General features: G+C 38.9%; 2 protein-coding genes across 2 annotated transcripts in view; one reads left to right on the top strand and one right to left on the bottom strand.

Moving 5' to 3' along the window:
• The window catches only part of TRIM10 (tripartite motif containing 10), a 14582-nt gene extending 10192 nt beyond the window's left edge, over positions 1-4390 (top strand). The window contains exons 7-8 of the mRNA XM_007483468.3: positions 805-837; positions 2123-4390. Coding sequence (XP_007483530.2) covers positions 805-837; positions 2123-2640 — 551 coding nt within the window. The 3' untranslated portion in view covers positions 2641-4390. The remainder of the gene's footprint in view (positions 1-804; positions 838-2122) is intronic.
• Positions 4391-30217: 25827 nt separating this feature from the next.
• Positions 30218-40679, bottom strand: TRIM40 (tripartite motif containing 40). The gene is made up of 5 exons (XM_007483466.2): positions 40077-40679; positions 36492-36584; positions 33951-34175; positions 32257-32279; positions 30218-30572 (listed from the first exon to the last, which is right to left on the bottom strand). Exons 1-5 carry the CDS (start codon positions 40419-40421, stop codon positions 30440-30442), a joined length of 819 nt encoding a protein of 272 aa, XP_007483528.1. The 5' UTR covers positions 40422-40679; the 3' UTR covers positions 30218-30439.
• Between the last annotated feature and the right edge of the window lie 24046 nt (positions 40680-64725).

The raw sequence follows: 64725 nt of genomic DNA, 5'->3' as shown, positions 1-64725 counted from the left end.
TCCAAGGTTGCACAGCCAATAAGTAACAGAGCCAAGACTTGAATGTAAGTTTCTTGACTTCTAGCTCAGGGCGGTCTTTATTATACCACACTCCTCCTCTAACGTTAACTTATTTCTTCTTTATTTCCTCCTATCTTCCCCATATCCTGACATTAACCCAAGGACAATGAAATTGTAAATGTAACACACTTTGCAAACTTTAAAACACTATGTAAATGTCGATTATTATTCCCTTTTTAAATTTATTTTTAAAAACCTTTACCTTCTATCTTGGAATCAATACTGTGTATTAGTTCCAAGGCTGAAGATCAGTAAGGGCTAGGCAAGGGGGTTAATTAAGTGTCTTGTTCAGGATCACCCAGCAAGAAAGTGTTTGAGGCCCGAATTGAACCCAGGACCTTCCATTTCCTGGCTTGGCTCTCAATCCACTGAGTCACCTAACTGCCCCCAATGCCTATGAGTGTGTGTGTGTGTGTTCGTGTATGCTGGTCAATATTTAACAACCAGGCTGAAATGTATGCATATATACTTGCAAGTTTAATCTGCCTTAAGATCTTCTCCTGTTTGTAGCAGGTACATATTTCTGAGGTATACATGCTTACATGAAAAATTTGACAATTATTGCTCACAAACGAGTTATAACTTGCTCCAGCACACTCCTCCATGGATCCCTCTGAGCCTCTTTCTCCCACTTTCTGCTCTTAGCTACATAATCTGTCAAATGAGGGACTCAACTAGACTCTCTCTAAATTCTCTCCTAGATCCAACTTAAATCCCATCTGCTTTTTTGTTCCTTTCCCACAGAAAATCTGCTCTTTGAATTGGACTGTGAACCAGGTGAGTGTCTTGGGGGTCAAGAAGAATGTGGATGTATGTGCTAGGAGTATCAGGGCTTCCCCAGACAAGGAGAGAGAATTCTACTGGAGCTCTGTTAAGGATATTTCTGAAGGACTTACCAAAGGAAGAAAAGATAGTACCTTCCACTAGGGACCTTCTTGGGTAGGGTACATATATGAAACAGTGGATAGAATTGGTTTGGGGTCAGGAAGGCCTGAGTTCCAATTTGACTTCTTACACTTACTAGCTATGTGACAATAGTCAAGTCATTTGATTTCTGTTCATTCCAGTTTCCTTATCTATAAAATGGGTTTAATAATAGTGCCTACCTCCCAGGAATGCTGTGATGATCAAATGAAATAATAATTGTAAAGCCTGTAGCACAGTTCCTGGCACATAGTAAGTGCTATGTGAATGTTAGTTCTTATTATTAGGTTTGCCCCTTTGCTAAATCCTCAAGAACTATTTGTTGAATGATAAATCCAAGTGGAATGAGTATAGCTTAGGGAAGACTTCCTAGAGGAGAGCTTTAAGCCAAATTTGAAATATTTTAGAATATATATTTATATATACTTGTCCTTTGGAAAATAAGGGGGTTGGACTAGATGATCTTTAAGAGCTCTTCCAACTTTAAGTCCCATGATACCTACTGTCCTATGTGTTACAGAGCAAGTTAGTGGGAAAGTTTACACTAGGCTTGAGGTCCATTGACTTTCAGCTCAAATCTGCTTTCTAAGAATGGCAGATCACTTAGATAAAGGGAGGTGCCATCTTGGTCCCATAGTGGATTGGAAAGGAAAGGGGCCAGAATGCTCAGATGCACTAAAAAATTGATGCCAAATGCAATTTTAAAACTTTCCCCCATGCAATTATGACTCTGATGTTAATCACATGCAGTTCTTTCTTTCTTTCTTTCTTTCTTTCTTTCTTTCTTTCTTTCTTTCTTTCTTTCTTTCTTTCTTTCTTTCTTTCTTTCTTTCTTTCTTTCTTTCTTTCTTTCTTTCTTTCTTTCTTTCTTTCTTTCTTTCTTTCTTTCTTTCTTTCTTTCTTTCTTTCTTTCTTTCTTTCTTTCTTTCTTTCTTTCTTTCTTTCTTTCTTTCTTTCTTTCTTTCTTTCTTTCTTCTTCTTCCCTTCCCTCCCTCCCTCCCTCCCTCCTTCCTTCCTTCCTTCCTTCCTTCCTTCCTTCCTTCCTTCCTTCCTTCCTTCCTTCCTTCCTTCCTTCCTTCCTTCCTTCCTTCCTTCCTTCCTTCCTTCCTTCCTTCCTTCCTTCCTTCCTTCCTTCCAGCTCTTATCTCCTTAGACCCCCGGACGTCCCATCCCAAACTCCTCCTATCAGAAGATTATCAGCGGGCCCAATTCTCCTACAAATGGCAGACCTCACCAGACAGTCCACAACGTTTTGACCGGGCCATCTGTGTCCTAGCCCAGGATGGCTTTGTGGGAGGAAGGCACACATGGGTGGTAGCTGTGAACCTGGTCCATGGGGGCAGCTGCACAATGGGTGTAGTGAACCACGATGTCCGACGGAAAGGGGAGCTCCGGCTCAGGCCAGAGGAGGGGATATGGGCAGTGCGACTGGCTTGGGGATTTGTTTCAGCCTTGGGCTCCTACCCTACCAGGTTGTCCCTGGAAGAGAATCCCAAGCAAATCCGTGTCTCCCTTGATTATGAGGTGGGCTGGGTGACATTTAGCAATGCTGTCACTCAGGAGCCCATCCATACCTTTACTGCCTCTTTTACTGGAAAGATTTTTCCCTTCTTTGGGCTCTGGGGCAGAGGATCCAGTTTCTCTTTGAGTTCTTAAGAGGGAAGAGACTATACTCTGGGTGAGGTAAGGGTGAGAGGGATCAAGAGTATGCCACTAGTCCTAGTACCTAGTGCCACTTGCGAAACTGGGAGAGATTGTATCCAAGGTCACACGTTAGTGAGAAAAAGCAAAAGAGGAATTCAAACCCTCAATTCTCTACCTTCCAAATCTTCTATTGACTCCCAGAGACTTTCCACTATTCCTTTCCATCCCAGAGAGGCTCAGGTCATGGCTGTCCTAAGGAATTTCAAATGATCCTATAGATCTACCATGGGGAAAGAGGTATCAGGAGTTCATCGCAGCCATCCCACATATCCAACAACCTCAGACCCTGCTGCTTGCCATTCTGGATGGAGGCTCAGCCTTAGGTGAAGAAGGTAGAGAAAAGAACCTTGCTCAAGACTGATGGGCTGAGAGTTCTCTCTTTCCTTATTTCCCACCTCTAATCTAATTGAACCCACACATGAGGCCAATTCAGGGAAATAGTGAAAAGAGGGGAATGCACAAGTGATAGGAAAAAAGTAGAGAAGCCATTTGTGGGGTCCCAAATGCAGCCAGGGGGCTTGTGCTTCATGATCTATTGTTTCCAGACCAATGAATGGCAAACCAATTCAATGTTCTCTTCTAAAACTGTACAGTAAAAATTATTCAAGGGGAAAGGAGGAAGGGAGATAGAAAAATTCAGACTAGAAGAAGATTAGCAGTGGGAAAAGGGTTGAGTTGAAGGAATGAGTGAGACCTTTGAGAGAAGGGTTTCCCTGTGGGATTCTGGGAAGGAGGTTATAACCCCACCTGTGATGTGTGCAGAGTAATAGTGACTCCCAGAAATCTGTATTACTGTTGTTGAGACTTGGTATATAGGCTAACAATTTATTGCATGGGTTTATAGGAAATAGAATAACACTTTAGCTTTGTTTGACCCCGTGTTGAACTTAAATCTTGCAAACAATAAAACATTATCTTGGTTGCAAGAAGGTTTTTGAGTTTTGTAGCATCTATAACTTTCTTAGAAGAGAAGTGGAGGCTCAAGATAAGGGGATTCAAGGAGTTAGTGACATCTTTTTTTCTTTTCTCTTCTTTTCTCTTCTCTTCTCTTCTTTTCTTTTCTTTTCTTTTCTTTTCTTTTCTTTTCTTTTCTTTTCTTTTCTTTTCTTTTCTTTTCTTTTCTTTTCTTTTCTTTTCTTTTCTTTTCTTTTCTTTTCTTTTCTTTTCTTTTCTTTTCTTTTCTTTTCTTTTCTTTTCTCATCTTTCCCTTACTGTCTATTTTAGAGTTGGTACACTTCTAAGGCAGAAGAGCAATAAGGGCTAGGCAATTGGGTTTAAGTGATTTAGCAAAGCTCACACAGCTAGGAAGTGTCTGAGGCCAAATTTGAACCCAGGTCCTTCCTATTCTAGGCCTGGCACTCTATCTACTGTGCTATCTCGCTGCATCAACATCTTCTCTTTAAATATATCCATCTATAATGATTTCTCTGGGCTTTTACCTTGAGATGGGTTTAGATGAGATGACCTACTAATGACAGAATCTCCCTTCATTGCTGGAAAGATGAATTCTGATTAATCTTGCTCCTCTGATTCCACAGGTAGCCAGCCCTTTAGTACCTTCTTTCTGCTTACAATTCGTTCCTAGTTATCCAAGGTTTTGGTTTATTTATAGCAAATTTTAATGATATTCTTATTTATTTGTTTAACTATCTACTTTATTAAAGAGTTCAATCATCCCACAAACTGCTGTGACTTGCTGTCTCTATACAAGGCACCATACTAATACTTGAGGGAGATGCCAAATTTAGTTAGGGTCATAGACCCTACCCTCATAGGACTTACAGTCTATTAAGGTACTAGAATAGGTACACAAAGAACTAAAATATAAATGAGAATATGTTAAGCACAATAGAGAGGTTTTAAGTGCTGTGTGAGGTTTTAGGGGGATTGGGGAGGAAGGTTTGTTAGTGATTGAGGGAATCAGGAAAGGCTTCATGAAAAAAGAGATAGGAATTTGAACTGGTTCTTAGACAATCAGTAGGATGTCAAAAGCTGGAGTTGGGCCAGAAAAACAATTCCAACATTAACTAAGGTGAGAAAAATCACAGAGATCATACAGATCATGCTTGGGGACTGATGCATAATGCAGTTTTGCTAGATCATAGAATCCATAAAGAAGAATAATGTCACGCAAGGCTAGGTAAATAGGTTGGAATCATTCATTCACATAAAAAGCATTCATGTGTGTAAAGCACTGTACTAAGCTCTGGGGACACAAAGAAAACAGTCCTTACCTTTGAGGAATTTACAGTGTGATGGGAAGAGACAATGAAACTAAGTACACCAAGATATACTGAGGAGATTGTGGAACCTTGAATGTGAGCTGAGGAATCCAGACTGTGTTTGGTAGGTAAGAGGTCACCTTCAAAGTCTTGAGTGGAGGAGTGACAATCAAAATGGTGCAGAAGGAAAATTTGGAAGCAGCATAATAATAATAGCTAGCATTTACATGGTCTTTTAGGTTTGTAAACTACTTTACAAATATTCTCATTTTATCCTCCCCACAACCTTGGAAGATAGGTGCTATTATTACTACATTTTTTAGAGATGAAGAAACTGAGCTGACTTGCCCAGTAAATGTCTGAGGTCATATTCAAACTCAGGTTCCTCACTCCAGTGCTCAATCCACTGCACCATTTTGGATTGGGATGGGAGGAACCTGGTAGAGGCTAGAGATGGAGCAATCAGTTAAGTAGAAAGCTTGTTGTTGACCAAGAAGATGGAAACAAGACTAAAAATTAAGGTTGGTGTCATTGGAAATAGAAAAGAGGGCAACTGTAGAAGAGGTGTGGGGAATTTGGAACTGACCCAACTTGGAAGTAATTGGATAGGTATAGGGGCGGAGGTGGAAGGAGGATGGAGTCATAGATGACATGCAGGTATAACACTATTTCTTCCAGATCAGACCTGAACAAAAAGACCTCAATTCCTCTTCCTTTAATGGACCTGGTAGAAATGAACTGCCAAAGTGCAAATTGGGTTCAGGCTGGGGCTTTAAATCCATCTAAGGGGATGCTGTCCATTCCAAGTATGAATAAGAGAGGGGTGAAGTCAGAGGGAATGAGATGGAGAAATTGGCAGCTTTCCAGGTCTTTGTGAATCAGTTCTCCCTTAGGGGTTTTCTTTGTATGAGGATAATATTAACAAATAATAACAATGATTACTATGATGATGCAAGATTATCCAGCTGTACTAATAATGTATGTAGGTCTACATATAAAATTTAAATTAAATATAAAAGTAGAAAGTGACCTGCCATTCTATTCGAATTCCCACTGAAGATGAGAATGAGATAATAGCAATAATAATGAAAATAGCTCACATTTATATAACACTTTGAGTTTAGTAAAGCACTTTCCTGACAGCACCTCTATGAGGAAGATAATATATCTATATTCTATAGGTATATAACCAATATATAATAAATAGCCACTATATATTATGTAAAAGTATATGTATATTATACATATCTATATTATGTAGGTATATAATCTATATATAATACACATATGCAATCTTTAGGTGTAAGTAACAGACAGGTATATAATATAGGCATATAACAAGTATTAATATAATCATTTTACAAATTAGGAAACAGAAGAGGGTAAAATGACTTGCTTAGGGTCAGGCAGATAATAAAGGCTGAAGCCAGGACTCAAACTCAGATGGATCTTCTGTCTCTAAAAGCAGTATTTATTCCAGTATGGCTTTTGTATCCAGAACATCAAATATATTCAAGTTCATAAAAAAAGGACAAAAAGCTGAATTTACATCATTTTGTATTATCTTCTGGCTGTTGATTTTCATTGCATTCAATTGGGTCATTAAAATGATTATTATTGCTTTCTATGGAGACTAGGGAAAAGTTGGCAGACTTTCAGGCTGGTCTTTTATAAGGACCATGCTTTGGTAGAGTGACTACTGTTTATAGTTTCATCCTTAGCTGTGCAGATTCTTGTTCTCATCAATTCAATTAGGCAAGGTCAAGTCCTGGTGAAGGAATTCATGCTAACCACAAAGTTGATCTCCAGGAAAGACAAGGAATACTTGAAACAATAGCAGTATTCTCTTTTTACAAAAAAGGAAACTGAGACTCAGAGAGTTTTAAGTAACTTGCCCATGGAAGCAAGTAAATGAACTAGGAAGGATTAAAACTTAGGACTTTCTGACTCTAATTGCATTTGTACATCCATTATGCCATAATGCTTTACAAAGAATTTTAGTCCAAGGCATCCAGAGTTAGTCAATTAACATTGATAATGGACCTATTATGTGCCAGGAACAATACACTAGGAAATAGAAAGAAAAGCATAAAGCAATCTTTGCCTTCAAGAAGTTTATAATCTAATGAGGAAGACAACAGATAAAATGCAGCTGAGAAGGAGGTGAGTCTGTAGCTGGCATTGACGATGATCTGAGGGAATGAGAATTAAAGAGTTATTTTCTTCCTCCAGGGTGATGGGTTTCTGCAAATCAAGAACAGGAGAGAAAGAGCCAATCTTTTTTTCTGACCCCTTTTAAATCTGCTTTCTTCAAATTTAGGGTACACATCAGGCTGCAATGTGGTCATGTCCACCTTTAGGCTTCCAGCATTTCTACAGCAACACCATCAGGCCCACTTCTCAATGTTACCCAAGATTCCAGTGAATTTTTTTGGCAGCTACTTTACATAATTGACTCACACTGAGCTTGTAGGCTAGAGCCTTTTCATAGTAACTGATCTCTCATCTTGCCTCTTCCACCTTGTACTTGTGAAGATGATTTTTGTACCAAGTGTAGGACTTGACATTTATCTCTCCTGAATTTCATCTTGTTAGATTCAGCTCAAATGTTCTACCCTAGTAAGATCTCTTTAGATCCTGACTTTGAAAATAACAGTTCTCCTTATTGCATTTTCTAAAGAAGGATTGAAATAAACACCAACTCTAATACCTTTCTATCAGTTATAGGAGTGACTAACTTCAGTTCTGGGGAAAGCTGGTCTCTAATAACAAAATCTGGTCTTAGGGCAGCTAGGTATCTCAGTGATTAGAGAATCAGTAGGACCTGGCTTCAAATCAGGCCCAACACTTCCTAGCTATGTGACCCCGGGCAAGTCATTTAACCCTAATTGCCTAGACTTTGTTGCTCTTCTGTCTTAGAACTGGTACTGACAGAAGACTACTAACAGGAAGTTAGAAAAAAAAGTTTCCTTTTTTCAAATTCTTTGGTACTTTATCCTCCCATTCTGGTGCCCGGAGGAGGATTTCCTGAAAGATTCCATTGGGGATCACATCTAGAGTTTCTTCAAAGTAGAGGGTAGAAAAGAACTCAGTGGACAAGGTAAATCCCAGAATTTGAGAGTTCACAAGGTCTTCAGTGACCATCCAGTACAATCCATACAGACCAGGAATCCCCATGTTATTGTTGTTGTTGTTCAATTGTATCTGAGTTTTTGTGACCCCATTTGGGGGTTTCTTGGCAATGATACTGGAGAAATTTCCTATTTTCTTCTTAAATAATGGCATCTAGAATGGAATAAAATACCCCAAATGAAGTCTGAAGAGGGCAGAATATAGAGGAAGTGTTATCTCCTAATTCCTAGAAGGCCTTTCTCTCCATGTAGCCCAAGATTCCATTAGGTTTCTTGGCAGCCATGCCACATAACCAACTCATATTGAGCTTGCAGTCCAGATCTTTTCCCAAATAACTACTGTCTATTCATACCTCCTCCATTTTGTACTTGTGAAACTTATTTTTGTTTCCAAGAGTAGGACATTACATTCATCACTACTGAATTTCATCTTGTTTGCTCTTGTCTACCAAGTTCTTGTCTACCAATGCTCTTGTCTACCAAGTTCTCTTTGGATCTTTGCTTGGTGTGATCTATGAATCTGATGAGCACACCATCTATGTCTTTATCCAAATCACTGAGAAAAGTACTATACAGCACAAGGGAAAGCACAAATCCCTGGGATGCTCCACTGGAAACCTAGAACCTGACATTTAAATTGAACCATTAACAACTACTCTTTGAGTCCAGCCATTCTACCAGCTCCAAATTCATCTAATTGCTTTCTTTTTTTTTTTGAAAATTTTATTTAATCTTTCTTTCCTTCCTTCCTTCCTTCCTTCCTCTTACCTTCCCCATCTTGGAATCAATAGTGTGTATGGTTCCAAGGCAGGAGAGTGGTAAGGGCTAGGCAATGGGGGTTAAGTGACTTGCCCAGGGTCACACATTTGGGAAGTGTCTGATACCAGATTTGAACCTAGGACCTCCCATCTCTAGGCCTGACTCTCAATTCACTGAGCTACCCAGCTACCCCCTCTAATTGCTTTCTTATTTAATCTATAGCTATCTCTCCATCTTTTCCACAAGAATAATATGAAGTATTCTGTCAAAAAACTTTACTAACATCTAGGTGAAACATAGCTAGTATGCCTTTCATTTACTAGTCTAGTAATTCTATCAAAAAAGGACCATAATGTGTTCTCTTTCTCTAATTCCTTTTTTTTGTTACCTATATATATTTGGGTATTTATGTAGAAACAATTGAGACATTATGTTTTACTATTGATTTTGTATTCTGTAAAATTTGGAGTATTTCAACTATTTTTCTTCTGTTTTATGGCTGCTTTCTATGGAATATAACTTGGAGGTCATGCACAAATAATCTTTTCCCTTTTAGTTTAACTTTCTTTTGATTAGATTTATAAAGTGTCTGGAAAACAAATTCTTACTGGCTATTTACTCACAGATTAATTTTTCTCTTTGGAATTCCTTGCCTTCAATAAATAAGAGTGGGGAAAACATAATCTATGCCCCTATAGTTTTCAGTTTCTTGTCGAGACTTTATAATTGTTGGCAATATATATTTTAAAACTCTTACCTTCTGTCTTGACTGTGTATTGGTCCCATGGCAGGGAAGTGGTATGGGCTATGCAATGGGGGTTAAATGACTTGCCCAGGTTCACATTGCTAGGAAGTTTCTGAGGCCAGATTTGAACCCAGGACCTCCCATCTCTAGCCCTGGATGTCTATCCACTGAGCAACCTAGCTCTATCTATCTATCTATCTATCTATCTATCTATCTATCTATCTATCTATCTATCTATCTATCTATCTATCTATCTCTATACACACATATACATATAAATAATTTTTAAAATGTTCCTTCTGAAAGTGTCATTGATGCCATGTAAATCACCAGAAGTGAATAGTTAGCATCTAATTTGATAAGTCTGGAGTGGTTCTCTGGTATATGCTTTGGATAAATGTCCTGGGACATAGACAATAGATCCATCTATAGTTGTTCAAAGGGAACAAATGTCTGTGTCAATATTCCTGAGAAGAGAGTCACTGATGACTATTCTTTTCCTTCTCAGATGTTTACTGGATAATCTTTCACCTGTCTCAGTGGCTCTACTTTCTCTGTCCTTTGGAGGCTAAGCAACTTCCTCCTAAGAGTCTCCAGCTTCTTCCTCTTCAGAAAGAGCTTCTGTTCTAATAAACAATTCTCCTTTTCCTTTCTGTGTAGTGCTCTTGCCCTCTAAGATCCTGACAAGAATCTTCTCTCTTCAACCATGTTTACTCTCTGCCTCTCTGTCTCTGTCACTCTTCCCCCCACCAACCCCAACTGAAGTCTAACTTTCTTATTCTCTCTAACAACATGAGGAAAGTCAGTCTATACTTAGAAAATAGATGACAGAAACTGTTAACAGATAAAAACAATTCTCATCTTGTTATTCAGTTAGTTTTCAGTAGCATCCAACTCTTCACAACCGGGGTGTTCTTGGCAGTGGCTTGCCATTCCCTTCTCCAGCTAGTTTTACAGATGAGGAAACTGAAGGCAAAAAGGGTGAAGTGACTTGCCTTAAATCACACAGTTACTAGGTGTCTGAAGCCAAATTTGAACTCAGGAAGATGAGTCTTCTTGACTTTAGGGTCAGCACTTTATCCACTGTGCCACCTACCTGCCACAAATCAGTTCTAGAAGATAGAAGAAAAGAAATTAGTAGAATAGGATAGAAAAACAAACATTTTACACAGTACAAATCTCTGCAAAATTTCCCTGTTCTTCATAAGTGTTGTCTTTCAGCCTTGTTTTTTTTCTTGTTATTGAGATTACCTTGGGTGCCTACAGTCTGACCCTCAGTGCTTTTCAACCGATTATTTTACTTAAATAATTTACTTGAATACTTAAATAAAAATAAATAAATTTACTTAAAAAGAAATATGTAACAAAATTCAAGCAACCATTGACAGAATAAGTGAGCTAACTAAACAAGCAACAATAATAACTACTGTTAATACTGTTGAGTAAATGAAAATTTTAAACCATCAAAACAGAAACCATTTGGCAGGACTGCTGACTAAGCACTATGCTGTGTCCCTTGTCTTCTGGCAAATCTGGCCAGGGATTAGGTTAACCTGTTGGCTAACAACATCATTTGTCCTCTCCCAGATCACTGGTATAGTTGCTAAAGACTCATAGTAAAGAGCAGCCAAGCCAACTTGAGCCCTCAGAATCTCTTGACTTTTGAAACTCACAAGGTTCTCCCTTAGACTGGCAACAAGTACATCTCAAGTTCCATATTCAGCCATCTAGAACAGGGAAAAGAAATCCAAAACCGAAGAAATAGTCAAAGGTCTAAACTCAAGCTTGATTAACTGAACTTCCCTTTTCTAACTATTGCGGAGAAGGTATTGATATGCAGCTAGAATGGAGAAGGACCAGAACTTCCTCCCCAACAAAGAAGTTCCATAATTACATGATACTTCTTGAAGGGTAGAAAGAAGAGAGAACCAGGGTGGAACTACTTCCTTTTTAATGATCCATAGAAGCACTGGCTCTTTCTGTTCAATAGGAGCATTCTTTCATCATTCCCCAAATGTACAAATACGGAGTTACACATGACTGATCAGAAGCAGCCAGGGAGTTTGTCATCTCCAAAGCACCCAACCCTGAGTTAATGCTGCTTCTTATGGTTGGCCAGAAACTGGCAAGGCAACTTAGGGAATGCCCCCATTCAATTCCAAGATACACATTGTTCCTGGGATTGCAGATTGATGTAAACATTTTGAAGAGCAATAAATGCAATGAGTCACAAAACTGATCACGCCTTTTGGCCTAGCAATTCTTTTGCTATGGTTCTATCCACCTGAAAAACATTTAAAAGGAAAAGGTGGATCTATGTGTGTAAAAATGAACAGTTGCTCAATTTGTAATAATAAAAAAGAGAAACATTTAAGAATTAGAATATTACTTAATAAATTATCATACATTATTGGAGTAGAATATTTTGATGTTATAAAATAAAGATGAATATAAAAACAGAGTAATGTGTGAATTACTTGAGAAATACAATAATTTTGATATGGCTTCATCTTGTCATAGTATTTGTCTTTTATAGGTACTTAAAAAAAAAAAACCTTACCTTCTGTCTTAGAATCAATACTGCATATTGGTTCTAAGGCAGAAGAGTAGTAAGGGCTAGGCAATAGGAGTGAAATGACTTGCCCAGAGTCACACAGCTAAGAAGTGTCTGAGACCAGATTTGAACCAAGATCTCCCATCTCTGGGCCTGGCTCTCAATACACTGAGCCACCCAGCTGCCCCCTTTTTTGTATACTTCTATTTATAGTAGGCTGACTCAGATTATTTGACATTGATCAGATGAATCCAGATTGAGTTTGTTTTCCTCACATTCTATTATTTGTCAATTGAATGTTGTAATGTTTTCCCCCTATATATGTTTCATTGCTCTTTTTTGTTATATTTTAAATTTTGTTTAAATTTGTGTAAAAATTTTGTAAATTTTGTAAAAATTAAAATTTTAAATTATTCCAAGGAAATGTGCAAAAATTGTAGCTCTTAAGAGCACACTTGTACTAGCAGGGGATCAGGAACCAAAGCTTGATCGGTCTCAGAGAGGGATGGAGCAGATAAAGAGAAGCACCACTTCCTCTCCCAGGCAGACCTGCCCCAGAGAAAGTGAAGTTGGATCAATGTCCAGGGCTGAAAGATAAAAAGGAACTCCCCTTCAACCTCTGGTTTCTGTTCTCTTCCCTTAGTACATTTTGAAGAATGAGATGTTTAGTTCTTCTGTAAATTATAAGACCTATTTATTGTTCGGAGATTCAGGATTGGTAGGTTTAGGGAAGAGGGAAAAGTAGGAAGTTCCTATTTCTATTTAACCCAAAATTCCCTTCAGGGCTTGAGGGCTCAAGTCTGGGACCTGAGTCCCTGAGGACCGTTGTGGAGTCAGGTAGGTGTAATTTCCTAATATAGAGATACAGCTTTTGGAGATATCAATGGAAAATCTTCTGGGTGGATAGATAGTCTCTTGTCTTCCCCAAAGGGAAAAAGTCTCTATCCATCACTATTGAGGAAAGGATTGAGGAAAGGATAAATTCTTCAGATCAGTGAGGGATTATAGCAGGTTAAACTCAGCAAGGCTGCTCTTCTCCCTTTCAGTTCAGAAAGGGAATAAGAACTCCTTTGCAACTGTCCATCTGCTTTTCTTGACTGGGGGTTCCAGTCCCATCTCCTGTTGTCAAAGTTCCATTTCCTTTCTGCATGAGGTTTCCTTGTAAATCAAGTCCTTGCAGTGCAGTCTGTACCTCTCTCATCCACACACTTTAATGACTGTTAGAGACATTATTGCAGCTTTTAGTGTGGGGTAGTTATAATTCTTTTTATTTAAAATTTATTGAATCCATTCTCTGTTTAAGATCCTCAGCTGGGCAGTGGAGGATACAAAAAAGTAGTCCCTTCCATAAAGGAATTTGTAATCAATTTAGATGGGTCTCTGGGTCTTGGAAAAAATGAAAAATAAAAATATGATCTTATTCAGATGAATCATATTCTTTTCAGTTCAAATCAGTTTAGGCCCTTAACTACATCATACAATCTTTAACAACAGTACTTAATACATTCGATGAAAACAAACCAATGCTATAAAACTCAATGTGAACCGGAGTTGAACAAAAAGGTTTTATATCTGGATAGTTTTGAAGCAGAGACTTTCCAAAAGTGAGAGTATGAGCCTAGACAAGACTGAGATTTCTTTTTTCTTGTTGTTAATGCATTGTCCACATCTGGTTTATCCACATTGCCAAAATCCCCTATTATGGAAATCGGCTCCCTCTGGAATGCTTCCATATGGCTGGAGAAATTTAGAATGTGGTTTTTTGAAATGAAGGATGAACAACAACTATGTGTGAAGAAGACACTGTGTTAAACGTGTTACAGATATCTCATTTGATCCTCATGGTAACTCTGGAAGAGAGACATCAAAGATGCCAAGACTTCATCCTAGGCCATTGCCAGTTATTCTGAATTTTGTCTAGTGTGTGGGATGAGATTAAGTGTGTAATTCCCAAGGTAACATGTGGCTTGTAACCCTAATGTTTTCAGGACCCCAGCAAGAATTAGTATCTCTGCTCAGAATAGAGACTGTCCTATCCCCATCTCTAACACGAAAGCCTTTTGGCTCCTTCGGTCTCAGTAGGACAGAATAACTTGTGTCTTTTTCATAAGAAGTGTTTTAAAACTTTTCTTTTAAATTTTTTCTTTAAGTCTGTATCCCAATAATTTTAAGAATAAGACTAGTATTACTGACCAGTTAGAGATTAGGATTTCCCCTTAAACTCTCATTAAACTGAAAATATACCCCCTTCCTCTCCTTTCTCTAAACCTTTTTTCAAATCTCTTAACTCCTTCTACCTGCCCAATTTAAATTCCAAAGGTGCTTAATTTGAATACCAAAGGCCTCAGATGATTTAGTACCAGAGATAAGGCCCCAAAGGATGAATGAAAGGGAATCTCTTTCCCTGGAGAACTTTTCCAACTTTAGCAACTCCCTTATCTCCCTTAGTACCTAAAGTGTCAAAGATGTTCTATGGACTGTGGGAGTAGAAACACAAGAAAAACAACTGCTTGATTACATTGGTCGATAGAGATATGATTGGGGATGCAGACTCTAAGTGATCACCCTGGTGCAAATATCAATAATATGGAAATAGGTCTTGATTAATGACACATGTAAAACCCAATGGAATTGCACCTTGGCTATGGGAGATTGGTGGGAGGAGGGGAGGAAAAGAACATGAATCATGGAACCATGGAAAAATATTCTTAATTAATTAATTAAATAAAAAATTTCAAATAAAAAACAAAATGACAAGTTTAAACAAACAAACAAAAAAGATGTTCTATGTGTATACATTTTAACACCTCTGACCCAACAGACTGTGCTTTAAACTTTCAGTTTAGAAGTCAGAGTTCCCAGTGACTGGATTCTAAGGAGAACAAAAGAATGGGAGGTGGGAGATAAGGAAGAAAGTTTGCTATTGTGACTTCTTTAAATTGGTAGTCTTGAGTCTGATATTTGGGTATTACTTGAGCATCCAAGTTGGGGAATATCTCTTTCATTTGAAAGCAATAAAATTGCCATCTTTGCATCTTCTCCAATTCCATGGTAGTATTTTTGTTCTGAGGGGGAGTCCACCATTAGAGACTCTCCCTGCCCTAGATGGGATAAATCAGGTTGAGATTCAGACTCCATCAATGAGTTAGGGGAAATGTCTACTCTAAACATGTGAAGACTTCCTGTGGAAGTATGGATGGATGAGAACAATTTATTCCAGTTGTCATTAAGGTAGATGAAGTAGGCTCCATAGAGTGTTTAGAGTTTGGTCTGATGCTGAAGGCACCAAGGCTATCCACTGGGAGGTGGGTGCTATTATTAGCCCTATTTTATAGTTTTGGAAACTGAAGCAAAGAAGAGTTGAGTGATTTGCCTAAGGTCACATAGCCAGTAAGTATCTGAGGATGGATTTGAATTTAGAACTTCCTGGCTTCAGCCTCAGCATTCTGTCCTCCATGCTACCTAGAATATGTGTCAAAATCTTATGAATTAGTACCAAATCACAGTATCAAGTAATTTTTTTAAAATATTATTTTATTTGGTCGTTTTCATACATTATTCACTGGAAACAAAGATCGTTTTCTTTTCCTCCCCTCCCTTCCCCCCCCCCCCCCACCTTTCCCTCTCCCATAGCCGACGCATGATTCCACTGGTTATCACATGTGTTCTTGACTCGAACCCATTTCCCTGTTGTTGGAGTTTGCATTATAGTGTTCATTTAGAGTCTCTCCTCAGTCTTATCTCCTCCAACCCTGTAGTCAAGCAGTTGCTTTTCAGCGGTGTTTTTACTCCCACAGTTTATCCTCTGCTTGTGGGTAGTATTTTTTTTTTAGATCCCTGCAGATTGTTCAGGGAAATTGCATTGATACTAATGGAGAAGTCCATCACCTTCGATTGTACCACAATGTATCAGTCTCTGTGTATAATGTTTTCCTGGTTCTGCTCCTTTCGCTCTGCATCACTTCCTGGAGGTTGTTCCAGTTCACATGGAATTCCTCCACTTTATTATTCCTTTTAGCACAATAGTATTCCATCACCAACATATACCACAATTTGTTCAGCCATTCCCCAATTGAAGGGCATCCCCTCATTTTCCAATTTTTGGCCACCACAAAGAGCGCAGCTATGAATATTTTTGTACAAGTCTTTTTGTCCATTATCTCTTTGGGGTACAAGCCCAGCAGTGCTATGGCTGGATCAAAGGGCAGACAGTCTTTTATCGCCCTTTGGACATAGTTCCAAATTGCCCTCCAGAATGGTTGGATCAATTCACAACTCCACCAGCAATGAATTAATGTCCCCACTTTGCCACATCCCCTCCAGCATTCATTACTTTGCATAGCTGTCATGTTAGCCAATCTGCTAGGTGTGAGATGATACCTCAGAGTTGTTTTGATTTGCATCTCTCTGATTATAAGAGATGTAGAGCACTTTTTCATGTGCTTATTAATAGTTTTGATTTCTTTGGCTGAGAATTGCCTGTTCATGTCTCTTGCCCATTTGTCAATTGGAGAATGGCTTGATTTTTTGTACAATTGATTTAGTTCTTTATAAATTTTAGTAATTAAACCTTTGTCAGAGGTTTTTATGAAGATTGTTTCCCAATTTGTTGCTACCCTTCTGATTTTGGTTACATTGGTTTTGTTTGTACAAAACCTTTTTAATTTGATGTAATCCAGATTATTTATTTTGCATTTTGTAACTCTTTCTAATTCTTGCTTGGTTTTGAAGTATTTCCCTTCCCAAAGGTCTGACATGTATACTATTCTGTGTTCGCCTAATTTTCTTATAGTTTCCTTCTTTATGTTCAAATCATTCATCCATTTTGAATTTATCTTGGTGTAGGGTGTGAGGTGTTGATCTAAGCCTAATCTTTCCCACACTGTCCTCCAATTTTCCCAGCAGTTTTTATGAAATAGTGGATTTTTGTCCCAAAAGCTGGGATCTTTGGGTTTGTCATATACTGTCTTGCTGAGGTTGCTTGCCCCCAGTCTATTCCACTGATCCTCCTTTCTGTCTCTTAGCCAGTACCAAATTGTTTTGATGACCGCTGCTTTGTAATATAGTCTGAGATCTGGGACTGCAAGACCCCCTTCCTTTGTATTTTTTTTCATTAATTCCCTGGATATCCTTGATCTTTTGTTCTTCCAAATGAACTTTGTTATGTTTTTTTCTAAATCAGTAAAAAAAATTTTTTGAAGTTCCATGGGTATGGCACTAAATAGATAGATGAGTTTGGGTAGGATGGTCATTTTTATTATATTGGCTCGTCCTACCCATGAGCAGTTAATGTTCTTCCAATTGTTCAAGTCTAGTTTTAGTTGTGTGGAAAGTGTTTTGTAGTTGTGTTCATATAGATCCTGTATTTGTCTCGGGAGATAGATTCCTAGGTATTTTATTTTGTCTTGGGTAATTTTGAATGGGATTTCTCTTTCTAGTTCTTGCTGCTGAGCTGTGTTGGAATTATATAGAAATGCTGATGACTTATGTGGGTTTATTTTGTATCCTGCAACTTTGCTAAAGTTGTTGATTATTTCAATTAGCTTTTTGGATGAGTCTCTAGGATTCTTTAAGTAGACCATCATGTCATCTGCAAAGAGTGATAACTTGGTCTCCTCCTTGCCTATTTTGATGCCTTCAATTTCTTTTTCTTCTCTAATTGCTACTGCTAGTGTTTCTAATACAATGTCAAACAATAGAGGTGATAATGGGCATCCTTGTTTCACTCCTGATCTTAATGGGAATGGATTTAGTTTGTCCCCATTGCAGATGATATTAGCTGATGGTTTTAGATATATACTGTTTATTATTTTTAGGAATGACCCTTCTATTCCTATGCTTTCTAGTGTTTTTAGTAGGAATGGGTGTTGTATTTTATCAAATGCTTTTTCTGCATCTATTGAGATAATCATGTGGTTCTTGTTGGTTTGTTTGTTGATGTGGTCAATTATGTGGATAGTTTTCCTAATGTTGAACCAGCCCTGCATCCCTGGTATAAATCCTACTTGATCATGGTGGATGACCCTTCTAATCACTTGCTGGAGTCTTTTTGCTAGTATCCTATTTAAGATTTTTGCATCTATATTCATTAGGGAGATTGGTCTATAGTTTTCTTTCTCTGTTTTTGGCCTGCCTGGTTTTGGAATCAGTACCATGCTTGTGTCATAAAAGGAGTTTGGTAGGACTCCCTCTTTGCTTATTATGTCAAATAGTTTGTATAGTATTGGGATTAACTGTTCTCTGAATGTTTGATAGAATTCGCTGGTGAATCCATCAGGCCCTGGGGATTTTTTCTTAGGAAGTTCTGTGATGGCCTGTTGGATTTCTTTTTCTGATATGGGATTATTTAAGAAAACTATTTCTTCTTCTGTTAGTCTAGGCAATTTATATTTTTGTAAATATTCATCCGTATCACCTAGGTTGGTATATTTATTGCCATATAGTTGGGCAAAGTAGTTTTCAATGATTGCCTTAATTTCCTCTTCATTGGAGGTGAGATCCCCCTTTTCATCCTTGATGCTATTAATTTGCCTTTCTTCTTTCCTTTTTTTAATTAAATTAACCAGTACTTTGTCTATTTTGTCTGTTTTTTCAAAGTACCAGCTTCTAGTCTTGTTTATTAGCTCAATAGTTCTGTCACTTTCTATTTTATTAATTTCTCCCTTAATTTTTAGGATCTCTAGTATGGTTTTCTTCTGGGGGTTTTTAATTTGTTCATTCTCAAGTTTTTTGATTTGCATTTCCAATTCCTTGGTCTCTGTCCTCCCTAATTTGTTAATATATGCACTCAGGGATATGAATTTTCCTCTAAGTACTGCCTTGGCTGCATCCCATAAGGTTTGAAAGGATGTTTCGCCATTGTCATTTTCTTCAACGAAATTGTTAATTGTTTCTATGATTTCTTCTCTAACTATCCAATTTTGGAGTATCATGTTATTTAATTTCCAATTAATTTTTGATTTGGGTCTCCATGTACCCTTGCCGATTAATATTTTAATTGCCTTGTGATCTGAAAAGGCTGCAGTTAATATTTCTGCTTTTCTGCATTTGAGTGCCATGTTTCTATGACCTAGTGTATGATCTATTTTTGTGAATGTGCCATGTGGTGCTGAAAAGAAGGTGTATTCTTTTTTGTCCCTATTTATTTTTCTCCATATGTCTATTAATTCTAATTTTTCTAAGATTTCATTCACCTCTTTTACCTCTTTCTTATTTATTTTTTGGTTTGATTTATCTAAATTTGATAGTGGTTGGTTCAAGTCTCCCACTAATATGGTTTTACTGTCTATTTCCTCCTTCAATTCTCCTAGTTTCTCTATTAAAAATTTGGATGCTATACCATTTGGTGCATACATGTTGATTAGTGATATTTCCTCATTGTCTATACTTCCTTTTAGCAGAATATATTTACCTTCCCTATCCCTTTTGATCAGGTCTATTTGTACTTTGGCTTTGTCAGATATCATGATTGCAACTCCTGCCTTCTTTCTATTGGTTGAGGCCCAAAAGGTCTTACTCCAACCTTTAATTCTAACCTTGTGAGTGTCAACCCGTCTCATATGTGTTTCTTGAAGACAACATATGGTAGGGTTTTGGGTTCTAATCCAATCTGCTATTTGTCTACGTTTTATGGGTGAGTTCATCCCATTCACGTTCAAAGTTATGATTGTTATTTGTGGATTCGCTGGCATTTTCATATCTTCCCCTAGTTCTGACCTTTCTTCTTTAGCTTTCTCCTTTTGAACCAGTGATTTACTTTAGGTCAGTCCCCCTAGTCCCCTCCCTTGAGATGCTTCCCTTTCTGTCCCCTCCCTTTTTATGCTCCCTTCCCCTCCCCCCTCTCCTTCCCTCCCTTTTTGTACTCCCTCCCCCCTCCCCCTCCTTGATTTTCCTTTCTTTCTTGCCCTAATGGATAAGATAGAATTCAGGATCCCACTGGATCTAGATGTTCTTCCCTCTCAGATTTGATTTCACTGAGAGTAAGGTTTAAGTAATTCCACTTCACGCTCTCTTCCTCTCCTTCTCATATGAGAGTTCTTCCCCTCCCCTTCCCATGTGTATCTTTATATGGGAAAGATTATTCTATTGATTCCCCCCCTATTTCTTGAAGTTAATCTTAGTATTATCGCGGTTCCCCCCTCCCTTTTCCTTTCTTTGCCCCAACTTTCCCCAAATCTTCTTAATGCCCCAATCTTTCCCTATGCATGTTTCTTCTAACTACTCTTATGATGATACAATTTATGAGAGTTACACAAAACATTTTCCCCACATATTAATATATATAATTTGATGTAAATGTAGTCCTTATAGAAGAGAGTTTGACTTAAAGAAAAAGAGAAGATTTATCTCCTTTTCCCTTTCTTTCATATTTACCTTTTCATGTTTCTCTTGCTTTCTGTGCTTGGATATCGAACTTTCCACAGAGCTCTGGTCTTTTCTTAGCAAATGCTTGGAAATCTTCTATTTTGTTGAATGCCCATACTTTCCCCTGGAAGTATATAGTCAGTTTTGCTGGGTAGTTGATTCTTGGTTGGAGACCCAGCTCTCTTGCCTTTCTAAATATCGTGTTCCATGCTTTGCGGTCTCTTAGTGTGTTAGCCGCTAAGTCGTGTGTGATCCTTATGGGAGCCCCCTTATATCTGAAGCTCTTCTTCTTGGCTTCTTGTAGGATTTTCTCCTTTACTTGGAAGCTCTTGAATTTGGCAATTACATTCCTAGGCGTTGTCTTTTGGGGATTTAGTATAGAAGGTGTTCTATGAATCCTTTCTATTTCTATTTTGCCCCCTTGCTCCAGAACGTGGGGGCAATTTTCTTTTATAATCTCCTGTAGAATAATATCCAATTTGTTGTTTACCTCTGGTTTTTCTGGGAGACCGATAATACGGAGATTTTCTCGTCTTCCTCTGTTCTCCAGGTCTGTGACCTTCTCAGTGAGATATTTTATGTTTTCTTCCAATTCATTAATTATTTGGGTTTGCTTTATTGATTCTTGCTGTTTTATCATCTCACTTTCTTCGAGGTGCTTAATTCTGGTCATTAGGGACTGGTTTTGCTTTTCAGCCTTGTCTGCCCTTCTATTGGATGCTTCGAGTTCTTTTTCCAATTGAGCATTCTTATCTGTCAGACAGCTGATCTCTTTCTCCCATTTTTCTTTCCAGGTTTCCATCTTTTGGATAAGTTCCAGTTTGAGATCTTCCAGAGCTTGTTGATAGTTTCCATTTTGGGAGGCGTGTTCTGAATTTTTTTGGATTTCCTCCTCATTCTCCTCTTTTCCTTGGGTACTTCCACCATAAAAGTTTTCAATAGTCACTTTTTTCCCTTTCTTCCTGGAGGCTTGATTTTGGGCCATGTGAGCCATCCCTTTGGTGGTTTTATTCCCCTTTCCTTTTTGGTCTGGGGTCTGGGTTATATGAGCGGTTCTTCTGTGAATTTAGGTTGCTTCAGACTAGTTCTTCCCAGCCTCCGAGCCCAGGTATTCAGCTCCGCCCAGATAATCAGCGCGCGGTGTTCAGCGCAGCCCGCCCCAAGTACAGTTCCGCTGGATTCTCCAGTGAAAGCGCCCTGAGACGTTTTTTCCTGGCAGTCCCCAGATCCCAAGGACCCTGGAGTGCCCCCCCAGACAGAGACGCTCCCCACTCACTCGCTGTCCCGGTGAGCGCTCAGGTAGCTCACTCTGGTTTAGTGGGGGAGGTGGGGTGGGGGAAGGGCGGCTCAGTTCACTTTTCTGTGCAAGCTTTTCCTTCTTATTTTAGTGTGGAAATGTTCAAGCCCCACGTACCTTTGCCTCTGTGGGGTACTGGGGAGTCCTTCTGTTCCTCCAAAGGTGATTTTATGCTCCTTTGATGTAGTCTATTTCGTTCGGTGCCGGGGAGAGGAAGCGTGTGGCGTCTAGATTGCAGCCATGATTACCCGGAAGTGTGTATCAAGTAATTTTAGCAAAAAGAGCACATATTGTATATTTAGGGTTATTTATTTATATATGCATATTTGTGTATATTAAGTATGTTATGTTTATAAAATTATGAAAGCATATTATGTTTTATAGTATACCAATAAATTAAATTATTTTAATTTGTCTCAGTTAATTTGCACATCACTGTCCAAGAAAAGATGGGAGAATATATATGATTTCATCAAGACTGAAATAAGCAAAACCAAATCTGTTTATATATTGATTTATATATTATATACAATTTTCTAGAAAGAGTGAAAAATAGGACCAAAGGTGGCAGATTTTTAGGTAGCCTATGGTTTTAAGAATATAGACCTGAGAAACAACAAATTGGGGGAAAATATAACAAAAAACATCTGAAAAAGGTCTAATTACTCAAATTTATATCAAGCCATTCTCCAATTGATAAATGGGCAAGGGACATGAATAGGCAATTTTCAGATAAAGAAATCAAAACTATTAATAAGCATATGAAAAAGTGTTCTAAATCTCTGATAATCAGAGAGATGCAAATCAAAACAACTCTGAGATACCACCTCACACTTAGCAGATTGGCTAACATGACAGCAAAGCAAAATAATGAATGCTGGAGGAATGTGGCAAAGTCGGGACATTAATACATTGCTGGTGGAGTTGTGAATTGATACAACCATTCTGGAGGGCAATTTGGAACTATGCCTAAAGGGTGCTAAAAGACTGTCTGCCCTTTGATCCAGCCATAGCACTGCTGGGTTTGTACCCCAAAGAGATAATAAGGAAAAAGACTTGTACAAGAATATTCATAGTTGCGTTCTTTGTGGTGGCCAAAAATTGAAAAATGAGGGGATGCATATCAATTGGGAATGGCTGAACAAATTGTGGTATCTGGTGGTGATGGAATACTATTGTGCTCAAAGGAATAATAAACTGGAGGAATTCCATGGGAACTGAAACGACCTCCAGGAAATGATGCAGAGTGAGAGGAGCAGAACCAGTAGAACATTATACACAGAGACTGATACACTGTGGTACAATAGAATGTAATGGACTTCTCCATTAGTGGCAATGCAGTGATCCTGAACATCTCGGAAGGATCTATGAGAAAGAACACTATCCACATCTAGAGGAAAAAGAAAGAAAATGCTTAGAAAGAAGTCATCCCTGGCAATTAAAAAGAGAGGCAGTTCTAGAGGAAAGACCTAGCTCTTGGGAGGCAATTAATTTTTTCTTGATTCCCTCCCAGAGTGCACTGATGTGGGAGCTTCCCTTACACCAATTGGCAATGGCATCTGGCAATGAAGTATTTCAGCCAGTGGGATGTCAGATTAAGAAAAAGTTAGTCCTGGAAATTCAGATGATCTTTGGAGAGGGGCAGATCTAAGTTTAGTTGAACAATCTGTTGAGTAGTGATCCTTGCTTAAGGGAAGAAATACAAGAATACCACAAGAAGACAAAGGAACATTAGAGCCCTGGAGTACCACAGGTGTGAGTTGCCTTAGTCAAGTAAGTTTCCTACATATGTGCCCATCTATTTGAGAGCTTTATATCTGTGTCCACTCTTTCCACTGAAAGGAAAGTGAGCCTCAGATTTATAGCAGTATTTCATAGCTACTTTTCTTATAATGCCATTTCATGTGCATTCATTTGCCAATTGTGATTGCTAGCTATTTTTACTTATTCTAATTTTTTCAGTTTCAAGCAGGATAATAATTGTTTTCTGACAGTTTATGATTCAGATTTTTCTCCCTCTCTCTCTTCCCCCCCCCACCTCAGGCAGCAAATAGTCTGATATAGGTAATGCCAGTGCTTTCATACAATACATATTACTCATGTCATGATAGAAGGCACATATCACACACAATAAAAAACTCATAAAGGAAATAGAGTGGAAGATGGCATGCTGTGATCTTCAGTCAGATTTCAACAATTCCTCCTTTAGTGGTAGAGAGCATTTTTCATCATGAATCTCTTGTGGTTATCTTGTATAAGGGCTAAATTTACTGGTTGGATTTAAAATTATATGAAATAATGTGGTTGCCAAAATTATTATATCTCAAGTCAGAAGTTTATTTACCAAAATAGAGGGGAAACAATAAAGTAGAGAAATATGAAAGAGGTTAGAGAAAATACCTGTACTAGTCCTCAGTCAGGAGGGTACCACAGCCTCCTCCAAGATGGAAACTAGTCTCTCTGGAAGCTAGGAAAGGAGTCAGCCCTTTTTACTCACCCACAAAGCAGTCCAGGAGTCTGAACCAAATTGAAGCTGAGATCCAAGCTGAAGTTTCCAGCAAAACTTCCTTGAGGACTATCTTCAGATGACAATCTCCAGAAGACATTCTCTGCAAGGCTATCTCCACCTTAGCCAAAGGATTCCAAGGCTGGATTTGCCCTCTGGAGGTGTAATTCTTATCAAAAGGATTCACAGATTCCTGGCTGATTGAATTTCTGAGGGTGTTAATTCTCATTTCCTGGCTGACTGAGTTGAAAGGGTAGAGCTCTCTAAGTGACTTGTCAACTCCTCTATCTAGTGCTGAGTAGGGTGTCCAAGCTTTTGTTGATTCAATTAAAAAATAGACAAAGGAGAAGACATCCTGTCTTCACAATCTGGTGAGGTACTAAGTAGGGTCCTTAAATTATTGTTAATTAACAAGTGTTAATTCAAAATAGACAAAGGGAGTAAAGGATTCCCTTTTACAAAGTGTAAACTCAGAATAGACAAAAAGAACAAAGAATTCCCTTTTCACACTTGGAAACTTGCCTTGATGATAATGGTTTAGTCCTTTACAGTTGATCATCAGATAATATTTCTGTTACTGTATATACATTGTTCTCCTGTTTCTGTTCACTTCACTTTGCATCAGTTCATATACATCTTTCCAGGTTTTTCTGAATTTATCCTGTTTGACATTTCTGATGATGCATTAGTATTCTATTACAACCATATACCACAACTTATTCATCCTTTTCCCAAGTAATGGATAACCTCTCAGTTTCTAATTCTTAGCCACCACAAAAGGAGCTGCTAAAAATAGTTTGATATAGAGGATAGCTAGATGGCTCAGTGGATTGATATCCAGGCCTAGAGACAGGAGGTCCTGGATTCAAATCTGACTTTGGACACTTCCTAGCAGTGTGACCCTGGGCAAGTCACTTAACCCTAACCCTTATTGCTCTTTTGCTTTAGAACAGTATTGATTCTAAGATGAAAGGTTAAGGTTTAATTTGGGGGGGTACAGGTAGGTCCTTTCCCCTTATTTCTTATATCTTTGGGATACAGATCTAGTAGTGATATTGCTACATCAAAAGGTATGCATAGTTTTTTGACCCTTTGAGTGTGGTTCCATATTGCTCTCCAGAATGGTTATTTCAGTTCATAGTTCTACTAATAGTGTAGTGTTCCAGTTTTCCCATATCCCTTCCAAAATATATCATTTTCCTTTTTGATCATGTTGGCCAGTCTGGTGGGTACAAGGTGGTATCCCAGAGTTGTTTTTATTTGCATTTCTCTAATCAATGGTGATTTGGAGCATTTTTTTCATATGATTATAGATAGTTTTAATTTCTTCCTCTAAAAACTGCCTGTTTATATCCTTTGACCATTTTTCAATTGGGAATCTAACGATTAAAGAAAAATGCATCATGGGGGTTCATAAGCTATAGTTTTAGGAATGTGAGACCTGAAATATTTTGAGCCTTGTGTGGTTATCCTCCTCTTTTATTAAAGACTATTAGAACTGAAAAGTCCCTGAGAGATTATCTAGCCAAATCACTTTTTTTAAATTGAAAAATATTATGTAATTAATTAATTTAGAATATTTTTTCATCATTACTTGATTCATGCTCTTTTCCCCCTCCCCCTTAACTGATGCACAATTCCACTGGGTTTGACTCCTTTCATTGATCAAGACCTATTTCCATATTATTGATAATTGCACTAGGGTGATTGCTTAAGAGTCTACATCCCCAGTCATATCCCCATCAACCGATGTCATTAAGCAGTTGTTTTTCTTCTATGTTTCTATTCCCATAGTTCTTCCTCTGAATGTGGATAGTGTTCTTTCTCATAAGTCCCTCAGAATTATCCTGGATCTAGCCAAACCACCTTTTGCAAGTAAGAAGACTAAAGCCTAGGATGGGGTCACACAGGAAGTTAGTGGCAGTCTCTTTTGTTCCTGACCCAGTTTGTTTTCCACTATGCCATTCTGCCTCAAATCTAAAAATGCCTGCATGGTTTTCAAAATCTATAAATTTCAACCTATCTGTTACTTCATTTGTGTCTTTCTCCCCATCTCCCTAGTGCCTAGCACAGTGCTGTGCAAATTTTAGAATAGGGGTTTGGTTTCTCAAAGTAGAGTCCACAGACTCCTGGGGTACTTGAGACTTTTTCAGGAGGTCTGCAAGGTAAAGAGCATTTTTAGAATATAGAGAATGGGCCCTACATGTTGTGAGGGTGATATGGGGGTATCTATGACTCAAAGGGAGGTAGATCTCAGCCAAGGAGAAACTCCCCAAAGTCTCTAGCAGGTTATGATGGAGACTTCCAGTTTCTTTCATATCTTGCCAGTCTTTTCAATCAGCAACCTGAAATGGAGCTGGTCTCTTCCAACAATGGATTTTGGGATGAAAGTTACAATAATAATATTCAAACATTATTTGACTATTAAAATACTCCTTCTTTCTCCAACTACATATTCATACGAGGCCCAATTTTCTTCATACACTTCAACCAAAACAATATATCACCAACAGATTGAATGTAGAAGCAAATATGAGAATCCAGTTATATTCTATTAAGCTATACATTAAAGAGATTTGCAAAAATATACAAAATGATGCCACTCTTTTCATTAAGTTTTTGGAAAAGATAGTTATTTTTGCTCATATGTAATAAGTTTGTAGTTATTATTTTAAACTTAGTTCACATTTAAAACAAATACTTTAATTTATAATATGGCAAATATTGATAATTATAACCTATGTATACAACATTTTGTTTATATATGGGCCTTCTTTGGGATCTTTGAGGTCCTCAATAATTTTTAAGAGTGTAAAGGAGGGGGAAGCTGGATGGCTCAGTAGACTGAGAGCCAGGCCTAGAGATTTGAACCCAGCCTGGGTTCAGATGTGGCCTCAGGCACTTACTAGCTGTGTGACCCTGGGCAAGTCACTTAACCCCCATTGTCTAGCCCTTACCACTCTTCTGCTTTGTGTTGATTGGAAGGTAAAGGTTTGTTGTTGTTGTTGTTTTTTAACTCTTGCCTTCTGTCTTGGATATTGACTCCAAGGCAGAAGAGTGGTAAGGGCTAGGCAATGGGTGTCAAGTGACTTGCCCAGGGTCACACAGCTGGGAAGTATCTGAGGCCATATTTGAAACTAGGACCTCCCATCTCTAGGCCTGACACTCAATCCAATGAGCTACCCAGCTGCCCCCTGTTGTTGTTTTTTTAAGTGCAAAGGGGTCCCAAAATAAAAAAGTTTAAGGACTGTTGTTGTGGAAGACTCAGTAGGCATTTGTTGATTCAATAAATCCATCAACTGCCAAGCATTTATGAAGTGCCTATTATGTGCTAGTACTGTGTTAAATGCTAGGGATACATAGAAAAAAATTAAATAGTCCCTGCTCTCAAGAAGCTTACATTCTAATTAAGAAGACATCCTGTACATAAATAAGTAATTATATCAATTCTGTCTGACAGTATTGCTGTTTTTTCTCTTCCTCTTTACTTCTACTCTAAGTATTCTAGATTAGGTACTCATTTCTTCTTCCCTCGATTATGCTAAGAATCTCCTCATTTATCTTTCTTCAGTCTTTGCCCTTGCTCACCTATTCTTTACACAACTCACTGCTCAAGTATCATTCTGGTGACGCTGGTTATTTTATTCCTGTTAAAAACTTTGAGCATCCACATTGTCTACCAAATAAAATATGACTTGATATTGGAATTCAAGACCTTCTACAATCTAGCCAACCTTTCTAGTCTTATCTCATACTATTTCCCACATTCTCTGTTCTGGTCAGATTATTCTCTGTGACATCCCTTCTTACCCTGACTGCTCTCATCTCTATATTTCTGTTTATATTGGCCCTGTGCCTAGAATGGATCCCTACATTGCCCCAAATCTCTATCCAATAAAGTCTCTCTCTTCTTCCAAGATCTAACTCAGTTAGCATATACTCCAACATTTCCCTTTTTATTTTAAAGTGATCTCAAGTTTTTCATTGTAATCTGCTGGATATATAATGTCTTCTCCCACCTTCCCCCAATTATATTGAACCTCCTTAAGATCAGGGCCTTGTGTCCTTGTATTGTCATTGCTCAGCCCAGCGCCTCCCACAAAGTATAAGATTAATATATTTTTATTGAATTGAAATGGACTAATAAGCATACCTTCCATTTGCATAGCAATTTACCACTGGCAGAGATTTACTCATTAAATTCTACCAATTCTGTGATATTTATACATACATATATATAGCTATATTTATAGATGAGAAAATTTCATAAACTTCAGAGAAATTTCAAAAGCATGTATAGGATTTCCCCAGTCCCTAGTAACAAGGGCCTCTTGCACAGAGGCATTCAATATACAGTACAGGTATCAGGTAAAGGATAGTGGTTTATTTTCTCTACCACAGAAACTACATAAAATGCAAAGGGCTCATAGGCACACATAAACAAAATCTTAACAGCCCATAAGAAATAACTCATTGGGCCCATTGTACTATTCCAGGAAGGTAAAGACCCTTTGTGGAACTGCTGAGCAGCTAATTCATGTTAATCACAAACTTATACTGCCCTAGTGACCTAGAACAGTTTTCAAGGGATCAAATTTCTGACCAGGTCAGGCATGGTTTTTGATAGTTCTTTGGGTATGGAATCATCCTGGAAATGTTCTTTCCTGAACAGTGAACTAGTAGAAACTTCTCCCTATGTTTATCTGATGCCTTAATGGAGCTTGCTAGGCAACCATCAAAGCTGGAAATGTGTAGTTTGTCATGTATTTGTGCTTAAATAGAGGAGAAAAATCCCTTTTTTTCCCTCTTGCTAGAAGTCCAAGGGACAGAAAGTGCTGGAAGAGATTCTTAAGTATAAGAACAATTTTCCCTTGGATCTTTCTTTTTTATTTTTTACATGCCAGTGCAATTTTTAATAATCATTTTCTGACATTTGGTTTTTGTTATTTTCCTCTCCCCTTCCCAATATGGCAGGTAATATATCGATTATACATGTGTTATTATATAATACATATTTCCATGCTTATCATATTGTGAAAGAAGATATATATCTCTTATACTAGAGAAAAATTCCTGGAGGAAATAAAATGAAGAATGGAATGCTTCAATTTGCATTGATGGCTAACGCCTTTTTCATCATGAGTCCCTTGGGGTTGTCCTGGATTCTTGCATTGTTGATAATTGTTAAGTCCTTCACAGTTGATCATTATACATTATTGCTGTTATTGTGTTCAGTGTTCTGGTTCTGCTCTTTGTATCATTTCATGTAAGTCATTCTAGGTTTTTTTTTGTCTTGTCATTTCTTATGGAATAATAATATTCCATTACAATCCTATACCACAACTTGTTCAGCCATTCTTCAATTGATAGACAACCCTTCAGTTTCCAATTTTTTGCCACCACAAAAAGTGTTGCTCTAAGTATTTTTGTACAAGGAAGTCCTTTCCCCCTGTTTTTTAAATCTTTTTGGAATATGACCTAGTAGTGATATTGGGTATATATAGTTTTATGGCCTTCTGGGCATTTCCTTGCATCTTTCCTAGAGAGAGAGGCTCTTCCTATACACATTTGTTCTCCTGAGTCTCTGTCAGTCTTCAGGAGAGAGTTACAGCCACTGGAGATATTGACTATGCATTCCCAAGTATGTATGTTGAGTTCGATGGGAGGTGCTTCTGTCTAACTAAAAAGGTTCCATGGCAATTATTTCATTTGGTAGAAGCAGGGGGAGACCTGCCAAATCCATCAGGGATTTCCACAATTAATCCTGTTTTAACTGAGACTTCTAACTACAAATTCAGTTTTCTTTTCTATTACATGCCACTAATGTCTGCTCTGTGTGTCATTAAGTAGCCAAGACTTCCCCAGATCCAACCTGGTTACTGGGATGACTGGGAGAGGAGATGTAACTGGTAGCCACTATCATTTTCTTAGCAGCAGCAGCAGTGGTAGTTAGGATTTCCCTGATGATGTGTGTGATCCTGGTCTCGGTAGGTAGAAGACCCAGGGCAAAGGGAAAGGAGTCTAATGAAGAATTTATTGCCATAGGTCAAGTGTAACTGGGTTAGGAAGCAGGAAGGGAAAGTAGGGCAGGCTTGGGAGTTAGTAATGTTAAGGAAGAACCAGTCCATTCTGAAAGTGGGTTGGATGGAGAGGGTGGAGAAAAGACAAGCTGTTCAACTCTCAGATGGAGTGTTCTGGCATAGGCAGGGCACTTGTATTAAGGGCGCTGGCTGAATCAGCTTTCTTATTTTCTTCTCTAATTCAGAAGAGTTGACTTCTAGGTAATATAATTTTTCCTTAACATTCCTAGAAAGAGAAAAAACTCTTGGTTATTTGTGTTGGTTTACACAATTTATAGATGGCTCTCTAACTTTTGGAGCAGGTCAGTGGTGCAATGGATAAAGCACTCAGCCTAGAGTCAGGAGATACCCGAGTTCAAATCCATCTTCAGATGCTTACTAGTTGTATGACTCTGGGAAGTCACTTAACCCTGTTTGCCTAGTCTTGTCCTTCTGTCTTAGAGCTGTTATTAAGAAGGAAGGTAAGGATTAGTCAGAAGAAAGAAACACAGTTCATAGCTTTAGAAAAAAAAAATGACAAGAAAAAAGTTTTTCCTCTACTCTGGGGAGATTCCCACTCTTTATCCCTCTGTCCCTGTCTAATGAAGTAAGCATTTTTGCTTTTCTGGAAGAGCTTTTACATTTCCCCTTCTAGCAAAGTCCATGGTATTCAAATGAAAGAGGCAATGGCAAGTAGCCATTCATTCTCATGAGGAAGAGATAGGCTACTAGCTAAGGAAGTTCTAACTGAAGTTAGAAGCTGGAAGCAGAGAAATTTCACCAATTCATTCATGCCCAATGGAGTTGCCTCTAGCTGCAACCAATGGCAACCATGGGACCAGTAGAGCAACACTCAGCAGCAGCCATATGAGAATGGGAGAAAGTGATGCCCAGTGGAGACTACCATCTGGGTTAGATTATGCATCTGAAAGAGAGTACAGATCACAGGAGACTTTCGGGAGTGGAGAGAGAAGATTTGTCAGGAAAGGATCATTAGCATCTCCAGAAGACAGCAGTGATATCTGTGATCCTAATGTGTAATAGACATGAGTCATCCCTCTCCATACCTGAATTTTGGTTAAATATGTTCAGTATGTATATGCCTTTCTATGCAAGTATCTTGTGTGTGTCCACTCTTCCTGCTGATTATATATGTATTTGTGGGAGAATGGGCTCCAGTTTTATGTTTTATTGCTACTTGTTTTGTTGTGCTAATACATGAAATGTCAGTGCTTTAAATTATTTGCATCCTTTGAGTTAGACAGGTAGGTGTCCCAGTGGATAGAGCACTGGGTCTGGAGTCAGGAAGACTTGACTTCTAATCCATCCTCAGACATTTACTACCCTGGGCAAGTCACTTATCCCTGTTTGCCTTAGTTTCCTCATCTATAAAATGAACTGGAGAAGGAAATGGCAAACTACTCTAGTTTCTTTGCAAAGAAAACCCCAGATGGGATCATGAAGATTCAGACATGCCTGAAAACGATTGAACAAAAGTCCTTTGACTGACTGGTAGAGGTAAGCACATTGGTGGGAGCTCTTGAGGTCTGGATGACCCATATGTAACTTTATGTTTGAATTATGTGTTTGCGTGGGTATTATTATATGCTTGTGTGTCTACCCATATATCTATATGTTTACCTTTATAAGCATGATTGAGGATATGTCTAAAGGAAAGGGGGGGGGAGCTGGGTAGCTCAGTGAATTGAGAGCTAGACCTAGAAATGGGAAGGTCCTGGGTTCAAATCTGACCTCAGATACTTCCTAGCTGTGTGACCCTGGGGAAGTCACTTCACCCCCATTGCCTAGTCCTTACCACTCATTTTCCCTAGAATCAATATACAGTATTGATTCCAAGATGGAAGGTAAGGGTTTTAAAAATAAATAAAGGAAAAAGGGGGGGGTTACATAAAGATGATAAAATTCCATACCTTCTCAATAAATCATTGACACTCTAGGAGAAAAAAGAGAAACACAACAGGAAATCAGTTCCAGACATTCTGTCCATTTTACTATCCCATCAGAGGGTTATTTGTACAGCCTTAGGAACATAGGATATGACTATTTTATCTCCACACCACCCACCTTAGAGATTATCTAGTTTGAGGGATAGTGGGCATAGTCAGTCTCCCCAGCAGGCTATGAGGAGCTGGGGTGGCCAGGTGGCATACTGGGGCTGGAATCAAGAAGATCTGAGCTCAGATTTGACCTCAGATACCTACTAACTGTGTACCTGTTGGCAAATCATTTAACATCTGTCTGCCTCAGTTTCCTCAACTGTAAAATAAGGATAATAATAATAATAACCATTTCCCAAGATTGTTGTGAGGATCAAAACAGATAATACAGTAGTACCTTGACACACGAGTTTAATTTGTTCCATGGCCAAGCTTGTAACTTAAGTGTGTCAAATCACATTTCCCCATTTAAATGAATGGAAATGCAATTAATCCATAAGAGTCCCCAAAAAAACACACAAATTTTTTGTTTTGTATGCTTTTAAATATGAAAATTTACTTTATAAATAACAAATAAATATATTTCTAGATAATAAGAAAGAATATAAAGAAATAAACTTGCTTATGAAATATTATTTACCTTCAAGGTCAGGCAAAGATACTGGTGGAGGTCTTCATTTTGTTTGCTATCACTTAACATAACTTACTCTCTATACCTGTAATGCTACATTTAAATGCAAAATTGATCTTACACATTACTTATTATATGTAACTATTGCTAAACTTTATTGTTATTTAAAAATTTTACTTAATTATCATTTTCTTCACTGAATTTTGGCTGTTTTGCCACACTTTCCTCCATTTCACTTAGAGGCCCTTTCAACAAAAACCTTTCCATAGAAGTTTGTTTCTTCTTCCCTTTCAGAACATTTTGATAATGTGTGAAACGATTGTTACACAGCTCCAATGCACAACCTGTTGCAACTTTTTCTAGGTGTGTCTTTTCAATAAATGGTTTAATTTTTTCTCAAATCCTCAACATTTCCTTAATCTGGTTTGTACTGATTACCTCATCCACCTCAGGCTCCTCCCCACTAATTTCCTGTAAAACCTCCCTATGCTGCTGCTGCTGTAATTCTTTCAATTCTCCTGTCATCAGGCAGGACCCAGGGTTAAAAGTTAAGAAATTTGCAAAAAAAAAAAAAGATAAAGACAAAAATAAAGAAGAAAGCAAAAATAATTCAATACAGTTGTTTGTACCATCAGATAAACACGTAACTAAATGGGACAGCCTTGTGAAACCAAAGGCTCAGCAGGTAGGGGAAGATGGTGTAAGCTCATGACTTAAAACAAAAAAGTCCCGATCAAAATTGCTCATGACTTAAGGTGCTCGTGTATCGAGGTACCACTGTATTTGTAAAGCACAGTAAGTGGCACTCAGCAGGTTCTTAATAAATGCTTTTTTTCCACTTCCTTTTTTTTTTCTTTCTTGTCCAATTCTAATCTTACACTACATATGAGCTAGGTGACCTTGGGTAAGCCAAACAGCCATTTCTGAGTTTCAGTTTCACTGTGTAACTGGAGACAATTACATACCTCTTAAAAAAAACAAAAAAGTGATAAATGTAGTGCTTTAGAGGTTCCTAATTTGGGGGCAAACTATTGACCTTTAACGTGGTGATGTTCAGTTGTTTAGATGCCTCTTCCATATTAGCGATCAGATCATTCAGTTTGGTTTCTTCCTCAGAGATTTTGTGCTGGAGCACTGTTACCTCTTCTGAAAAGCTATTCAAATTGTCCAGCAACAGTTCAGGATCAGTGTCCCCTTGTTCTCCCATTTGTTGTTTCTCCAAGACATCCTTCAACTTCTGCTTTTCTGAGTCTATCTGTTTCTGCAGAAAAAAAAATTCTAGGGTTTAAGGACAAGCAAAATGTGGCTCATTTTTCATCTTTGGAGGGAAGGAGACAAAGTCACTGTCAAGAATCTGAGTTGGTGAGAGAGAAAGAGAGAGAGAAGAGAAGAGAAGAGAAGAGAAGAGAAGAGAAGAGAAGAGAAGAGAAAAAGGAGAGAAGAAAAGAGAAGAGAAAAGGAGAGAAGAGAAGAGGAGAGGAGAGAAGAGAAAAGGAGAGGAGAGAGAGAGAAAGAGAGGGGGGCGAGGGAGGGAGGGAGGGAGAGAAAGAGAGAGCACTATGGAAGAGGGTAGCTCTCTTAGCCTCACACTCATTTCTCTAGCACAATTGCATCAGAGCATAGGCTGACAAAAACAATGGGTTTGGAATCAGTGAAGTGTCCTTGGGAAGTCATTTCAATTCTCTGACTTGGATCTTCCTCATTTTTAAAATGTGGATACTAGCCCTATTGAATTGAATGGAAAAATTTGAATGATATGCTATATAAATGTCAGCAAATGTCATAATGTATGAAGAACTGGGACCTGCTCTGACATATTCTAGCTGTATAACTCTTGGTAGATCTGAGCCCCCATCAACCTTTCCAGGCCCTTATATTTTACTCTCCTCCATATACTCTCCATTCTAGTTTCCTTGCTCTTTCTTGAATGAGACTCCATTTTCTGATTCTGGACATTTTCATTGGCTCTCCCTCATGCCTGGAATGCTCTCCCTGCCCATCTCTATTTCCTAGCTTCCCTGGCTTTCTTTTAATATGAATGAAATTCCCATCTTCTACAGGAAACCTTTCCCCACCCCCACCCTTACCCCCTTAATGTTGGTTCTTTCCTTCATCTCTTGTTTATTCTGTATATGATGTGTTTGCATGTTGTCTATTCCAGCAATTCTTTAAAGAGGAAGACTGGCTTTTAGCTTTCTTCATATTCACAATACTTGGCGCACAGTAGGGACTTAATAAGTTTGTAGATTTGATATGACTTAACATGCTCAGTGCCCTGGTGAGACTAAATTAGAGAGAAGGTGACAACTTATATTAATGAAAGCTTTTCCTTATCTGAAAGTTTCTTATAGCAATGAAATCACAGGTCCAATCCTTATTCCCCCTATAAGGTCAACTCTAATTACCTCACATATGTTACAGAGGGACATGTTACTTATGGATATTCATATCCTCCCTCCCTCCCTCCCTCCCTCCCTCCCTCCCTTCCTTCCTTCCTTCCTTCCTTCCTTCCTTCCTTCCTTCCTTCCTTCCTTCCTTCCTTCCTTCCTTCCCTCCCTCCCTCCCTTCCTTCCTTCCTTCCTTCCTTCCTTCCTTCCTTCCTTCCTTCCTTCCTTCCTTCCTTCCTTCCTTCCTTCCTTCCTTCCTTCCTTCCTTCCTTCCTTCCTTCCTTCCTTCCTTCCTTCCTTCCTTCCTTCCTTCCTTCCTTCCTTCCTTCCTTCCTTCTGTTTTAGTGTCAATTCCTAGTCAGAAGAGCAGAAAGTGCTAGGCAATTGGGGGTATAGTACTTGCTCAGAATCATATAGCTAGGAAGTGTTTGAGGCCAGATTTGAAACAAGGTCCTCTTGACTCCAGGCCTAGTGATAGAGATAGATATCCAGGACAGAGATCCACTGTGCTATCTGCCCTCTGTTGTCTTTTCTATAAACATTAAAAAGAAATTTAATTCTCTAAGTTTCAATTTCTTTTTCTGTAAAATAGGGATATTACTTTTCTGTGTATGTTATATATCTTACTATTTCCTGTCATCATTTCTCACCTAGTTGAAGTTACTCCATCACAAGGTACCCCTCTCCTGCTTTTTTGCTCCTTTTTGTGGACTATGTTTCTTTATTAGACTGTGAGCACCTGAGAGCCATTTTTTGTATCCCCAGTGCTTAGCACAGTGCCTAACACATAGAAAATGCTTAATAAGTGTTTATTGGGGCAGCAAAGTGGCTCAGTGAATAGAGCATCAGGGCAAGAGATATGGAAGGTCCTGGGGTCAAATTTACCCTCAGATACTTCCCAACTGTATGACCCTGGGCAAATCACTTAATCCCAATCGCCTAGCCCTTGATGCTTTTCTGAGAAATGACACTTTAGTATCGATTCTAGGACAGAAGGTAAGGTGGTTTTTTTTTTAATGCCAATTGACTGATGGTAGAGAGACATACAAATTACAAAATGTGACTGTGGCCCAGATTTGTGTACCCCTACACAAGTGTGCACTTTCATGAACAAAGAAATACATTTGCACTCAGAGCAACATCTGCAAGAAACACAAGAGATGGTCCTTGCTAAGACCCTAGGGACCTACCCACAGAGTCTGGAGTTTTTCCTTTTTCTTAGGAAGGTGCCAAGATTCCACTGGGATCTTCCGGAGCTTTCTGATTCTTCGGTGGATCCGTTCCTGAGGAGAGAGGCATTTCTTTGTCATCAGAGAATGGTACATCTGCTCAAAGGATGGGATTCAGTGTCAACCTGCCTAATCCTTTCTGTGTTTTAGTCAAAGTCATCTCTCCCCCACTCCTCCCCTCTGTCTCTGTCCCTGTCTAATAGTTTGAGGGTTTAACACCAATAAAAAAAGTGCAAAGCATTTTATGTATTTTTTTCACTTCTCAGTCTGGCATTTGGATTGGTAATTCTGGTGACAAGTTGAGCTGCTCTCTCAGCAATGACTTTTAGATTCTTAGAGGAAACACTGGGAGCAATCTTAGCACAGTGAGATTTGTTATACACCAGGAGCACTTCTAGCTCTTTGATACTGTGCACCAAAAACTTCCTGAATCCACTGGGCAGTATGTGCTTTGTCTTCCTATTGCTTCCATAACCAATGTTAGGCATCAAGATCTGGCCCTTGAATGATCTTCACACTCTGTTGTCCATGACTCTTGGTTTATACCAGTTTCTCTTGATCTCACCATATGTCCAACTGGTGCTGGATACACTTTTTGGTCTTCATGAGGGGCCTGAGATTGGGCATGATGCTAAAGAAACAGCTGCATCCTTCATGGAAGCACCAAGGGAAGGAACACGAGTTCTTTAAGCTAAATATCATTCGAAGAGAGGAAACTACTTCTTGGCTTTTCATTCATAGAATTACCTCATTGTATCATGGAATGTTAGAGTTGGAAGAGATCCTAGGGTCATTTAATTCAACCTTTCATTTAAAATAATTTTTTTTCAATTGCATGTAAAATAATTTTGGCAATTGTTTTCTGACATTTTGTGATTCAAATTTTCTCCCTTCTCTCCCTTCACTCTCATGGTAAATAGTCTGATCTAGGTTAAAACAGTGTTTTCATGCAATACGTATTTCTATATCATTCATGCTATGGCAAGTATAAATGGAGATTTTGAACTTTTGACTTCATTCTCCAGAAGTCCTTAATATTTCCTAAAATTCCCTATAATATCTCCTGTGTCTCCTCGTTGGCAAGATCACGTTATTGGTATTTAAGTGGATATATGCTTCTCCCATGCTCTTTTTTTGACCTGCAACCAGGGCTGAATTCAGGCAGTTCTTTTGATTTGGTTATTAATAAAACTTTATAAAATATAATATTTAGTTATATATTAATTTTAATCTTTACAGACAGAAGACACATATCATAAATACAATAAAAATCAAGAAGGAAATAAAGTGAAATATGGTGTTCTTTGATCTGCAATAAGATTCCAACCATTCCTTCTTTGGCTAGGGAGAGCATTTTACATCACGAGTCCCTTGGGGTTACCTTAGAATCTTATCTTACTGATAATAGTTTGGTCTGTTAAATTTGATCATTATACAGTATTTCTGCATTCATTGCTCCCTTTTTAATATGTCTTTCCAGGTTTTCTAAACTCATCCTGTTCATCACTTCACAATAGTAATCCATTATAACCATATACTACAGCTTGTTTAGCCATTCCCCAACTGATGGACACCTCACAATTTCCAGTTCTTTGCCACTACAAAGAGCTGCTAAAAATATTTTTGTACAGGTAGGTCCTTTCTCCTTCTCTCTGATCTCTTTGAGATATAGACCCATTTGTGGTATTGCTAGGTCAAATAGTATGTATGGTTTTATGGCCTTTTGGGTATTTCTCTCCAGAAGGGTTGTATCAGTTCACAGTTCTACCATCAGAGTAGCAGTGTCCCAATTTTCCCACATCCCCTCCAATATTTATCATTTCCCCTTTTGGTCTTTTTATTTTTATTTTTTAAATTTATAACCCTTACCTTCCATCTTAGAATCAATACCATGTATTGGTTCCAAGGCAGAAGAGCGGTAATGGCTAGGCAATGGGAGTCAAGTGACTTGCCCAGGGTCACACAGCTGGGAAGTGTCTGAGGCCAGATTTGAGCCTAGGACCGCCCCTCTCTAGGCCTGGCTCTCAATCCACTGAGACACCCAGCTGCCCCTCCCCTTTTGGTCTTATTAGCTGACTTGATAAGTGTGAGGTGGTATCTCAGAGCAGTATTAATTTACATTTCTCTAATCAACAGTGATTTGATGCATTTTTTTCCAAGATTATGTTTTTAATTTCTCCATCTGAGAACTGCCCGTTCATATCCTTTCATTTTACAGAGGAGAAAACAGAGTCCCTGGAGGGGAGAAGACCAAGGTCACCCAGAAAATAAATGACAGAGTTGCTGTTTCAATTAGACTTTCTGATTCCAAATATAATGCTTTGACTCCTAACCCAGTCTGTTTTGTGATCTGGCCCCAATTTGCTTTTTCCAGGTTATCTCTCACTAGTTCCTTAGATGTGGACAATATTCTTTCTTTCTTGGATATGTCCCCAGCTAGTCTCTCTGACTGCAGTACTTTCTCCTCCAACCTGATCTTTGCCTGTTGAAATCATGCCCATCCTCCTGGCTGGGCCTGGCTTAAATGACACATTCAGGAAGCCTTCCTCTATTGCATCATTTGGAAGTGATTTCTCCCTCATCTAAGCCTTAATAACACTGTATGTAGCTTTCCTATGGATCTTAACACATTCTGTCTTGTACAGTTATTTGCGTGCCTGTCTTATGATTCAGTAGGATCATAAGCTCCTTGAGAATAGTGTGGTTTAGGTAGAGAAAATATTGGTTTGGGAATCAGAGGAACTTTGCTCCAAACCCAGTTCTTTTTCTTATTACCTGTCTGAGTATGGACAAGACATTTAACATTTCTGGGTGTTGGATGAAAATGAAGGATTTGGATTAATGATTACTGCCAACTCAAAATTAATTATCCTAGGTGATCTATGTTCCAGTCTTTTTTTCCATTTGGGGGTGTGAGAATGAGCAAATATCACAACCTTCCCTGAGAACAATTTCTTTATCTGGAAAATAGGCACATGGAAAGTAGTTTTTGCTACTTCTCTCGCAGGTTTTGTTTTGTTTTTTAATGAAGAAAGCATCTTTCAGATCTTAAGGTGCTTTAGAAATGTCCATGGTAGATACCTAGAAGATGTTAACTGAATTACTAAATGAATGACTATTATATAATGGGAATTTATGGTAACCTCTGAGACTCTTTGTGAGAAAACTGCTTTGCGAATATTGAAGATATTCTAGAAATTTGAATTATTATTATCTCCTGTTTCTTTGCAAATAGGTGAAAATGGACCAGACCTCAAGATGGAGAGAGACAAATATTTTCTCTCTCCTTTGCGAATGATACAGCATGAAGGAATTTAGACTCGAGGAAGAAGATGTCAATTAGGAAGAGATGGAAGAAATAATTGTTGATAGAGGTGTATGGAGTGGAATCTCAGGTTTTGCACCCTAAAGTCACTCCAATGAGCAGACAGGAGACTCAATAAGATGCTAGAAGAGAAAATAGGGCCTTTATTAGGAAGGGGAGAGGAGGGGGACACTGCTGAGTGGTTGACTCAATAGCAATGTCCAAAGATATTATTGTCTTACCTTATAGTGAATGATGGCTTTGTCAATGGGTTGATCATAGTGGTCTTGATGTTCAGGAGATTTGTAGCAGTCAGGACATAGGAAGACTTGTTTCTCCTCACAGAACCAGCCCACCTTTTTTTGGTGGACTTCACAATAGTAGCCTGCCCCTAGAATGCTCTGAGAACAAAGCTTCCGGCAAACAGGACAGTAGAAGACATCTTCCTCTAAGGCCTTTTTAGCATGTTGGATGAGGCAAGCTTGGCAGAAGAAGTGCCCACAGTCAGTGCTCACTGGCTCCCTCAGAAGTTCTTGGCAGATGGGACAGAGTCCTTTCTCTGGACTACTTTCTGGCTGGGGGTTCATGGCTGTAATTCTGTTGTGATCTCTCTGCCCTTGTTCTACGCTGTATCCTCACAAATGGATTAGATCCAGCTCTCCAACTTTAAACACTAAGGATAATATTAACATACATGTAGACAGAGTTTTAAAAACTTAACAATTTAAAATGTATAGAGAGCTTTCAGGTGTCGAAAATGCATTCCTTAGAACAACCCTGTGAGGCAAGAAGTGCTATATCTCTTTTATTGGTAAGGAAACTGAGGTTCTGACAACTCAAGGTCAAACAGCCAATCATGGGAAGAGCTTGAATTCAAATCTAAATCCAAGATTCCAAGTCTACTGCCCTTTCCTGACACCTCACTATACTGTTCTTTCCTCCATATCAGTCAATAAGAACTCTATAGGCATAAAGAAGCAGCAGGAAAGACAATCAAAAAATAGGAGATAACTTAAAAAACCATGTTTAACTTTGGAACATAGCCTATGATTAGGGCTCCTCTACCTATATTCTAAATGGTATTGGGCTTGTTGGCATTGAAGGTAGGCAGGAGAGAGGCCCCAGCTTATGGCTGGCATGTTGGTTGGAGGCCAAGACTCCATGATGCCACCCATTCCTTGTTTCCACATGTGGATATGTCCTTCCTCCTAATGATAGGTGATGCAACTAGACAAAAGAGGCACAGCCATCTGGCTTCCAGTGCCTTCTCTTCTTCCTTCCAACTCCAGGGCAGGACCCAGCTCGCTTCCATCTCTTACCTTCTGACTGGGATAACAGAACCCCTAGCCAGGCCCCCTTCTACTGCTGCCTATCATGAGGCTTGCATGAGACCACAACAATGGTCCTTGCTTTGAGGTCAGGCCTCAAAGCCATCTATTCATCTGCCTCCCTTAATGGACTTCTCCCCATCCAATATCACTCTTCTTGAACTTTACCAATGGTTAGCAGATCTTTATTTCTCACTTGTATTTTTCCCACAGTGATAATTATGCCTGGCTAGTGATGACCAAACTTCTTTCTTCAAACCTACTTGTTTGTTCCCTAATTCCCAACTACTTCCCTCCATGTTCCACTCCAGAGTTACTTCCACTGTCCTCTAGAAATGCCTACTCCACAATGAACAAATTCCCTTTGTCTTAAGTCTCTTCCTTTCTCACTTACTCCATCTTCTGGCATATACTAAGAATTCTTCCTGAAAATATTGGTCCCCTAGCCACCCTCTTGGCTGCTGGCTATACTTTCTCTCATTCTCTCTGCCTCTGGTTATGGTTGGGAAATTGAAATCCATTCCTAATGCCAGACCCACCTTTCCTCCTGATGGGTCAGTCCCCCCACCTTTTCAACTTCCTTCTATTTGTTTTCTTTCCACATTAGACTGTAAACCCACTGGAGACAGGGATTATCCTTCTTTTTCTTATTTGTATCTCTAGTATTTAGCACAGAGCCTCACACATAATAAATTCTTATTTAATTGAATTGAATTATCACCCCATCCAGATTCTACTGACCCACAGATTATTTCCCCTCATTCAAACAGTCATAGTCTTTCTCTCTACCCCAACACCTGCCCTCATACCTACTATTATCCTGCCTTGAATTCTCCTGCTCCAAATTCAGGTGATTTTTTTTTTTGTTCCGAGTCTCAGAAAACTGGTGCCTAGGTGCCAAGTTCTTGTGAAAGAGTGACAGTTGACTCAAAAGCCTATGGAAGTAGGAGGAAGGGAACACCATAAACCAGAGATGATGTCCACCCTCTTTGTCAAACTTTGAGTCACCAGATTTGCTATGATAATTTTTTTTTTTAAGGGTAAGGGGAAATGGACTTTGGTTGATAAGAGAGGTGTGTCAGTGTTTGTTTATGGAGAAGAGAAAGCCCCAGGGCTCCCTCTAGCAGCTGTCAGATATAACAGGGTCCTGGGATAGAATTATAGAATGACAAAAGCAAATTGAATCATAGACTGTTCTCAGATATAGTGAAAAGAGCCCTGGATTTGAATTCAGAAGACAGATTAGGATCTCAGCTCTGTGGCTTTCTACTTGTATGACCTTGAAGCTACTTTCCCTCTCTGGGCTGAAGATCTGACACATCCCATGATACCTAAGGTATCACTCATGTGGAAAAAAAACAAACAAACAAACTAGGGACTGGACTCAGGAGATTGGAAAACTGCAGTATGTTGGAATCTGTATTGGCCTACCATGTGGTTGGGAGCAGCCACTAGCTGTATGGATATAAAACTTCCCAGCCCGAGAGAAGTTTTAAGGTAGGAAAATAGAAACAGGATAGAAGTTTTGAATCCCGTGAAGGGCATGAAAGAGCCGACCTTAGAGATGTGAATAAATGAGTCAGTAATCAATTATTAATATTCGGGAGCCACAACCCTGCCACCACTGGACGTTACTATTTAGGCTATTCCCATCCAATGATCCCAATTTAACACCGCACTGGTCAGAGGATAATACTAGCTCAGTAGGAAAGGAGATTAGAAACTAAAGGAGTTAGATAACACTAGGTATTAGCATTGGAAAAGAGAGAGAGACAGGAATGCCTGACTGAAGGGCCAGGCCTCAGGGAAAAAGATAGAGAGGAGAGAGAAAGGGGAGAAGTTGCGCCTTGGCAAACCTGTAGATGTCCTCGAAGTGGGAGGAGCTGGCTGCGTCCCTTCCTTTTATTCTCTTTGATATACAAATGAGCTCAATACATATTGATAAGTTACATGATGCCTCAATACATATAGATGAGTTACATAGTGTATTGCCATTGGATAATTGCAAATTATGACAAGGTGAAGGTGGGGTTATTATCCTCAGGTGAGTGAGACAAAGGGAAGCAAGGTTTTGTGCCCTAACTTCAGGCTGGGAATAGAGTTCATTGTCATGCGCAGAATGGCCATGTGCTCACTCACAATCCTTGTCTCTCCATAATACCTATGGGCTGGACTGCTACAGGATAGAACTGTAGGAATCTTTAAATAACAATGGCTTTGGTGGCATTCACATCTGAGGACAAAAATGACTCCTTCACTCACAATGTGTGGTAAGAGGTAATAATGCTTCTTTTCTCATTCTCCTCCCTCCCTGCCTGTGTCCCACCCCCTATGACTATGTGTGTCTGAGAAAGGGGCTTGGATTATTAGCCTTTTCACTCATTCTTTTCTGTTTTAGGATCAAGAAATATAGTTCAAGAGGATGAATCATAGGAATTCTAGAGTTCAGGAGCCTAGTCTAGCTCAGCAAAAGTGCCCTGGGTAGTAAAAGTCTAGAGAGAGCCAGAAGAGCAGAAGCCTGCATTGTCAGCTTTGGACTTGAAAATTGTAGAATTAATGATATGTAGGGACTGAGTGAAGGTGTGAACCTATTCCCACCACTCCTTTTCTACTCCCTCAGAGTCTGAGGAAATATAAAGGGAAATGATTCCCTAAGTTATTGGGAGAAATGTATGTTTGTTCTTACTGTATCATTGGAGTAAATATCTTTTTGTAAAAATATAGTCTAATGTTAAGTAATTAAAGAGAAATGGGGTGCTAGTCACTGGACTCCTCAAATACAGGGGGAATCCAGATGTTGGGAACTTGAGCCAATGGCAAAAAAGAACTGTTCTTTTAACCTCTTAAGAATACCAAAGAACTAGGTGGGAAAGAATCCACAAATCACTTCCAAAAAACTAAACAAATCTGTACTGCAAACTCTAAGATACATAATAGTTAAATTTAACACTCTCATTGACAAATAACAAATTCTGCAGCTGAACCAGAGAGAGATCTTTAAATATAAAGGAAATTAAATTCTAATAGCACATAACTATTTTGCATCAGAACCCTAAGGAAAGAACAGAATGATGCATCTCGAAAAACAAAGGAGCTCAAGCTGTCATCTAAGGTGATTTACCAAATAAACCTGAGGCTAACCATTACTTGACTAGAGCTGAATGTTAAATAAAAAGAGGCATTTGAAGTTTTCTTTCAAAGAAAACCAGACTGGAATACGTTATTTGTTTTGTAAATACCCCAGACAACAGAAATACAGGTGATTCAAATTTTTGTTTTCTTTTTTTGATGGCACTAAATGCAGAATGATAGGGTAGATAAAAGGAGGTAGGGGAAGGGGAAGAAAATAAGAGGGGAATATATGACATATTAATCAATTCAATGGTTAACAATGAAGGGAAATTATTATAGTTTCTCAAGAGAGAGGGCTTACATGAGAATAAGTGAAGAGGCAGAGGGTGGGGATGGAGTAATACATTTATTCTCTATAGGATTGAATTTTCTAAGGAGGCAGAAAAGAAAAAGGGGAAAATCTACAAGGCAATAACCTAGAGACTGTTTAGAAGAGGGAACTCATAATAGGTACTTTAGAAGCTTTAATTGCATGGCTAATAGAGACTAAATAAGGAATAAGTATAAGGACCAAAAAGAGCTGCTATAATATTTTTTTTACATTTTAAAATCTTTTTCTTTTTTTTTTCTTTTTTCTCTTTGGGATACAGACCTGGTAACAATGCTGGGTCACAAGGTATGCACAATTTTATAGTCCTTTGGACATAGTTCCAAATTGTTATCCAGAACAATTGGACCAGTTCATTATGTCCTCAAGTGTACCTATTTTCCCCTCATCTCCTCCAGTATTTATCATTTCTGATAGGTGTGAGGTAATACCTCAGATTTGTTTTAACTTGCATTTTTCTAAATAATAATGATTTAGAGTATATTTATGAGACTATGGATAGCTTTGATTTCTTCTTCTGAAAACTGCCTGCTTGTATCATGTGTGGTGTGGAATTCTGGGGAGGCTCTTACTCCTAGAAATCACTCTAATGAGCAGACAAGGGACTTGACGAGATGCTGGCAGAGAAAAGTGGCTTTATTTGGAGAAAACAGTGGACAGCAGGGGGATGTGGTAGTGATGGGAGTGGTGGAGGGGAAGGGAAAGAAAAGGGATTCTGCTCACACAAGTGGCTTGCTCAGGGTACAATCACAGACTTTTATAATAATCCTGATGTAAGATTCTCCTCCTTCCCTCTGTCCAATCCCACAGAAAGGGGGCTTTGTGATGTTTAAACTCTTAAGTGTGTGATTTTCTACATTACATATCCCTAAAGACCCCCATGATCAAGAAAAAAACCATGACTTTCATGGGATTCCCAGGCTCGGACCATAATGATACTTTTGAAACTCCCTGTACTTTTCCTCATTCAGCTTATCTTATAGTTGGCTTTCTTCCCAGGGTACAGATAAACTCCTTTCAAGGTTTTTGAAAATAGGTCGGGAAAACTAAAAGTTTTATGGTTGGGGAGGCAGTTTTAGTCTAAGGAATAGTAATGCTAAGGGGTCTTGAAAATTGGGGTTACAACAAGCCAAATACTGCTCTGAGAATTACAGACCAAATCTCATCCACACATATCCTTTGATTATTTATCAATTGGAGAATGGCTCTTATTTTTATACACTTGACTCAGTTCTATACTCTATATATTTGAGAAATGAGACCTTTCTCCAAGAAATTTGGTATAAAATTTTTTTAGCAAAAAAGGTAGTTTCCCTAATTACCTATTTTAATTAGGTCTATTTTTGCCTTTGCTTTGTCTGAGATCATGATTGCTCTCCCTGCCTTTTTAAATTCAGTTGAAGCATAAAAGATTCTGCTCTGGCTCCTTATTTTAATGCTGTGTGTTTTTCTTTCTTTTTTTTTTAAACTCTTACCTTATACCTTAGAATCAATACTGTATATTGGTTCCAAGGCAAAAGAATGATAAGGGCTAGGCAATGGGGGTTAAGTAACTTGTCCAGGGTCATACAGCTAGGAAGTGTCTAAGGTCAGATTTGAACCTAGGACCTCCTGTCTCTAGACCTGACTCTCAATACACTGAGCCACCTAACTCCCCACCAATATTGATTCTAAGATGGAAAGTAAGGGTTTTAAAAAATTTATTGTTTATATTCTTGTTTCTAATCAGTTCTGCTATCTGCTTCTGTTTTTTGGATGAGCTCATCCCATTCATATTCACAGTTATGATTACTAACTGTAGATTTCCTTCCATCTTGTTTCTTCTTCTCTCTCTTTCTTGTCTAAGTCCTCTTCCTCTTTATCATAGTAGTTGCTAAATCTTATATAACTCTGACTTTGGCTCCATGGTATTTTAATGATTTATTTCTTGCTGCTTGAAGCATTTTCTTTTTGGTCTGGGAGCTCTGGAGTTTGGCTATTCCATTCCTGGTATTTAATCTAATTTAATCCATGGAAATTTTAATTTAAGATATTGGGAAAGTTTTCCTTTATATTTTTTTGAAATATGATATCTAGGCTCTTTTTTGATCATAACTTTCAGGTAATCCAATAATTCTTAAGTAATCTCTTCTTGATCTGGTTTTCAGATCAGTTGTTTTTCTAATGAGATATTTTACATTTTCTTTTCTTTTTTCATTTTTGACTTTGTTTTATTATTTCTCAATATCTCATGGAGTCACTAGCTTCCACTTTCTCGATTCTAATTTTTACAAGAAATTATTTTCTTCTGTGAGTTTTTACATCACTTTACCTATTTGGCCAATTCTGCTTTTTAAGGAGTTCTTTTCTTTTTAAAAGAAGTTCCTTTTCTTTTCACTTTTCAGTGAATTTTTGTATTTCTTTTTCTATTTGGTCTTTTCTGCTTCAAAAGAATTTTTTTCTTCAGTGAATTTTTATGACTCTTTTTTACCATTAGGCCAATTCTATTTTTTTAAAGCATTTATTTTCTTCAATATTTTTTGTGACTCTTTTACCAAGCTGTTAATTCTCTTTTCATAATAGTTTTGCACCACTCTCATGCCTTTTCCCAACTTTTCCGCTACGTATATCTCTTTCTCAAACTCTTCCAAGACACTCATTAGGGTTGGGTCCAATCAGCATTTTTCTTTGAGACTTTGTTTATAGTTGTTTTAACATAGTTATCTTTTCTTGAGTGTATACCTTGGTCTTCTTTGCCACCAATAGCAGCTTTTTATAGTCAAATGTTATTGTTGTTATTTGCTAATTTTTGTAGCCTGTTTCTTGACTGTGAACTTTGTGTTTTTATTTTTAGTGCTAGTTCAGGAGTTTTTGTCCAAGGTGTTATCCTGGGAGAGGTATGTTCACTGTTTTCCTTGTCTGGGTCTAGTCTTAACCCAGGAAAGGCTTATCTCATCATTTGACAGAAGTTTTGTTGCCTCCAAAGTTACTAATGATGTCTTAACTACCAAATCAAAAGGCCTTTTAAAAATCTTCACTCTAGTTGATTCCTTTGCAACCTTTGATAGTATTCTTCACCCTTTTCTATTTGATACTTCTCTCTAGGTTTTCCTGATTCTCCTAATACCTAAATGATCGCTCCTTTTCAATTTCCTTTGCTATATCTTCATCTAGACCATGATTACTAACTGTGGGTGTCTCGCAGGGCCTTTGTATTATTTTACTTGGTTATTTCATCAGCTCCCAAGAATGCTAATGAATCTCAACTCTACTTATCTCTTTCTCTCCTTTGGGCTGACCTCCAGTCTCTCATTTCCAACTGTCTTTTAGACATTTTTTGAACTAGATGTCTTGTAGACATTTCAAGTCAACATGTCCAAAACTGAAGTCATTATCTTTCCTCACTTCTAAACTCCCATTATGCTCCCAATTCCTTAAGGTTATTACCTAGGTGTCATCCTTCACTCTTCACTTCCCCACCCCCTCATATCCAATCTGTTGCTGAGGTCTGTTGATTTTTCCTTTGTAACATCTCTTGAATATGCCTCTTCTCTCAACACTGGTGCAGGCCCCTGTCTTGTGAATCTTAAAAATTCTCAGACCCTACTTCAGAACACTTGGTTAAGACCATTCCCCATTTTAAACAATGAAGGGACTTAGTCAGGAATGTGAGAACTCCACCCATACTTAAGCATACTTTAGGGGAAGATAAAGTTGTAAACTCTTTACTGAACAATGAAAAAGTACTTAACTCATACTTATGGTGAAGTGAAAGCCTTAAGCTAAGTCTATTTTTAGGAAGGTGCTAAGTACCCATGAAGGTCAGGCAACTTGCAAACTTGCAAAGGGCAAAGAAGTGTGAACTTACTCAAAAGCTTAGTCTACTCAGGTGTGAATTAAGAATGGTATGTCCTTTGGAAAACATCTACTGTGATTGGTAGATGTGAGAACTTAGGGGAGGTGACATAGGAGAAAATTCTCTTTAAAAGAGGTCAGAAGCTGGGAGCTAGGAACTCTCTGTGAGGAAATTCAGCCTTGGAAACTGAAATGGAGCTCAGGAGCTGAACTGGTGGGTCTCTCTGAACACTAGAATCTTGCTTGGGACAAATCTTGTGGTGAGTGGATTAAAGACTGACTGATCTCTCTTTTAGGGCTTGGGCCTAGGCTGGCCTGGGCTGACCTAGCCTTTTTCTTATTGTTTCCTCTTACTCTCTCTCTCTCTCCCTTTCATTAATTCCTTATTTGTATTAATTAAAATCTCCATAAAACCCCCCCAAAATTTATGTGAGATCTCTTTCTTTTCTCTCTTTATTACTTGCTCTATCAGTCAGTCTTTTTAAACATTGCTAACTTGGCTTCAAAAACACAGCTGCAAGAGCAGGTGAGTAAAAAACATTTTGATTCTCCTTAAATTGAATAGAACATAGCTGTTTTAAATTTTAGCAACAGGGCACTAAGGTCCTGGCTAGAAGAGCTGTTTCTAAATATCCTTTCCTTTAGGGAACAACTGCCTAAATTAGGATTAAGGGAAACCTGGGAAAGCTTTTGGCCTTGTCCTGCTTCCCATGTGTTTACTTTAGAAATATGGAGTTACAGCCAGTTCAGAACTTAGTTAACAATTTTTCAGTTCTTTTTTTTTAGCACAAGCTAAACTGCAACTTACTTAACAGCTGGCTCATCAGCTCCATGACCAAACTTGTAAATACAGAATTCCTTGTCTCTCTGAAAGGGCTCATCCCATGGAACTTATGGCAAAATCTAATCGACATACTACTTTCCCTTGAGTTTTTTATTGTTGTAATTGTAATATTGGATCTCCTTGAAGAACTCATTTCTCAATCAAACCAACCAATTGCTCCCTCTAATATTCAACAAATTGTAGAACTAAATACTCAGCAGGAGCTTATAGAGGAGCTTATGGAGGGACGCCATAGGGAGATTGTAACTTTTATGAGAAACATTAAAAGAGAGTTAAGAATATTATCAGAATCTCTGTCCCACACTGCTCTGGACAATAACCCTTCTAACCAACCCACCCCTCCCCCTGCCCCCTCGGCCTCAGAAAACCCTACTCATGCTTTCAATCCTACAACCTACACTCTAAGTTCTCACCCCACCCATGCTTCCAAACAACCTAATGCCTCTAACCTAAATTCACACCCTACCTCTGATCTTTCTGGCACTATGGGCCAACAACAAACCCTCTCTCTCAGTGTGCCCAACTCTTCTCTTTATCATATCTACCCTATTGAGAATGGAGCAAGAAGCCTAGAAACAGAAACAGGAGTACCAAATAATTCAGATAGGTTATTTCCTTTAAGGGAAGTACCCACTTTTAATAAAAATGGAAACTTGGTATCTGTAAGACATCATACACCTTTTAGCCCTGAAGATTTAAATAAATTTAAGGAAGATCTTCCATCATTTGAGGAAGAACCAATATTAATTATAAAAAAAATTAGAGAACACATTCAGAACTTTTGACCCCACTTGGATGGATGTTGAGAATTTGTTAGAGACATTTTTAACAAAAAGAGAAAAAAATAATATCGTCTCTCTGGCTAATCAAAAGCGAGGTAGAAAAGGAAATTATTGGCCAACTGAAGATCCACATTGGAACCCCAATGTTGAACTAGATCACACAAACTAAACAAGGCCAGAGAAGCATTATTGACAGCCATGAGAGCTTGCTCAGATAGACCTGAAAAATGGTCAAAATTTGAAAGAATCTAACAAGAAATTGATGAAACACCCTCCCAGTTTATGGACAGACTTATTGACATAGGAAATACATATATGGACCTTGATTTATCCAGAGAAAGGGACATTAGGCAAATACGTAGACAATTTGTTGAGAATTGTTGTTCAGTGGTAAAAGACTACTTTAAAACTAGCTGTCCTAGAAAACAACAAGTTGGGAAAAAATCTTCATAAAAACCTCTGACAAAGGTTTAATTACTCAAATTTATAAAGAGCTAAATCAATTGTACAAAAAATCAAGCCATTCCCCAATTGATAAATGGGCAAGGGACATGGATAGACAGTTTTCAGATAAAGAAATCAAAACTATTAATAAGCACATGAAGAAGTGTTCTACATCTCTTATAATCAGAGAGATGCAAATCAAAACAACTCTGAGGTATCACCTCACACCTAGCAGATTGGCTAACATGACAGTTATGGAAAATAATGAATGCTGGAGGGGATGACATTAATTCATTGCTGGTGGAGTTGTGAACTGATCCAGCCATTCTGGAGGGCAATTTGGAACTATGCACAAAGGGCGATAAAAGAATGTCTACCCTTTGATCCAGCCATAGCACTGCTGGGTTTGTACCCCAAAGAGATAATGGACAAAAAGACTTGTACAAAAATATTCATAGCTGCGCTCTTTGTGGTGGCCAAAAATTGGAAAATGAGGGGATGCCCATCAATTGGGGAATGGCTGAACAAATTGTGGTATATGTTGGTGATGGAATACTATTGTGCAAAAAGGAATAATAAAGTGGAGGATTTCCATGTGAACTGGAACAACCTCCAGGAAGTGATGCAGAGCGAGAGGAGCAGAACCAGGAGAACATTGTACACAGAGACAAACACACTGTGGTATCATCGAACGTAATGGACTTCTCCATTAGTGGTGGTGTAATGTCCCTGCACAATCTGCAGGGATCAAGGAGAAAAAAACACTATCCAAAAGCAGAGGACAAACTGAGGGAATAGAAACACCAAGGAAAAGCAACTGCCTGACTACAATGGCTGAGGGGACATGACAGAGGAAAGACTCGGAGCGAACACTCTGATGCAAATACTAACAACATGGCAATGGGTTCAAGTCAAGAACACATATGATACCAGTGGAATCACACGTCGGCCACGGGGGGGGTGGGAGGGAGGAAAAGAAAATGATCTTTGTCTTTAATGAAAAATGCATGGAAATGATCAAATAAAATACTATAAAATTAAAAAAAAAAACTAGCTGTCCTAATTAGCTCTATGGATCTCAAAGAATTGAGGAGAGTAGCAACCTATGTTTATAAAGGTCGTGTAAAAAGACCTGAGGAACACAATATGTTAGTGGAATACTTAAAGAAAGAAATTGAAATGTTAAAGAGACAATTGAAAGATAAGGGAGAGACTATAGCCCCTTCATGGGAATTCACAAATAAATAAGTAACCTGCCACTTTTGTGAGAAGAAGGGCCACAAAATGATGGAATGTAGAACCTTTCTTAAGATGATTGGAAGGAATATGCAGTTTAATAACAACTTTAGAAATAATAACTATAGAAATGATGATAATGGTCATAGAAACCAGAATTTTCAAAATTTTAGAAATTATAATAATGATTATGGAAATAACTATAATGACTATAGAAATAAGAACTTTAGAAACCAGAATTTTAGGAATAGGAATTGGGAAAATAATGACAATGCTCCAATTGAAGGAGGAAATTGATAGTAAAACCACACTAGTGGGAGACCTGAACCTACCACTATCAAATTTAGATAAATCAAATCAAAAAATAAGAAAGAGGTAAAGGAGGTGAGTGAAATCTTTTAAAAATTAGAATTAGTAGATATATGGAGAAAAATAAATAGGGACAAAAAGGAATACACCTTCTTTTCAGCAGCACATGGCACATTCACAAAGATTGACCATATAGTAGGTCATAAGACATGGCATACAACTGCAGAAAAGCAGAAATAATAAATGCAACCTTTTCAGATCATAAGGCAATAAAAATAATGATCAGTAAGGGTACAAGGAGAGCTAAATAAAAAACTATTTGGAAATTAAAATAGTAGGATTCTCCAAAATCGACTAGTCAGAGAACAAATCATACAAACAATTAATAATTTCATTGAATAAAATGACAATGATGAGACATCCTTTCAAACCCTATGGGTTGCAGCCAAAGCAGTATTCAGGGGAAATTTTATATCCTTGAGTTCATATATTAACAAATTAGGGAGGGCAGAAATCAGTGAATTGGACATGCAAAACAAAAAACTTGAAAGCGAAGAAATTAAAAATCCCCAGAAGAAAACCAAATTAGAGATCCTAAAAATTAAGGGAGAAATTAATAAAATAGAAAGTGATAGAACTATTGAACTAATAAATAAGACTAGAAGCTGGTATTTTGAAAAAACAAACAAAATAGACAAAATACTGGTCAATCTAATTAAAAAGAGGAAAGAAGAAAATCAAATTAACTGTATTAGGGATGGAAAGGGAGAACTCACCTCCAACGAAAAGGAAAATAAAGGCAATCATTAAAAACTATTTTGCCCAATTATATGGCAATAAATATGCCAATCTAGGTGATATGGATGAATATTTACAAAAATATAAATTGCCTAGATTAACAGAAGAAGAAATAGAATTCTTAAACAATCCCATATCAGAAAAAGAAATTGAACAGGCCATCAAAGAAATCCCAAAGAAAAAATCCCCAGGGCCTGATGGATTCACAAGTGAATTCTATCAAACATTCAAGGAAATTCACTTTGGAAAGTCTGTTTTGGATGGATTCAGTTGGGGAGATCTGAAGGAGAGACTAATTAGAAGATTATTGTAGGGGGCAACTGGATGGCTCAGTAAATTGAGAGCCAGGCCTAGAGATGGGAGGTCCTGGAATCATATCTGACCTCCGACACTTCCTAGCTATGTGACCCTGGGCAAGTCACTTAATCTCCATTGCCTATCCCTTAACACTCTTCTGCCTCAGAACCAATACTCGCTATTGATTCTAAGACAGAAGGTAAGGGTTATTAAAAACATAAATTAAAAAAAAGATTATTGTAGTAGTCTAATGGAGAAATAATGAAGGGCATAGTTACAGTGATTGCTATGTAAGTAGAGAAATGGGGAAATCTGAAAGAGATGTCATTTTGTAGAAATGACATGACCAGATTGAATGTGTGGGATGAGTGAGAAGGTTGTGAACTCGGGTGACTGGAATGATGGTGATGCCTTTGACAATAAGAGAAGTATCAAGAAAAGAGTGAGCTTTGACAGGAAAGATGAATCTCTGTGTTATATTAATGTTCAAATGGCCCTCATTTTTTGGAATCATTATTGCTAATTTCTTTTCTTACTTCTGTTCTCTTGGGCTAAGGAGAACAATGAGAACAAGTGTAATAATTCTTCTTTAAATATTTAATTTTTATTACATAATAAATATTTGATTTATTATTATATAAATACATACATAAATATAATTATATATCAATAATTATACATTATTATGTAAATACACAAATACAAATATTTCTTAAATTTCCTTCCTCCATAAACCAGGTTTAATCTATCTTAGATCCTTCAGCAGATTCTCTCAGAACATGGTTTCAAGTCCTCTCACTATACTGGTCATATCCTCCAAAATGCTCCAATTTCTTCATGTCCCTTGCACATTTTGATAACCAGAAGTGGTTTTCCAACTAAACTCCAAATGTGACTAGGATAGAGAACAATGAAGGAGTCAGTCAGTAAATATTTATTAAGAGCCTATTATTGTGTAAGTACTGGGGGATAAAAGAAAGGCAAAAGTCTTCTGTACAGAGGCTTAGAGGAGGGGTGACATGGGAAGTCTGAAGAGAGATAAAGTGGTCTGGAATAGTTATGTGGTCAGTGGGATGGTATAGGGGATAAATTTAATTAGAGAATTATTTACAAAATAGAGGGAAAGAGTAGAGAAATGTGAAAGAGGGTAGAGTAAGCAATCTAGCTTATCACCTAAATGTTTTGCTCCAATACCTGGCTCAACTCAGGCTGGGCTAATAGCCCTCCACCAGAGGACCCTCAGTTGGAGGGCCAGTTAGCCAGAGAACCTGGTGGTGAACAATTGCACGACCTCCTCTGGAATCAAATCTGGAAACAAAAGTCAGGAAAGGAGTCAGCTTTTTCACTCACCTACCTTGTAGTCCAAAGGAGAAAATCTAAGAGCAGACTTAGCAAATGCTAGAGTCCCAGATCCAGCCTCCAGAGCCTCGAAAGCACTCAAAGACCTCCTGATAGGAAGTTGTGGCCTCTTTTAAAGACCTTTCTTTATGCCACTTCTTGTTCCTTCCTCCACTTTAGGGGACCAATTATAGTCTTTAAATTTGCTTAGGACTGCCCAAAGGGTAGTCAGTTGATCCTGGAGGTGCAAACCCCTTTAGTAAGTGGTTTGTGGACTTCCCTTACTTTAGGATTAAGTAAGGGTGTCTTCAATTTTGTTGATTAAATTTAAAAGTAGGCAATCCCATCTTCACAATGGAGAATTGACTAGGGAGGAGTAGAAAGCTTGCCTTGCTTCAGTGAAGGCCCAGGTGACAGAAACTATCATAAATTTGAAGTGATCCCAATTAACAGTTTCATAACTTCCAAGTCCATTCAGAAGCCTATAAGTAAAAGCAAAGTAGGTAGATGGTAGGAGTAATCCAGATTGGGGTTTGGTGAACAAAGATAGGACAATGGCGCAAGAGATAACAAGGGTAGGGTTGAACTAGTTCAACAAGAAATCAAGTGGTGAAGGGAGGAGAATATAGCCAGTGAAGGAGTGATGATGACTTTGGAAAATACTGAATTGTACCATGTGTAAAAAGCAGTTAGAAAACCAGTCTCTATTGACCAAGGAATATAAGAAGGGGAGTAACATACAACCAAGTTGGAAAAGTAGGTTGGAATCAGGCTTTGAAGAATTTTTTAAAAATAAAAACCCTTACCTTCCATCTTGGAGTCAATACTATGTATTGGTTCCAAGGCAGAAGACTGGTAAGGGCTAGGCAATGGGGGTCAAGTGACTTGCCCAGGGTCACACAGCTGGGAAGTGTCTGAGGCCAGATTTGAACCTAGGACCTCCCATCTCTAGGCCTGGCTCTCAATACACTGAGCTACCCAGCTGCCCCCATTTGAAGAGTTTTAAATGCCAAGTAAAATAATTTAAATAATACATAAATGAGATATATAAAATATAATTAGGTCCTAATTGCCCAGGACCTAGTCACAGAAAGAGGACCAAAATCAAGGTGAAACTTTTCCTAACCCCCCAAGTGGTTAAAGATTTCACAAGGAGCTTATATTCTATTGGAGAGATATACTGTAAATACATAAATATCTTTGATACTTTGATGAAGTACACCTGTGTGTGTGTGTGTGTGTGTGTGTGTGTGTGTGTGTGTATACTCCTAGTTTCAAGGATGGCTTAAAAAAATTCTAAGCCTCTACCAAGTGCCTTGAACATAGGTGTTTAAAATAAATATTTGTTGAACTGAATTGGGTTAAATTACCCCAGTGTGCTTCTCCATACTTAGCTTTTATGATCCTATTATTTTTTTAAAAACATAATGTTTCCCATTGTATTTATTACTAATGTAAAAACTAAAAGAAAAAATAATCAAATCATCATGACTGTTGTCTCTCAATATTTTTTCACCTAGCCTATTTTTTCACCAAGGCCTGTTCACAAAACTTTTATCCTATTATTCTAAGAAAGGGATAAAGGGACTTTAGAGGTCCCAGAGATTTGACCCCAAGGCTTCTCATCATTTCCAGCGCACTTTCCATTGCACCAAGCCACATTCCCTAGATGAGATTCCAGAAGATCTTTATTTAATGTTGGGGCTGTGGTAAAATTAGAGTGAAGGAGAAGGAAATCTCTCTCTGGAGCATTTTCAGAAGACACTGAGTTGTAGTCATCCTTATTTTCTAGTCCTACTTCCCCTCCTCCTCCACATACTCCACTTGCTTGTTGAGGCAAGGAAGACAATACATTCACAAGATCTTCAGAGAGTCTGCCGAACTCCTGTAGGGAAATCTCATTTCTCCCAGAGAAGCCAAATTAAGTACTTGCAATGTGATGTTGGGCTCATGGCTTTAATTCCTGGGGGGTGTCCTCTCTTCTCTCTCCACAGGGAATCTGGAATCAGAGATCCAGAGTGACATTGCTAGATTCTTCAGAGGCTTGCCAATCTGGAAAGAAGATTTAAAGATTTATTTTCCCTTTGGGGGGAAAGGGAGAAACAGAGGGAATCTGGGTAGGTTGGACAAAGGGAGGGTTCAACTTATGTGCTGGCTTATAACTATTAACAATATGTTATAGAATAGACAATATAGTAGACAATAGACAATAATAGACAAACAATATGTAATAGAATGCTGTAGAAGCATAGTGAAAAAATGTAAATCTATTCAGTGGATAATCCAAAGCCAATAACTTTGTGGAGTGGGTGATCATAGTAGTATGAGCTCAATTTTACACCTGAATTATCTGAGACTAAAAGAGATGAGGGGCAGCTAAGGAGAGCAGAGGACAGAACAACTGCCCTGGAGTCAGGAGATCCTGAGTTAAAATCCAGCCTCCAATTCTTACTAGCTGTGAGACACTGGGCAAATTCACTTAGCCTTGCTTGCCTCAGTTTCCTTGTGTGTAAAATGAACTAGAGAAGGAAATAGTAAGCCATTCTAGGATCTTTGGGGTCACCAAGAGCTGAAATGACTCAACAACAACAAAAGAAATGAAGCTTAAGATCATCAATAATAGTCGGGATTTTAGTATAGATTCCTAGTTCAGAACGTTTTGTTCTACCCTCTGGATCATCTATAAAAAAGAAATAATTAAAATCATGGCAATGGATCAAATTGCCATGGGAGAAAGTAAGGATAGGCCTTAGGGAACATCCAGACCCAGGGAGAAAGAGCAAAATTACAAGAGATCAGGAATTAAGGAAGAAAAAAAAGTACTTGGGAGAGAAAAGGGTATAAACAGTTGTATACTACATAGAGATCACTTGGGGAAAGGAGTTTTAATTTGGCAATGAAAGGATCATTGTTGACTTTGGATTGTTTGCTTAATATGATAGTGATGGAAGCCATATTAAAAGTTGTTGTTGAAAACATGGAAGCAACAAGTGAAAATCAAATGAAATAAAAGTTGTGAAGCACTTTGCACAGTACCCGGCACATAGTGCTATAGAAATATTGCTACTATTTTCATTATTATTTCAACACCTAGTTTCATTGGGGACATCAATAGACATATTGCTGTCCCCTCAAAGGTCCCCTTGGAATGAACTTCCTGAAAGTGCTTCTTTTCTGTTCATTAGTACTCAAAGTAGCTGTGAAAAAGTCCCTGAAGAATCTTCTCTTTGTGCCTGTCATGGAAGGAGCAACATATCACCACTTACCATTTTTTCCTGGGTTGCTTAAGATCTTCAGTTTTATCTAAGAAAGATCCTTCTGCTTCCACCAAGAAGCCCTGTCCTTATTCCCTAGAGTTCACTCCAAGTGGAAGTATTTCAAACTTCTCTCCCTCCTCTTCCACAAATTCCATTGGCGTTTAAGGGTATAAAATTTTATTTTTCATATACTGTATTATTTTTATATCAGAGCCCTGGATAATAAAGGCCCAATTGATTTCTGTATCTAAGGGAAAATTTCTGAGCCAGGTTCTGGCTTCATTGAGTCTATAGATTTTTGCATTATTTTTGTCCTTAGGAATGACATCCTTTCACAAATTCTGGCTAACAGGAAAGTTTTACAATGATTCCTTTCCTATGGAAATCACCTGTTCATCTCTTGTTGTGGAAGGGCTGAGGATATGATGGACCACTTTCTAATTAGCTGATTACCAATTAGAGATATCTTGGGATGTTAAAGGAAAAAGCTGAATAATGAGCTCTCCAAAGTGCATATAGCTACATGGGCCAGGAATTTCCAAGATCTTTGGAGAATGAAAGAATCCTTTGACCATAATTAGGATGTTTTGAATGGTCACTTCATACATTTTTTTTTAATTAAGGAATACTGTCTCTGAAGGTGGATCAATTTCTCTCAACTCCCTTTTCCAGCAATCCTGTTCTTTGGTTCTCTTTCTGGATTATTTCTACTCCCTTTGAGTATGGATTGGCAGAAAGAAGACTGAGGGACAAAGTGCTAGGAATATGGTCTCCAGACCAAACTGGGTGGGGAAGTATTCTCCACCCCTAATGTTAGTACCCAGGAAAAACCACAGATCCCCCAGTTCTGGCTAGATTACCTAGCTCTCTTGGGGCCGTAGGTACAGATGCCAATTTCCTCCTATTTCTTGTTCTCTGCTGCCCTCTTATGGTTTTTTAAAATCATGGCTGAGTCCTCCATTCTTTTGTCAGTCCAATAAATTGACTATTAATGAACCTAGCTGTGAGATCATAGATTTGAAGCCAGACGTAATCTCGGAAATTACCTAGTCCCACCCCCTCAGACTCAGATTCAATAACTAGCCCCAAATCACCCAGGAAAACAGAGTTGGGATTCAAATCCAGGTCCTTTGACTCTAAATTCAGTATTTGGCTCCATATGTTACTCCCACACAACTTCTGCTCCCTTCAGCATCCTTCTCCAACTCTTATCCGCACTTCAAAAGGCCAAATATGAGGAAAGGAATTGATATGCAGTAGGAGGAACTGTGAAGGAACAGAAAAGTCAGAATCCCAGAACCAGGGAAAAGGAGGAGTAAGATTAGAGGGTTCACCCTGTCTGCTATTCTCCATCCTACTCTGTCTCTAGCTTTTCTATCTGTTTCACACTGGAGAACTATCCAGGGCCTAAAATTCCTTCTTACAGATCAATCCCAATCTCCTTTGCTATAAATTATATGTAATTTGGTTGTTATAGCCGGCAAATGAGAACCTAGGCTTCTCATTCCTATTCTGAATATGGAAAGAGAAGCAAGGAAGAAGGAAATGACAATTAGCTAACTAAATATTTAAGAAACAGCAAATAAGTGCTGAGTATATAAATATGGAAAAGAAAGGGGTAGCTAAGTGGTTCCGTGGATCATCAGGTCCAGAACTAGGAGTTTCTGGGTTCATATTTGGCTTCTGACACTGGACAAGTCATTTAACCCCAATTGTTTAACCCTTATCGATCTTCTTCCTTGGAAACAATACTTGATATCAATTCTAAGACAGAAGGGTTTAAAAAAGAAAAGAGGTATTCCCTGTCCTCAAAGAGCTTACAATCTAATTGAATAAGTACTTCAAGTTTGGGGCATAGAAGATTCTAGTCCGAGGAATTTAGCCAAGTGGGAAATGCAGAGTGGCTTGCCTGAACACCTTTAATTGGACATATTTGGAGTTTTCTCCCCAGCCCTCCGATGCTGAAGATACTGATATACCAGAGAGACGATCTTGCTCCAAAAGTCATCATAACTTAAGGTTCATCACTACTATATTGGCAGAGTCAAGATTTGCACCCAGGCTCACTGACTCTCAGTTCAGGGCATTTCATCCTACATTGCGGATCATCTATAAAGAAAGGATAATTAAAACCAGGGCAATGGATCAAATTGCCATGGGAGAGAATTTTAAGGTTCATATAATCCTTTCCATGGAACACCCCACTTGTAGGTGGTGCCCGTATTATTCATCTCACTTTACTAGTGAGAAAACTGGAGCTGAGAGAGTTTAAACCACCTACTCAGACTCACACAGCAATGGTCAACGCTAGCATCTGTATGCAAATCTAAGTCTAAGGCCAATTTTCATCCCATCCTGCTGTTCTGCTTTTGAACAGAGGGTACAGGGACCCAGGAAAGGGAGCAGGTGGTCTTAGTGTACAGGGAGTACATTTTAGCACACTTTGGGAGGAATCTCTTGGAAGAGTGGAAGAGAACAGGCAGGGTGAAAGGGAAATGGGTTTCTGCTATAGCAAGGAAGACCAAGTAGAGAGCCAGGCATGGAGACAGGAGATCTTGGATTCAAATATGACCTCAGACACTTCCTAGCTGTGTGACCCTGGGCAAGTCACTTAACCCCCATTGCCTAGCCCTTACCAGTCTTCTGCCTTGGAACCAATACATAGTATTGACAAAAGGTGAGGGTTTAAAAAAAAAGAAAAAAAGAAAGAAAAAAAGACCAGGTCTGGCTAGGATTCTAGGAAGTCCCCTTCTGACCCAGTAACATGCACACTACTGAAATAGGGGTACTGGCTGCAATGACCCTACCTGTCTCCTTTCCCCTTCTCTACCCCTCATTCTGCAGCCTCTGAAACCTAAGACCCTACAATGGTTAACTAGGAACTTGGACTCTCCAAGGACCCAAAGACTGACCCTGGGATTTGCCCCCCCCCCCCAGGAGTTCCAGACCCTTCCAAGACTGGGGATGAATTCAATGGTTGTGTTCTAGGCTGCCCTAGCATCTCACAGGGGCAGCCTGTGCTGGGAGGCAGAGATGATGGGGTACAGGAACAGGAGCTTCAAGGTAGCTGGGACCTCGGAGTTTGTGCCCTGACAGGGCTTCCTGACCCTCATTCCTGAAGTGGTTCTGAGCGCTGGTCACTCAAAGCCATGGAAGAGCTCTCTGACCACTCCAAGGAGGTCATCTCCAATGCCAACATGGGCAGCCACATCTATACCTTCCTAGCCTCCTTTCCTGGGCAAGTTCTTCCCTTTTTCCTGTCTTCTTTCTCCTGGAATTGAGCTTACACCGAAACCCTGATGCTCAGTCAATTCCAGGAGGTCCCCGTCCTTTTCATTTCTGAATGTTGCTTGGGATCCAGGTTAGACTGCAGCATCCACTTTGCTCTATTCTCTGGGCCTCCCAGACTTAGACTAGATTAATCTGCCTTTCCTCCCTCCAGGCTTTTTCTTCATCCCACCTACCTTGCCTAGCCTCTGAGGCTCAGCACTCCTCATTCCCTTTCTCTGGGAGATTTCCAGGAGCTGAAGGATCAAAATTAGCTTTCTATGAAAACATCCACGTACACTTTCCACCTTGCTGGCCTTTTTTCTTTATTGGATTCTATATTTCTGCTTTCTAACTCCTAACACCTAGAGCCTAATTCAACCTGAACTTCAGAGATCTAAACCCAGTTGGTCTTTGATTGTCCCCACCACTGCTGCCACTCTGGGATGGTTTGGAGAGCTGGGGAGTGGGACATTTTCCAGTTGAGACTAAGGATTCCTTTCCAGGCCATCCCCCACCCCCCCTTTTTTCTGGCTTCTGAATCTCAGGACTTAGCTCACTTTAAAACTATCTTATAGAAACCATGATCTAAGTTTGAGATTGAGGAAAATGCCAGTCCTCAGAGATCAGGACCAGCAATGAGAATATGGCGGCTAGATTGTGCTCTGGAGAGAGCACTGGTCCTGGAGTCAGGAAAACCTGAGTTCAAATGAGACCTCAGAAACTTTACTAGCTGTGTGACCCTTAGAACTATTTGCCTCAGTTTCCTCATCTGTCAAATGAACTGGAGAAGGAAATAGCAAACCCCTCTGGCATCTCTGCCAAGAAAATCCCACACGGGGGCAAGAAGAGTCTAACACAACCGAGCAATGAGAGGAAGTCCCTTAGGTCTGATCTATTCACAGGAAGAATTTTTTCTGGGTCCTGCAGCTTAAGAAACCAGTTCCTCTGAGCCCCCAGAATGGTCCCCCCCCTTCCCATCACCCACAGGTTCTGTCTGTATTGTGGTAGAGTAGGATGGATCGACGTCAGATCCCCAAAAAGACTTCTGATTTCTTGGAGAAGAATCCCAAGGATTTAGGGGGATGGATGGGGAGGAGGAAGAGCCCCGGCACTGAAGAATAGCTGAGGGATGGGAGGCTGAGGGACAGACCAGATAATCCAGGGCCAAGTGCCTGATTTACCAAGGGATTCTAGGCTAGGCTTCTTCTGTTTTTACTCACTGCCCTGGGGCAAAAGTGTGAGTCTGGCTGAAGCTTAAGAAGGGGATAGGGAGGAAGAGCTTGTTAGCGCTCAGAGATTTTCAGATAAAAGGTGAAGTTCAGAGGCCAACTCCTGGGCAGCCCAGCACGTGGCACTCCCATGGGAGGGCAGGCCCGGCAGAGGGCTGAGGTGTTGAAAAGCAGGAATGTGCCAACGCCCCAGAGCAGAGATTCCAGGAGTCAAGAGTCACACCCTGGCCCAGCTCCCCCTTCCGGTTCCTCCAGTCGACAGTTTGACGCCAACTTACATAAGGTTTCAGCCTGAACAGATAAGCTCATCAACTCCAACTCATAGCACCGTGTCTACATTGTAGGTACTTAATGAATGTTTGTCGATTGACTTATTCCTGGCTGGGGCAGAGGGGAAAGATTTAGGATTTTGAAATTCCCTTCAGACAAATCCATTCCATTTTGAACCTCTATCTCCTCCCTAGTCTTTATCCACAATCAAAGGGGAAAAAAATAAACAAGCCTCACAATTCAGTCCTCTATTAGATAGGGACTGTCTGAATCAGGAAAATCTAGATTGAAGTTCTGCCTGGTAAACATCCTGACTGGGTGGCCTTGGGCAAGTCAGCTAACTGAACTCCTTGTCTTTTCCCTAAAACCTTCCCCTTTTATGGTGGAGGCTACCAACATCCTCCTGGCACTCAGGCTCACCACCTAGCTGACAGATCTTTCTTCTTTTTTTTTAGTTACAATAAAACCCTTACCTTCTATTTTAGACTCAATACCATGTATCTGTTCTAAGGCAGAAAAGTGGTAAGGGTAAGGCAGTTGGGGTCAAGTGACTTGCCCAGGGTCACACAAATAGAAAATGTCTGAGACAAGATTTGAACCTAGGACCTCCCATCTCTAGGCTAGGAGGTCTATCCACTGAGCCACCTCATTGCTTTTCTATGAATTCTCCCCCATCCTTGTACATAGTAGGCCTTTAATAAATGCCTGTTGATTGGTGAATTGACTTGAATGAAGGGGACGGACTAGATGACCTGTAAGGTTTTTTTCTAGTTCTAGCTGTATGATTCTTTTAAAACTTTAAATAAAATAAAATAAAATTTTAAATCTTTAAATTGCTCATGATTTTCTTTCCCCATAGAACTACACTGGAGAACAAAAGATTAAAATAAGATCATTAGAAGGGGTTGGGATGGATAGGATGCTCCTCTTCTCTCTTTCCTTCCCTCTGCAAACTTGATATTAATTCCCAGTAACCATAGAACAGTTATTGATAGAAGTATAAGAGATCTTTGGAGATCATCTATTTCAGTCTCCTTATTTTGCAAGAGAGCAAACCAAAAATCCAGGACAACTAGGTGGTACAGAGGACACAAAACTGGGCCTGGAGTCAGGAAGGTTCATCTTCCTGAGTTCAAATCTGGTGTCGGACACTTATTAGCTGTGAGACCCTGGGCAAGTCATTTAACATTGTTTGCTTCAGTTCCTTATCTATAAAAATGGAAAAGGAAATGGCAAACCACTCCAGTATCTTTGTCAAGAAAACCAAGTAGGGTCACAAAGAGTCAGACATGCCTGAAAAACAACAGAACAACAAACCAAAGCCAAAAGAGAGGGCAAACGACGTGTCCAAAATCATTCAGCTAGCTAGCACCACAGCCAAGGCTAAACTCTCAAGTCTCTGCTTTTTTTTTTTCTTTCAAACAATATAGTTACCGCTCAGCTTCCTTCTTCTTATTTTATTTTAAACCCTTCCCTTCCCTCTTGGAGTCAATACTGTGTATTGGTTCCAAGGCAGAAGAGTGGTAAGGGCTAGGCAATGGGGGTTAAGTGACTTGCCCAGGGTCACCCAGCTGGGAAGTGTCTGAAGTCAAATTTGAACCCAGAACAAGGCCTGGCTCTCAATCCACTGAGCTACCCAGCTGCCCCCTTCAGCTTCCTTCTTTAACACTGTCTCTATCTAAAATGATGGAGGATAGGGGAAAAGCAAAAGCCAAGAGGGATTAGAAAAACAAATACTGAAAGGATGTAAGAGGAGGAGAGAAGAAGGGAGGAGAGAAGGGTGTGAGGAAAAGGATGCATTTGTCAGGGAAAAGGGAGGTGAGACCTTAGGATGGAGGGAAGAGGTGGAGGGGTGTGTTTGTGTGGTGCTGGTACAGATCATCAAGAGAAGAGAAAGTGGAAGTGGAATCAAGAAGTGGAAACTGAGGACCTAGGAGAGGCGACAGACTCTCTGGGCTCTCTAAGAGAGGAGAATCAGAATCCAAGGGGGTTTCGGTATACTCCGGGAATAGACACACACCTCCCTTTCTTTTCCACCCTCACCCTGAAACCTTAGGGTGGGGTGAGGGTGGGGCAGAGCTCTCCCCATTTCAAAAGCTCAGACCGGGGAGATAGATTCTTTGGTACCCTGGTCTTCTGGTCCTGCCTCCCCTCAAGTGCATGAAAGTCCCCCCCCCACAGGAGTCCCAGTTATG

The sequence above is a fragment of the Monodelphis domestica genome, chromosome 2, assembly GCF_027887165.1.
Source record: "Monodelphis domestica isolate mMonDom1 chromosome 2, mMonDom1.pri, whole genome shotgun sequence".
Classification (NCBI taxonomy): domain Eukaryota; kingdom Metazoa; phylum Chordata; class Mammalia; order Didelphimorphia; family Didelphidae; genus Monodelphis; species Monodelphis domestica.
This window is presented reverse-complemented; position numbering and strand designations above follow the sequence as displayed.

Coding starts and splice junctions, on each gene's coding strand:
- TRIM40 (XM_007483466.2), bottom strand. CDS start 40,421: ATGAACCCCCAGCCAGAAAGTAGTCCAGAGAAAGGACTCTGTCCCATC. Junction 36,585..40,076: donor AAGCCATCATTCACTATAAG/GTAAGACAATAA, acceptor CTCTCTCCTCAG/GAACGGATCCACCGAAGAAT. Junction 32,280..33,950: donor TGAACATCACCACGTTAAAG/GTCAATAGTTTG, acceptor TTTTTCTCCTAG/AGTGTCAATGATTTATTGAG.